Source organism: Lynx canadensis, chromosome B1, assembly GCF_007474595.2.
Source record: "Lynx canadensis isolate LIC74 chromosome B1, mLynCan4.pri.v2, whole genome shotgun sequence".
In the NCBI taxonomy this organism is placed as follows: domain Eukaryota; kingdom Metazoa; phylum Chordata; class Mammalia; order Carnivora; family Felidae; genus Lynx; species Lynx canadensis.
In genome coordinates, this window is record NC_044306.2 from 136,804,604 (window position 1) to 136,876,692 (window position 72,089).

A 72,089-nucleotide genomic window follows, 5' to 3' on the forward strand; every position below is an offset into this window, starting at 1 on the left:
TTAAATAGGTTAAATAGCACCCCTCAAAATTCATGTTCACCCACTGGAAACATCAGAATGCAACCCTATTTGGAAATATGGTCTTTGCAGATGTAATTAAGATAAAGATCAAGATGATTGGACTATGGTGGGCCCTAAATTCAACAAGAGGGTCCTTGTAAGAGATAGAAAAGGACACATGGAGGCACAGAGAAGACCATGTGCAGAGATTAGGGTTATGCTGCCACAAGCCAAAGAAAGCCAGAAGCTGGAAGAGGCAGGAAGAGATTCTCCCCTAAACCCTTTGGAGTGAATGTGGCCCTATGAAAACATCAATTTTGGACTTCTGGACTCCAGAGCTGCAAGAGAAATAAACTTCTGTTTTTTAAGCTACCAAGTTTGTGGTACTTTATTATGACTACCTTAGCCAAGGAACACAGGCAAAGATGGTATTTCTATGTCTCCATCCAAGCTTGCATGCAGCCGAGAACTACATGTGGGGAGGCTAAGAGGAGAGAGAGGAGGCAACTTGTTGGAAGCAGGGATGCAGAATGGAAGTTCTGGTTGGTACTGTACTTCTTCTCTCAACAGTCTGGGTTTCTAGATTCCCCAGGTGAAGTGAATAATGAGAAATTGTGTCATGATGCTCTCTTTCTGTGCCTTCATACAGACACTGTACTAGGTTCTGACACTGGGTTGTGAGGGAGTAGGAGAGTAACATTTATTGAATGTCTAACACAAGTTAGGCACTTTGCACAGGCCCTCATTTCATTCTAACAAGAACCCTGTAAAGGAGGCACTATTATTACCATGTTTTATACATGAGAAAACAGAGTTGGAGAAGTTAAGCACCTGACCCAGAGTTATTTAGTTATGTTGTAAAGTAATCTCACCTTAAATTCCTGTGATGCTTTTCTATTATGCCACCTCAAGTTTCAACCTTTTTTTGGTTTGTTTTAGCATGATGATCACTTTATCTGAATTACTTCTTATAATTATGTTTTTTTCTTTAGGGATGCTCCTGTCTTGACATTGATTGATATATTTAAAAATATTTTATTTTACAATTGATACATCTTTATTGCTGAGAAAAATAAGTCACAAAAGTCCCAAGCAAGCACTTTTTAAAAAGTAAACTCTGCCCCCAAAGTGGGGCTCGAACTCATGACCCCAAGATCAGCTCTACCGACTGAGCCAGTCAGGTGCCCCCTAGGCAGACACTTTTAAACCTACCATACAGAGATGATAAAACTTTATAAATAAAAAAATGTGATTTTATGTGATTAAATTATATATTTTTATTTTTAATCTACTCTTGAAAAAATTTTTTTCACTTGAAAGTCTCATGAGTGTTTGATGTATCTTTTTTCCCCCTCTTTTTTATTACCTTTTGTGACCACTTTGGTTTGGATCTTTACTGCCTTTTAAGGGACAATCTCAAAAATGCCTTCACTGGCTTTCCCAGTCATTTCTTGCTTGATTCCTTTCCTGCTTAGACTAACAAACATCCACAAAGACCACAAACCTGAGAAAGACTATTCATGATCCAATCTCATCTGCTTTGTCAGCCCCATCTTTCACTTCCTTCTCTGTGTGTGCCCCTGCATACTGCATTATTTTCTGCTAATTGGATGTGCCATGTGCCCTTTCTTGTCAGAAACTTTGTTTATGCAGTCTCTTTCACTCAGGGTATGTCCTTTCGTCCATCTCTACTCATGAAAACTTTTTAAGGTTCAGCTCAAAAACCATCTTGTCCTTGAAGTCTCCCGTAGGTCTTTCAGCTCAATCATCTCTTTTCTTCCTCTGCCTTGAGGTCCTTTACCTAGAGGAGATGTTATATGTCCTAAATGAAAAGTTCCTTGAAGGCTGTGTTCTGTCTTCATCACTGTGTATCTCTTGAGCATTACATTATTAGTATCTTGTTTAATGTTTGGTGAATGAATACATGAGATAGATAGGTACATAGATACGTACATGATAGATAGATAGATAGATAGATAGATAGATAGATTGATGAGAGGGGAGACATTGATGATGCATACAAAATTAACTTAATGCTAAAACTTTACACACAAAAAACTAATGATACTGTAATTCTAGGCCTCACTGCATTTTCAAGGTGTGGGATAATTAAGCAATTCAAAGAAAATGCAAATACCACTCAGTTAAGTTACCTTGCAATTATTTCTATTTTTGCATTGAAAAGAATCTGACTTGATTATTGAGTTGCCATTGAAATGATTTGGATGTTATTACAATAATGCACAGAAAAAGTGGGGAAATGAAAACATTCCTAATGGTTTGAATGGAATTTATATTTATAATGACTACCAATTTGCACTAGGAGATACTAAAGGCATATTATGTCACTTTAATTTGGCTTTTGAGGAAGATTGGGAGGTGGCTGAGGAATTAAATAATGGAACAAACCAAAACAGAATATAACCACGGTAGACTCATGTCCTTCCAGGGGAAAGCTTGTACTCAGCATGAAGCTGCATCAGATCTCAATTCAGAGAAGCTTAGGGCTCCTGTAGTGTTTCCCTCTTCAAAGCCTTGTGCAAACATGAACGAAGTTAATCTAATTAACTTATTAGCTTTTTAAGCTAGTGGTACCAATTAGTCACCTCATCAGACTCTGGCTCGGGTCTCATTGCACAGTGCTTAGCTATAAAGGGGCTTTCATCAAAACCCCCAGGAGTGTAACACATGGCATTTGCGTGTGTTTTCCAGAGAATGGCAAAAAGAGCCATGTGCAAGGCAATTACAGGGAACCCTCTCTGGGAAAACCTTAATCACAAGGACCATTCTCATCACCTCTTTTTAGAAAGGAAATCACATATTAGGTTTCATTCCTAGAAGTATGAACCCTTCCCTTAACCTGAGTCCAGAGAGTGATTATAAATCTTAGACTTAAATTCCTGGATGCTTATTGGGGGAGAAAGCCCCACAGGCAACAGGGAATCATAGAGGGTCTGGCAGTTTGGGTGGTATTTTTTTTTTTTAAAGAGGGAGAAAAGGGGATTCAAGCAGAGTGCAATGAGAATAGTGATCCCAAAATACAGCCCTCAAGGAAGACTTCCAGAGAGACAATGGGGAAGGAATAAATAAAAAGAAAGTTATAAATTCATCTATTTGCTCTTCCCTGACCCTTGCTTTTACTCCTCTTCACTGCAACTACCCTGGGAAAGGCACAATACTTTCCCCTGTCACAATATTGAGAAAAATTGAAACGGGGAAGAAAGACCACCAGATGCTTTATTGTCTTAGACGTTTCCACATAATTAGCTGGGGATAAAGGGCCTCTGCATGGTTTCATTGCATTGAATGAACTTGGATATTGCTACACAGTAGTGTGTTTTATGATTCATGCTCTGTTATCCTGTGGCTTTTTGAAAACTGCCAGCTACTTTATCACTGCCGGCCAAGCCTGGGCCCACCACTTAAAATGCAGCAATGCAAAGTTAACTGTGCATGACAGATGTCCATGAAATTGTTTAACACACACATACACGCTCACACAGAGCACAAAGCTGGCTCCGGCCCTCTTAGGAGTCTTGCTGGCTCAATGTCCCTATTAAACATAAATAAAAAGTATAGGGCTAGGAAAGAAAGAAAAATTCATGAAATGACAAAAAAGAGAGCACATTTTGGACTCGGGTTACATTGGATGTATTTAAAATCTCAAAAGGCCCTTGAAAAATTTAGAAATAATGAAGTCACAAGAGAAACAAAGGCCTGGGGATATGCAGGGGTTAGGTTAGGAAATTGGTATTTGAAATTATCTTCTTTTTTCTCTGAACTGATCTCACCAAGACATTACTGTCTCCTCCCTTTTTCTCCAGTCCTTGGTGCCATGGAAAGCAATCTCTCAGTATGGCCCTCACTTGCTTTCTCTCTTGACACCCATATCCTAACCCTCCCATCCTGTAAGTTCTCTGTATCTTATATTTCAACTCTATTGCAATCCCCCTCTTCCTTCTTATACCAGGTCCTTTTATACTTTCAGCTTTTGAAAAAGGAATGTCCTTTTACAGCAGGAAAGTGCTTTTCCTGGGAAATGACTCACTCTCCATTCTACTTTTTGTAGAACGTTTTTTATATGGTGACACACACTGAAATGTAGCATTTTATGTGAGTGCCTGTCTCCCTCAAGATTTGAAGCTCTTGAGTGCAGGGGTTGTGACCTACTCATCTTTGTCTGTCAGAGCTCATTGTAGCAGCTAAAATAAGGTTGGTACTCAACCAATGTCCAGTGGACAGTGAAGTTACATGGGAGCTAAGTCCAGACTTTGCCAGGGTAGGTGGGTGAGATGGAAGCTTCTAGTAGTTTCCTTGACTGAGGCTTCCTCCACTTTTATTTTGTGGGGGTTACTTTTTGGCAGTGACATGTCCTAATTCTTAGAAAACTCTGAGGAAAAATGTTTCAGGAATGGAGATCACTTAGGGAAGATAAGGAACTCAAAGGTTAGGTTAGTAAAGATCGAGGTAATTCAGGGTAGAGAAAAGTCCCAACTCCACACAATCCTGTTCCAGGGAAGTTTGTGAAAGGACACCCCATTTTTTTTTACAGTGGCATGCCATGCTCATATGTTTTACCATTTCTCTCAAACTTTAGTCACCCTTATTACTTCACCCTGGGGTGTGTCTTAGCTCAAGCTGCCCTAACAAAATATCACAGACTGGGTGGCTTAAACAACAGAAATGTATTTCTCACAGTTCTGGAGGCTGCTAGTTCAAGATCAAAATGCCAACAAGGTAGGGATGCGTGGGTTACTCATTCAGTTAACCATCTGACTCTTGAATTTGGCTCAGGTCATGATCTCACAGTTCATGGGATTGAGCCCTGCATCGAGCTGTGCGGGGTCAGTTGCAGAGCTTGTTTGGTATTCTCTCTCTCTCTCTCAAAATAATTAATTAATTAATTAATTAATTAAAAAATTAAAACAAAAGATGCCAACATGGTAGCTTTCATACCGAGGCATCTTTTCTTGGCTTTTAGATGGTCGCCATCTTGCAATGTGCTCACATGACCTCTTCTTTGTGTGTATGGGGAGACTGAGCTCACTCTCTGATGTCTCTTCTTTTAAAGACACCAATCTTATTGGATGAGGGAGGGCCCTATCCTTATGACCTCATTTAGCCTTAATTATTTACTTAGAGGTCCTGTTTCCAAATATAGTCACATTGAGGGTTAGGGATTCAACATATGAATTTGAGAGGAACATAAACATTCAATTCATAATAGGGTGAAATACTTAAATTATGGTTAAAGGTTTTGGCTGATTAAATAAAGCTTCAAAGGGCACCTGGGTGGCTTAGTCAGTTGAGCGTCCGACTTCAGCTCAGGTCATGATCTCATAGTGTGTGAGTTTGAGCCCCACATTGGGCTTTTTGCTGACAGCTCAGAGCCTGGAGCCTGCTTTGGATTCTTTGTCTCCCTCTGTCTCTGCCCCTCCCAGCTCATGTTCTCTCTCTCTCTCTCTCTCTCTCTCTCTCTCTTAAAAATAAATAAATCGGGGCGCCTGGGTGGCGCAGTCGGTTAAGCGTCCGACTTCAGCCAGGTCACGATCTCGCGGTCCGTGAGTTCGAGCCCCGCATCGGGCTCTGGGCTGATGGCTCAGAGCCTGGAGCCTGTTTCCGATTCTGTGTCTCCCTCTCTCTCTGCCCCTCCCCCGTTCATGCTCTGTCTCTCTCTGTCCGAAAAATAAATAAACGTTGAAAAAAAAATTAAAAAAAAAATAAAATAAATAAATCAAACTTAAAAAAATAAAGCTCCATGTAGAATCTCATGTATTAGCCAAGGGGTTGGGGCATAGAGACTTTCTTTAGTAATTCTCATATCATACCAGGGAAGCTGTATGTAGCTCATCCTGGCTGTCTTGGCATTTCCCACCTTGTACCTTCTCTTCTCCCTCATTCCCAGAGCTGGTTTCTCTTGTTACCTTCAGTCCCCTACAGAGAAGCAAAAGCTTCTTGCTTCTGAACACTGGTGCTTCAGGTTTGGGTTTTGCAACTTTCTTTCTTATACTTTATTCTGTTGATCACAGTTTACCCATCCTTTGTTTTATTCAGTTGGGAACATGTATTCCTTACTCATGTGATTATTGGTGGAAGTGAATGCTAAAAACTTCATTTTAATGTACTCCGGGGGTTACAGGTTTGCATTATTTATTTATTTATTTTGGATAATAGCTTATAACTTTTTGTAGAGAAGGGACTCCAATGAGGGAAGTGTTAAGCACCAGAACAGGACTCTACATGAGTTTGTTAGAAAAGGAGAATTAAACCAGTAGGAAGCCATTTTTTGTGTCCATGCAGAGGACTCTGCTCTTTTCTAAAACTCTTTGGCATTCACAACCAATCAACAACAACCAAAAAATGCCCTCATAGAAAAAGGCAAGGGGCTCTACTCATGGTGTTGGAATAGAAACATGGGATACCATATACTATATCATATACTATAAATAAGCTGCAGTCCGAGTCTCTGGAGTTTTTTGATATAAAACAAAAGGAAAGAACACACTGTAGAAATAAAATGAGAAAAAAAAATCAGTGAAATTTCCATTGTGAGGATTTTGAGTTTTCATTCTCCATTTTCCCTCCCTCTTTTCCCTTAACTTATGACATTAAAGAGAAAGGCAACTTCCCCTTAGCTGGCTGATGGCCAGCAGTCAGGCTATGGGGCTCTGGGTGGTAGGACACATAACCTCAGCTCTCCTCCTTCCTGAAAGCTGGATTTCAGCAAAGCTTTGCAATGGAGTTGAGTCTTTTGTGCTCTGGCAGGCTAATCCATACTTTACAAAGAGTCTCTTGATAAGTCGGGTTACTCCTGTATCCAGGAACCACAACTCAGAGAGAAGGGGGCTCATAGACCTCTTTCTCCCAAATCCAAGTGGTTAATTTCTATGTTTTTGTTGACATTTCCCTGTGTTTATATATTGTTGTTGTTTATGAGAGTCTAATGTCTCAAAAAAAAATGAATATGCTTCCCATAGTGTTGTCATTTTAATGTGGAGTTGTTTAATTTGCCTCGTAAAATACTTTAGTTTTCTTAAAAACTAATCTGTTTTTAAGATTGTGCACCAAAGGATTGTTAATGTTTCTGTGTAACTAGAAATACCTAAGAAAAAATAAAAAATCAAAACTTTTTTTAACTTTTACAACATTCACCACCTCCTCACTTAATATATTCCTTATCATTATTAAAGGAATCAAACTCTATGTTTCCTTATAAAGCTGTCTACCCCTCTGGAGAAGCATAACCTATCTCTCACTAGGGTGCCACTTAAATCTTGAGGAGAGTAAAGAAAATGTGTGAGGACCCCAGATCTGCATGTTTTCACATCTCTGTTGTGGATATGTGGGAATCGTGTGTGTGTGTTTGTTGGGGGGGTGACTGTGTATTGCATGTGTGAATTGTGTGTATGGACTGTGCGTATTTTGTGCATGCGTGGAGACTGTGGGTGTGCGTGGGCTGGGTGTGAGTGTGGGGATTGTGTGTGTGTGTGTGTGTGTGTGTGTGTGTGCATGTGTGGACTGTGGGTGGCCTGCTCAACATTTTGGTGGATGTTTCATTCCCACCCCTTTTACTACGACCCTGGTCAGACCACTTTTATGCCCGTGACAGCTTCATGAAGCACAAAACATGGAGCAATACATGGCATGAAATTGGCAACAAAGCCGAGCAAAAGGAGGAACAATTCTCTGGCAGGATGTGTTCACAATATGGCTGATTGGATCTGGAAGCAGATGCCAGCAGCGGGTATTGTCCTGGTGACTGAAAAGACATGACCCCTGAGAAACCGAAGACAAGGAGGCTCTCCTCCCGAACCAAGGGGGAGGGGAGAAGAGGTGAAACCAATGAATAAATCAGGCAATGAAAACCAGGGAGAAAAGAAAATGCTAACGAGGACTTTTTATGGGGAAAAGGGGGCAGTTCAGTATGCAATCGCTCCCGCTCTCCAGCTAGCTGAACACTTTCTCAGACAATGGCTTTTTAACAGATGGGAGACCCAGTGAAAGAAGCCAACTTTTGCGCAGTGGAGAATCCCTGTTTGTTTAGTCTGCTGCTGGGCAGGTGTCTGGAGAAAGGCGATCCAGCAGGTTAAGTGCCTTGGTGCCAGTTTAATACAGAGCAGCCAAGATGTCAGAGGCGACTGGTTTTATTGGGGAGGACTGCGCTTCTTATAATGGTTTGTGAAATGCTGAAGAAAGGAAGCGGACTGGAAGTTGCCTCCTGAAGTGCCAGCCCTCTCTCCCTCTCCCCTCCCCCCTGCTTGCTCTCTCACCTCTCTCTCACCAGCCCTGGGGCCAAAAAACTTGTTGAAGAGCTGTCCATCAAGTGAAGGATGAGGAGGGATGGGAATACCACACAGCCTGCATTCTCAAACCAAATATCATATTTCCAAACACTTTAAACACATAAAGGCAATTAAGTGCATTTAAAAGTGGGATGTAATCTTATTTTCATCAAGTGGGCTCTCTGAAATTTTACTGTGCTAGAGAGGCTTTGCATTATCCAGGAGACTCGAGAACCATTTAGACTCCATCACTGCACTAGAAGTTTTTGTGTTGGCTTCCAGTAGTGTTGGGCTCTGTGGACTGGGTTGCAGAGTTTGAGAAGGATACACTGGGGCTATGGCTGGGGAGTCTGCAGACCTACTCTTATAGCTCATTGGCCTTGCTTTTCCAGAGATTTTCAAGAAGGTGAATGTACTTTTTCAGAGATGAGCTAACTCTTGCAGAAGAGAAGTATGTGTGTGTGTGTGTGTGTGTGTGTGTGTGTGTGTGTTTGTGTGTGTGTGTGTGTGTGTGTGTGAGTGAGAGAGAGAGAGAGAGAGAGAGTTGTGCTTGTAAAGAGGAAAAGTTCAGAAGATTTCCCCTCATTACAGAGAGTGCATGTAATAGAAGCCAAAGGAATATCTGTGTGAGGAATCTGGGGTTTGGTTTTCAGCCTTAATTATATTGTGAGGAGGACGTGTTCAAGGCGAATGAAGGATCTGGGTTGGGTGGGTGGCAGGGATATTATTCCCTTTGATTTGTGAGACATGGATTGTATGAGACGGGAACACAATGCCCACCCATCTCCTTACCCCTTACTACCAGCTAATTCTCATGAATCAGTAGTTTATTCACCATTTTCAACCACTTTATTCCTAATGTAACAAAGGCATTATCATGTGGGCTGGTATTTGCCTCACTCTGAGACATGATTCACCAGGGTTGGAAGCTTATAACTCAAAGCGACTCTGGTCACAGTCCTCCATAAGGCAGGGCTTGGCCATTCATGAGACAAAGAGCACTTTGAAAAGATCGAGAGGGGCGCCTGGGTGGCGCAGTCGGTTAAGCGTCCGACTTCGGCCAGGTCACGATCTCGCGGTCCGTGAGTTCGAGCCCCGCGTCGGGCTCTGGGCTGATGGCTCAGAGCCTGGAGCCTGTTTCCGATTCTGTGTCTCCCTCTCTCTCTGCCCCTCCCCCGTTCATGCTCTGTCTCTCTCTGTCCCAAAAATAAATAAAAAAAAAAAAAAAAAAAAAGAAAAGATCGAGAGAATAGTCATTGGAAATTGTAAAAGACAGAAAACTTCTCATTACATGTTAATAATAGAGTTTAATACTTTGTTTCTGTGCAATCTCATGAAATTCATTTTATTTTATAAGAATTTTTAAAAGGATTAGCTTCTTTTTGCATAAAGTTATCAGCTTGCTGTTAATAGCTTTAAAATATGCTGAATGTTTTTGACATGAAAATCAAGTATCTCATTATCGCTGTTATCAAAAACATTTAGTGAGCATCTCCTATGTACAAAGAGCTGGTTGAAGAGTCACAGGACAGAACCCTGTCCCAAGGTATTTTGATAGTCTGTCCCAATGAATCATTTTTTCATGTCTTTGCAGTGGTTTAGCTATCACAAAACAGCATGTCTAAGTTTGAAGGGAGTTGGGGTACCAAAGGGGACAAGAATACTGGGACATTTGGTGCACTATTCTGTGCATCTTTTAATGCCATCCCTAAATAACAATGATGATGACAAAATTACAACTGTCATGTATTGGAAACATACAATATAAAAGGACTGTGCTGAGTGCTTTAAATTATTATTAAATTCCCCTAGCTACTCTATGTGGTTTCTGCTCATATTATTCCCATTTTATACGTGGAGTCTGAGCTTAGCGAGTTTAAGAAACCGTAGTATTTTAAGAAGTGGCACTGATGGGGCGCCTGGGTGGCGCAGTCGGTTAAGCGTCCGACTTCAGCCAGGTCACGATCTCGCGGTCCGTGAGTTCGAGCCCCGCGTCGGGCTCTGGGCTGACGGCTCAGAGCCTGGAGCCTGCTTCCGATTCTGTGTCTCCCTCTCTCTCTGCCCCTCCCCCGTTCATGCTCTGTCTCTGTCTGTCTCAAAAATAAATAAAAACGTTAAAAAAAAAAAAAAGTGGCACTGCTTGGATTTAAGCGCAGTCCTGTCTGACTTCAAAGCCATATTCCTAACCATTTTGTCCTGTTGCTTAGTTCTGCAAATACATAAGAATGTATTTATTTGAGTAAAACTTATATGTTGGATATCTACTATTTGAAAACAAAGTATATAAAATCTTGGCAAGATTTTATTTAAGAAATAAGTCTTAGGAGGGTCTTGTGGTGAAATACAAAGTGATCAAATCTTTTTTAGAAATTATTTATTTAAAGTCAAGTTAGTTAACATACATTGTTGTATGGGTTTCAGGACAAAGTAATTAAATCTTTATGTACCTTGTCAGATATATGAACCTTGGATGATGGGAGACAAAAAACATCAATAACTTTCAATAACTATGTTCCAGTTCCAGTTATCTATGTCTAAGAGTTTCGCAGAATTATTTCAGAGTGTTGACAATGTGTGCTTTTACTAACTCCATCAATAAAGCAATGACATCGAAGTCTATTTTACTTTGTTTATTATTTTAAAGACTGCATGTTAAGAGGTAGAGTAAGGGTTATTAGTGGTTACTATTGAAATGCCAAAATCAAACTAATGCTGAAATCCTCAAGGTTGGCCCTATCATCAAGCACCAGCCTGACTCTGCATTCATAAAGGGGTTTTTAGTAGAAATGAGAGGTTTCAGGTAGTACTTGTCATTCCCATGAAGATCTTCAATCAGTGACCTCTCCGTGGTTCCTGTATCTCATCTGACATTCATATTCAGTATAAAAGTAATTCCACCAGAATTAAAAGTTATTTTAGATTTACATTAAAAAAAACGCAGAAATGGAGTCTCCTGCTATCTTTGTTAAGTGTTTGTTGGGCTGTGGTTGTATAGTTCTTAACCAGTATGAAGATGAGGGGACCCAGAAAGGAAACTAGTGTTCTTGTGTAAACGTCAGTTCAAAGAAGAATGCTCAGGTCAAGTCTCTGGGTTACGAACCAAAATTTGGAAATAGATGATTTTAAGGTTCCATTCAATTAAGGTCCAGCTTGAGAAAAAAACTTGATCTTTACAATCTTAACTCCATTCTGTTACATGGCAGGGATTTACACAGATGCTTCTATTGGTGCTTTGTAAGTATTTATTAAATATTTGTTGAAAGAAAATGAATATACATCTTTCCTTCCATTAGTCGACTGTATGCTACTTGAAAGCATAGACCGGCTTATTCTCTTTTTTGCTTTCAACCATCTGCTGCATACTACATGCTCAATACATATTTGTTGAATGAATACATTTATTAACCCATTTTACAGACAAGGAAACCAAGACAGAGAAAGGTTAAATAACTAGTCTTGTTATGCAGCTAGCAAGTGGTGGGGAGAGTCAGGATTGGAATCCTGGTTTTAGAGCAGGAGTTCTTAGCCATAATGATAATGTGTGGCTAATTAAAGATGTCCACAAGTTCTTTGAGATGTTTCTCATTTTGAGTTGAGATCTTTGCCTTCCTCTCTTTGAATTTGGGTCAGTTATGCAACTGCTTTGATCAACAGAATATGTAGGAGATAATACTGTCACAACTTCTAGGCCTAGGCTGGGCCATGTAAAAAGTCCTACTACCCTGAGACAGCCATATTGGAGAGGACTCACATAGGTGCCCCAGCAGTAACCAGCCTTCCAGCTATCCCCACTAAGGTACTAGACATGCACGTGAAGTTATCTAGTCCAGCTCCTCTGCCAGCTGAGTACCGCTGAGTAACCTCTGTCAGCTTCCAGTTGAGTCCTGAATTCCTGACCCATGAAATTGTGAGATACTAAAAAAAGCACTTTAACAGTAATGACAGTGACACCACCACCATCATCAAGGATGTTATTGAAGTCACTAAGCTTTTGGTAGTTTGTTATATACGGCAGTAGGTAACTAGTAAGGAAGTCTGTAATTGAATGGAAAGGTATGGAATTCCACAAACCTCAAGATGAAAGAACATCTGTGTGAGGAAAGAAAGAGATAAAGAGAATTACTATTGTTGTTGGAAGTTACTATAAACTGCTTGGTCATATAGGTGACACAGATCATGCTTTCCTGACACAAAGACAAAATAGAGTAAGGATGAATGACTCATTCCATAAAAGTGAAGTATGTGTGTAAAACTGGACTTATTTTGCTAATAATTTAGTCACTTAAGTGGTAGAGGATGTAACAGAAAACTGACCCTTAATTTCAGGTTTCTACTTGGATATCTAACAGGTGTCTCAAATTTAGCATATCCAGCATAGAACTCAAGTTTTCCACTTTATCTTTTCCGGACTACTTCTTCAGCATTACACATCTCAATATATGATAGTTTCTCAGGTTCAAAACTTCGGGGTTTTTGACTCTGCCCATATCCAATATTCAATCCACCTGCAGTTTTATCTATATTGCCTTCAAATTTATAGCAACTCTGTGGGAAAGCAACAGGTTTTGTGTGAATAAAAACAAAGAGTTCCATGGTCAATTATAGTTGAAAAATTGATGAGGTCCTTTGTTGTAAGATTTTTTTTAAAAAAAAGAATGTAGAGCCACTACAGTTTAGGATAATGTACTTTATGGCTCAGGCAATGTTTCCTCCCCCCAAAATTATTTGACCAGTATTAATGTTACATGGAACAAACTTGGGGAAAAGCTGTTCTGGCATCATATATCCTGTATTCAGTAAAGTATTTAAAAGTTTCTGTGATACTGTTGTGGAAATGGAAGAGAAATGTGGGATGCATGAGAATATTGTCAGGTGGGTTTACTTCTAGTCAAAACAAAAACATTCAGGGGGTGACTGGGTGGCTCAGTCAGTTAAGCGACCGGCTTCAGCTCAGGACAAAAACATTTATGGAAAGTGATAAAGAGACCTCTTCAGTAGAGAGAGATTTTTTTTTATGGCAATGGCATCAATTAATATTTTAATCACCATATTAAATGGCAATATGGAAATTTAGCAAGTTTGTGAATACTCACAAAGTTGGGTGAGCTAGCCAATACATTGGGTAGATTCAAAACCTTTTCTTTAGATTGGAATGTAGAACTTGAAAGCATCAAATGATATTGTCCAGGCATAGTAGAAAAAAAATCTACATACTTAATTTTCAAGAAAGATATATTGATTAACTATAAGATCGAGATAGATTTGGCCTGACAGTGGAAAAGACAAGTCTGTATGGTTGCAAAAAAATGCTTATGCAATATTAATCTCTATTTATGGAGAAGTCTAGATAAACAGATCTGATAAATAAGTATGCATATATCGTAAACTCGCTCAAGGCAAAATTTTATGTCATCTGTTAATGCAGAAGCCTCATCACTTTTAGACAGTTATGCTATTTTTTTGTTTCTCTCTAGTCAATGACCACCCCTGTTCTGAAGCCTTGACATTTCCTCTTCCCTCAAGCTCTTTCCTCATACCTTTTTACTTTCTCTTTACTTCCTCTTCTCTCTTACTCAGGGTACATCAACTACTGTAAAAGCCACACACTTGTCTGTATTAATCAGCGTAGGTATTGGCTCTAATATAAAGCCCTCAAATTTCAGTGTATTAAAATAATGAGGTAACTTTTTATCCACACAATAATTTAATGCAAGTGTTCCTTGTTGGGTAGATATCCTACTTCCTTACCTAACTTCTGAGCCCAATATATCTACCAAAATTCTAGAATTAATTATTGAGCAGATAGTTCACAGAAGGGGTAAAGTACATTTATTCTAATATTTCTAGCATTCAGCAAAGTGACAGGCATTCATTCATTGATTTAACAAATATTTATTGAGTGCCAACTTTGCATTAGCCAGTGTTCTCAGCCCTGGTAAAGCTGATAAGACAGAAAATGTTACAGTTTTCATGGAGTTTGTATTATTGTGGGGAAAGACAGATAATAAACACATAATCAATGAATGAGATAATAATAGGGCTCTGAAGAAAATACACCTGAGGGATGTGATGGAGCTTGTGCATATGGGAGCTACTTCAGATTGATAGACCCTTTTGAAAATATGAGACTTTAATTGAAACCTGTTAAGATGAAGCTGCCTCTACAAAGATCTGGTGAGAGGGTGTACCAAGCAGAGCAAGGAGTGGATGCAAAGGACCCAAGCAGGAATCAGCTTGGTGTGTTCTAGTAACCGGACAAGGAGAGAAGATAGGAGATGAATTTATAGAAGTAATGGGGGTTGGGTTATTATAGAGCCACACTGGAAGTACTAAGGAATTTGGATTTTATTCTGAATGTGAATAGAAGTCAAATGAGGGTTTTCAGCAGGGAGTGATATGACCTAATATACTTTTTTCAAAGTTGGCTCTGGCTGGTGCATGGAGACAAGATTCTGAAGAGGACCAGAGCAGAAGGAGGGAAATCAGCAGAAGCAGGAGTTGCAGTAATGCAGGTAAAAGACTATGGACCTGGTTGAGGATGATAACAGTGGAAATGCATAGAAATGGACAGATGTGGGCTATGTTTTAGAGTGAGAATTGGCAGGAATAGATTTAGATTTGCCAGTGAGCATCTGGATGAATGGTGGTGACACTTACTGAGATGGTGAAGACCTAATTTGAATAGGCCAACTTTGAGGTACCAATTAAATATGCAAATGGAATTATCAAACAGGCAGGTGGATGTACTGTCTGAAGTATAGGGGAAAGACTAGAACTGGAGGTATCAGGTTTGGGTCATTCACCTCTGTAAGATGGCCACGGCAGTCTGTCACATCCCAGTCAAATGGGTACAAAAGAGTCTCCCATACTTTGTCTGTTTCCAAGAAAGAGGAAAGTTTGTCAGACTTATCCTCATACTCATTGACTAGAGTTGCATCACATGACTGTGCCTAAGCCAGCCATTGACAAAGGGAATGGGCTAACCATAGTGGGCTTGGTGAATCAGAACTAGCCCTTAGACTGAGGGTGGAGCCAGCTTTTCCCAATATCTAAGGCAATATGGAAGTGGGTGGATGTGTGGACAAATCAAGGGAAGGAGAAAAGATGGGACAGATATTAGGGGTCAACCAACATTCTTGTTAAAGCCCAATTCAGTTTTTTCATCATTAAATAGGACAGTGCATTACCTCACAGAGTATGTGTGATCTCAACTGAGTCAATGGTATGAAAGCTTTGTAAACCATAAAACAGTATAAAATAGTTAAGTTAGTTTGAATCAGACTGTTCCTAACATTGCTCCATTTCTCTATTTTACTCAAGGGTTGCTGGTGTTCTGGCAGTATTTGTTATTATGTTGTTTAAGTGTTTCTTTCAAAGGCTTAAGAAATGAGTTGAGGATGAAACATAAGTTTAGCTGCCCTTAACATGTTTCCTTTCATCAGTAGACATGTATTTCCATCAGTAGACATATGTTTTTCCCTTACCATGTGTCACTAATGTTTTTGTCCTTTCTTGTATCCAACACATGAAACATGGAATTATTTTCAAACTTGTGAGAAGGAAGTTCATCAGTAAGATCCTGCTGAACTCTCTGAGGCATTCATTTGCCCTTTGGTAGAGAGCAACACATAAGAAAGTGACTTACCTGAACTTGGCTGCTGGCAGAGTTGAAATGATCATTTCTCAATTATTAAGAGCCTAAAAGGTAGTAGGTGCTGATCAGAACATATAATAAATGTCACCCCTGATCTAGAATACAGGAATTATCAGTTCCAATTATAGGTTTAATGTCCACTGTATTCTACTTGCTTTCAAACATTTTTATATAGATATTAACATATCACAAGTGCTTTTAGGGCAAGGCACACGGCTATATTGTGTACCAACATTTTGTTTTTAGCTATTTGTTCATTTACAAGCATTTGTTGTGTGTCTAACATATGCTAGACCCTGTACTAGGATTTTAAATAAAATAAATATGATCTTTTATTCTTATATTTTATGGGGCATATCCATTAGGAAGGAAGTTAGTAATTACACTAATAATCAGGTATGCATCTGACACTTGTGAGGCCTGGGGCAAAAGGACAAATGGATGCCATGTATCAAATATTTAAATACTTAATAGTGATGAGCTCTGACATTTGTCCAGTTCATGTTTTCTTCTGGAACCTCAAAGCTCACACCCTGGGGAGTTTCCTTGCAACATGGAGGCTAAAGGAGGCTTGCTCTCTTCCAAGTCAGTCCTGCTACTTGTGACCCTGAGTGGCAACAAGAAGCGTCTGGCAAAGGGCAAGAAAGAAGGTGGGCTGTGTCCCGGTTGGTGGACTGAATCAGACACTGACATAGGAACAGACATTGTCCAGGTGCTGGGAACTGGGCTGGGAGGTCTCATGAGTCACTTTCTCATCCCCTTTTAGGCAGTTGTAGAGGAGAGAGATGGAGTGCAGTCTTCTGGGAAATTCTGTCTGCTTTGGGTGTTCTGGGGCAACAACTTCAAACAAAGGGGACTTCTACTATCTATTTCCCAGAGCAGAGGCTGAGATTTTCTTCTTCCTCAATAGATGCAGGCTCCTTTGTTCTCATCCGGGCATGGTGCAGCTTGCTCAGGACATCCTTCATAATTCACTCAAAAGTAGACTGAACTTTCAACCATCTTTTTTGGAGACTAAAAAAAAATTGTGTTCATTTTGATATCTGTGATATGTGTGGTTCTCTAAAGCAAGGGGCCTATGACAGAATCCCTCTTGCCTGGGTTTAAGTGTAGTTTGCCGGTAGCCTTACACATGCATATGTAGCTACAAGCCATGATAAGGGCTATGAAGGAAGAAGACAGAGGGCTAGGAGGAAGTGTGTACAGGAACGGACATTTAGAGGAGTGGTGTGTGTGGTGTAGGTCAGGGAAGGCCTCCTGGAGAAAGTTTTAGGTAAGGCTGAGACTAGAGTATAGGCTTACATTAGCACCTAATCTGAGCAATGTTCTCAAGTTAGCTAATACATTTCATGGAAAGTTAGACTGCACCTCAGGTTCTTACAAAATGTAATCTTCATGTTTATTATTTTTTTATGAAAGTAATAACTCTTCATTACAAATCAAGTAATATAGATCTATAAGGTTAAAAAAATGACTATTTCCTGTAAAACCACCTCTCAGGAGATTTGAAATTAATACTGTGATTTAATTTTTCTCCTAGGTTTTTTCTCATATATATACACTAATTTTTTATGTGCATATACAAATAATCACTTATTATTTTGTATCTTTCACTGCTCCAAGGTGGAGCCCTTTGTTCACTTTCATGGTAACCACCAGTTGACCAGTCACCTACTTTCCAGTTCCCGCAGTAGGATCCATAGGGGACTGAACATGTCCAATTTGTATTCTTTTCTATGGGTAAACATAATGTAGATAATTAATTACACCTAAAGCTAAGATCCATATAGTTTCTGTGTCATTTATGCATTAACCTGTCTGCTGGCTGTGGTGTGAAATCTAATAGGTTGGAATGAGTGCAACTCAGTTATTGTTCCTTTCCCTAATTTCCCATCATACTACCACCATCATCATCAACATCATCATCATCATCATCATCATCATCATCATCATTTGTTTCCCTTTTATTTTCAAATGATGCCTGAGGTTGCAGTGCTTATTCCTCTTTTAATGCCTGGAGACCATCTTCTTTCTCTTTATATTTGTAAATGCACTTGAGGCCAGTTCTGTGAGATATGGTCTACACCAAATCATGAACTCTCTCTTGGTCTTATTAGCTATTGTTGTCTATGTTGTTTCTAGGACTGAATTTAGAGAGTCCTAAACCTATATTCAGTTTTTGGTTTTGTTGTTTACTGATGGCATGAACTTGGACAGGCAACTTCACTTCTCAGTGTTCTCCTTGTAACACAGAATATCAGAGTTCACTCTGACCTCCCCTTAGGGCTACTGAAAGATTACACTGAGATGAAGTGTGTGAAAGATCTTTGTGAACTGTAAAGTTTGTACTCATATTTTCTGGAATAAATTTCTGTTTAACTGAGCAATCACTACTTCTCTCTGCTCTTTTAATGACCATGTCCATAGTCATTCCCTAGAAAGTATGTCCTGAATCAAACAAGGCAGAGGATAGAATAGTGTGCCCATTTTATTTCCTCCAACATGAATATACTTTCTTTTAAATATGGAAAAGTTTTACATATGTATAGTTTTATATATAGCATCCTTTATTTTAGTATATAGCCTAACACTTATAAATAACCACCATACAATTATTTCTCAATTTCAAACATTCCTTCTCTGTGGAAATTCTGATGGTAAGATGAAGGGAACATGCATTTATAATGAGTAGGCAGCTGACTTTTTTTATGGTTGATATAGAATTATGGTCTATTATCTATAGTTTGTTGCAAATAATGCCTAGGAAAGGTTTTAGGTGATTCATTAGGTGGTAATTTAAGTCCGTGCATATTATTATTGTTAATTAATGATAATAAAAACAATCCAAACATTGGCATAGGGAGAGGTGACATCAAGTTTGATAGACTTTCTTGAGAAGGTTCCAAACACCACATAGATTTGGGGTTTTGTTTGAGCAGCTTTGTTGACCACTTTCATAATCCTGAAGCTGAAGCCAAGATGAGTTATTACTCATTTAATGTGTAGGCTGTTCCCCCCCCCCACCCCTAATTGTAAATTATACAATCTCAACCTCTATAGCCAGCAATATCTGACTTTATTGCTTTCCATTTTATGAAAATTAATTACAGCTCACATTCTGACACTGAAATTAAGGAGTAAGCACTAAATCTTATACACAACAATAGGAAATTAAGAGAACATTCTTTATTATCAGAATAAAGGGGGTGCTTTTTCTTCTCTTAAGGCACTGGACTATGAGATAAAATCAGATTTAAACAAGCATTGCTCCTCCTTAACTTGTGTCACTGCAGCATGAAAGACAGAGTAGAATTATGATATTTTAATTTTAAAAAAACTACAACTCTTTCTATTTTGTCCTGAGGGACATTGTTTTGTGATAGCATGGTAGGCTATGGAACTCTGTCCCTGTAGGCACTGGCTTAGTAGGGAGCCAGGAGATGTAGGAGGTGAGACAACTCATCTCTGTACTGATAATGGACCAAATTCACTGGATTCTATGAATTCCTCCAAAAGAAAAAATAATTTTGTAGAGAAAACTATAAGTATAAATAGCAAAGAGATTGAGATGTGTATATGAGTAAATGTGCCCTCTTGTGCTGGTATCATCCTTTGGCCACAGTTTTCACACGAGCAGCAATTATATATACTATCCAACTTTATAAGTATTTCACAGTTAGTAAAGTATTTTCAAATACACATTTTATTTAGTAATCACAGTAATCCAGTGATAAAATTATTTTGTTTACTTATTTATTTTTATTGAAGTATAGTTGACACACAAAATTACCTTAGATTCAACTTTACAACAGTGATTCGACAAATTTATATATTATGCCGTGCTTACCATAAGTGTGGCTACCATCTGTCACCATACATTGCTATTACAGTACCACTGATTATATTCCCTGTGCTGTAGCTTCTATCCCCGTGACTTATTCATCCCATAACTGGAAGCCTGGATCTCCCACTCCCTTTCACCCATTTTGCCCATCCACACACCCCCTTTCCCTCTGGCAACCATCAGTTTGTGCTCTGTAATTATGTGCTCTGTATCAGTCTGTTGCTTTTTGTTTGTTTATTCACTTGTTTTGTTTTTTTAGATTCCACGTATAAGTGAAATCATATGTTGTTTGTCTTTCTCTGCCTTACTTCACTTGGCATAATGTACTCTAGGTTCATTCATGTTGTCACAAATAGCAAGATCTCATTCATTTTTATGGCTGAGGAATGTTCCATTATACACACGCGCGCGCACGCACATGCACACGCACACACACACACACGCACACACACACACACGATACATTTTCATTCATCAGCAGACACTTAGATTGCTTCCATATCTTGGTTATTGTAAATAATGCTGCAATAAGTATAGGAGTGCATATATCTTTTTGAATTAGTATTTTCATTTTCTTAGGATAAATGCCTAGTGGTGGAAAAACTGGATCATATGGTACTTCTATTTTTTATTTTTTGAGGAATCTTCATACTGTTTTCCACAGTGGCTGAACCCATTTTCATTTCTACCACTAGTACTAGAGGGTTCCTTTTTTTCCATATTCTTGCCAAACACTTGTTATTTCTTGTCTTTTGATTCTAGGCATTCTGACAGGTGTGAGGTGATACCTCAGTGTGGTTTTGATTAGCATTTCCCTGATGATTAGTGATGTTGAGCATCTTTTCATGTGTCATGAGAAAGTTAAAGACAGAAGGGGTCAGAAACCTATTCACTTCTTCTCCCCTGTCCTTAGCTACATTCTTTGAGGCACTTCTGTGGCAATCCATGGAGCATAGTTTGAAAACCGATTGCATAAAATTTAAAGTGTTCAATAAATGTTCAAACAGCATTCACTGAGCCCTCCCTGTATACAACCACATAGTAACTGAGAAAGTTCTGTCCTTTCCTGCCACTGACCTAGTCTCTTTCTGATAATAAACAGAAGCATGTCTTTGAGAGACTCTAAAATAAGCATAGCACTGGCATCTGTTTTTTCTTCCTTAGCTAAAAACTAAATGTGAGGCTAAAAATCTTTGACAGGTTTTATTGCCACCATTATGAGGTATGCTGCATTAGATATTTACACAATTTAGGGCGGTTTTTTTGTGTGTGTTGAAATTTATCAGTACTGTATCTTGATACTCTTATTCAGAGGTATCTTGATAGTTACTGCCCCCAAAAGTCAATGTTACTATATTTCACCACTACATTTCAAGTGGTAGTAACTACAGGTTTTCTTGCCATGTGGCTGATCATCCATGTGACCCTCCCACTGGAAAATACAATGTATTATAATGTTTTTGAGCTTCCAAGTTTTGAATAACATATTTCTCCCCCTCATCAACATTCATTGACATACATCCAATATTTTGGATAAATGGTATGAGTCAAAGATTATGCTTAGATACCATCAAATGACCTCAGTTCTGATTTCATATCAGAATTACGATAGCTACTGTCCATAAATGAGTCTATGGATTTAAATTTCATTTCATTAATCTAAGTAAATCCATTATTTTTTACGGAATGTCTACCATGTGTCAAATGCCATGCTAGCTGCTGAGGTAAAGCAGTGAACAGAAGAGATACACACTGTCCTCTGTGAGTTTATAGTCTGGTGAGGTAGCCATATTAATAAACAGAGAGCTACTTGTGGTTAATGTGAAAAATCTTTTGAAACAACACAGGGTCCTAAGTCAAGACTTTGAAGAGGAATTTAATTCAGTCTTAGGAAGTGATATTAAAGGACTTGGTGTTAGATAAAGATAAAAATGGTAGGTATTGGAAAGGAACTTTTGGAATAGCAGAATATGGGGCTAGCTAAGTCCCTTTCTCAAAAATCAATGATAGAAATGGAAGAAACTTTCAAAAAACAACAATTTATTAAGGACTCTAGAAACTTAGAAACATTTGTTCAAGAAAAACAACAAAATCTTAAATAACGGTGGGGTTTTAGCTCTTCAGCTCTATTGGTATAGAAGTTATACCAGGGTAGGGTAAGGGGTAAGAACTACTTGAAGAGGCTGACTTGATTTGGAGCAGGTACATGCCCTGAGGCATTGTAAACAGTAGCAATCTCAGTGGCAAACAGTCAGAAAATTCCAGCTTCACAGCTAGCTTGGTGTTGTCATTGAGGTGGGGTAAGCAATAGACATGCATACTAGCGAGAAATTCAGCAGGGAGATCTAGGTAAATAAGGTAGCCATAGTGAGCCTTAAACTCTCACATAGCCTGGGTGGTTTTGAAGGGTGTATGCTTGTAAAAGGCTATGCACATTCCCAAGAGAGACTAGAGAGGGCCTAGTTATCTAATGCCCCCTACCTCAACGTGAGGCCTAGAAAATGCACAGGGGAGAATGGGAAAGCCCAGAAAAAGCAAAAGCAGGATAAATGACTGAGCTTTTAAAGTAATTTCTATCTCTTTATTGATGTTTTTTATTTGATGAGTCATTATTGTCATGCCTTCCTATAAATTTTTTCCCAGCTTCATCAAAGCACAATTGACAAATAAAAATTATACAAAGTATGTTTTCTAATGCAGTGGTACTAAATTAGAAATCGATAACTGAAAGAAATTTTGGGAGGGTAGGAACTATGAAAAATTAAAAAAGAAACACATCTAGGTGTTCAAAACATAGGCGTGGGCTGCAGGAAGATTGGCAGCCTCACTCACATCAAGCAAAGCTGCTGTGGGGTGACTTTTGCGATGGTGCTAAGAAGGCAACTGTTTTATACAGTTTCTATGAAGTGGGACACACAGGTGGTGAATGGGTCCTTGCTGCTTGACCCTGCGGGCCTGGAGGCAGAGGAGCCAAGATCCTGCCCCATGGCTGTCATCCTGCAGCCCGAGAAGTGCACTGTGTTCCAATGCACATGGTGTGCTATGCTGTGCTCGCTGATTCTGCACCTCTCCTGGGACCTGTTGCAGTCCCTTGCATCTGTAGTTTTCTATAGAGTCACAAATGACATGGTATGGGAAGCTCCCTTCCTAGTTGGCATTGAGGGTTGGTTCAAAGGGAGCACTTACAACCTTGTATTCTGTATTACCTGTGGGACTCCCATTGGTTTCCATTTGTATTCTACCCATGCTGCCCTGGCTGCTGTCTCAGTGACAAAATGATGTGCTCTTAAAAACAAAAGTCACAGTAAATGAATCTGAGATAGATATTCACAACTTTCTACCAGAAATTGTTGCAGAGCTGAAAGAGAAGATAATGTTAATGCATGCTCATTTAAATTCACTGATAATTCTGAAGGAAGAAACTCCCGACTAGCCCAAGCCAGAAAACTGATCCAGAATCAAAACTTAAGTATGGAGTCAGGCCTAATTGCAATCTTCAACAGCAGGCACTGTTTGATCAATTCTCAAGAAAGATTGGCTTCAAGAATGGATGGGAAATGGGGTTTATTATTATTACCTCTACGTTGATTTTCTAAATGATATGTGAAGCTGTTTCTAGAAGATGAAAAGCTTAGAAGCCTCTGTCCAGGTTTTATAACTATTTGCCTTAAGAACTTATTTTAGCTTGTCATTTTCATAAATACTTATTTCTGAAAACATCTTTTATTGCAAATTCAGGTTAAGAGACAATGTCTTGTCAATGCTCTCATTTAAAGATGCACCGTTGTTATGACAATAGAGTTGTATTTAATGTTGAAAAATAAAGGAAATGCATCTACAGAAATCATGGGTCAAAGAAGAAGTCACAAGGGAAATTAGAAAATAATATGAATTGAATGAAAATGGAAACACAATTATGGGATTGCTAAAACAGTGTTCAGAGGAAATTTTTATAGTGTTAAACACCCATATTAGTAATGAAGAAAGATCTCAAAAAAATAACCCAAGGGACTAGAAAAAGAACAGAGCCAACTAAACCTAAAGCAAGTTGAAGGGAGGAAATAAAACATATATCAAAAAATGGAAAACATAGAAACAATAGAAGACATTAGTGAAATCAAAAGTTGGTTTTTTTGGTAAGAAAAAATTTTTAAAAATTGCCAAACTTTTATAGAGACTCGGCAAGCAAAAAAGAGAGAAAACTCAAAGTCAGGAATTAAAGAGGGGACACCATTACTGTCCTCACAGAAATGACAGTTTGTGAGTTTCTAAAAATGTGTCCATTTCTTACAGATTGCCCAGTTTGCTGGCATATAATTTCCTTAGTGTTCTTTTATAATTGTTTGTATTTCTGTGGTGGTGGTTGTGATATCCCCTATTTCATTTGTGATTTTTATATGTTTGGATCCTTTCTATTTTCTTTTTGATAAGTCTGGCTAAAGGCTTATCTGTTTTGTTAATTCTTTCAAAGAACCAGCTCTTTGTTTTGTTGATCTGTTCTACTATTTTTTTGTATGTGTTTGTTTCTTTTCTTTTCTTTTTTTTTAAATTTTTTTTTCAACGTTTTTTATTTATTTTTGGGACAGAGAGACAGAGCATGAACGGGGGAGGGGCAGAGAGAGAGGGAGACACAGAATCGGAAACAGGCTCCAGGCTCCGAGCCATCAGCCCAGAGCCTGACGCGGGGCTCGAACTCACGGACCGCGAGATCGTGACCAGGCTGAAGTCGGACGCTTAACCGACTGCGCCACCTGGGCGCCCCTGTATGTGTTTGTTTCTATATCATTTATTTCTGCCCTACTCTTTATGATTTCCTTCTGCTGGCTTTAGGCTTTATTTGCTGTTCCTTTTGTAGCTCCTTTACGTGTAAGTTTATGTTGTATATTTGGGACTTTCTTGAGATAGGCCTGAATTGCAATATACTTCCCTTTTAGGACTGCCTTTGCTGCATCCCAAAGGTTTTGGACTGTCATGTTTTCATTTTCATTGGCTTCCATGTATTTTTTAAATTTCTTCTTTAATTTCCTGGTTAACCCATTCATTCTTTAGTAGGATGTTCTTTAACTTCCATGTATTTGAGGGCTTTACAAATTTTTTTCTTTTGTTTGACTTCAAGTTTTATAGTGCTGTGATCTGAAAATATGCATGATATGATTTTGATCTTTTTGTACTTGTTGAGGGCTGATTTGTGACCCAGTATGTGATATATTTTGGAGAATGATCTGTGTACACTTGAAAAGAATATATTCTGCAACTTTAAGATGAAATATTATGAATACATCTGTTAAGTTCATCTGGTACAGTGTGTCATTCAGAGCCATTGTTTTCTTGTGGATTTTCTGCTTAGATGATGTGTCCATTGTTGTAAGTGGGGTATTAAAATCTACTATTATGGTATTATTATAAATGGATTCCTTTATGTTTGTGATTAATTGATTTATATATTTGGGTGCTCCTAAATTGGTAGCATAAATATTTATAGTTGTTAGATCTTCTTGATGGATAGACCCCTTAATTATGATATAATGCCCTTCTTCATCTCTTGTTAGTCTTTGTTTTAAAATCTAGTTTGTCTGAGATAAATATGGCTACGTTAGCTTTCTTTTGATGTCCATTAGCATGATAGATGGTTCTCCATCCCCTCCCTTTCAATCTGAAGGTGTCTTTGGGTCTAAAATGAGGCTCTTGTAGGCAGCATATCAGTGGATCTTGCTTTTTTGTTTTTTGTTTTTTTTAAATCAATTTTGATACCCTATGTCTTTTGATTGGAGCATTTAGTCCATTTACATTCAGAGTGATTACTGAAAGATATAAATTTAGTGCCACTGTGTTACCTGTAGAGTTGGTGTTTCTGTTGATGCTCTCTGGTCCTTTCTAGTCTTTGTTGCTTTTGGTTTTCTTTTTCCCTCCACTTAAAGAGTCTCCCTTAAAATGTCTTGTAGGACTGAACTCCTTTAGGTTTTATTTGTCTTGGAAACTCTCTCTTTCTCCTTCTATTTTGAATGACAGACTTGCTTGATAGGGTATTCTTGGTTGCTTATTTTTTCCATTCAGCGTATTGAACATATCTTGTCACTCCTTTCTGGCCTGCCAAGTTTCTGTGGACAGATACTCTGTGAATCTGATCTGTCTTCTATTGTAGGTTAAGGACTTTTTTCTCTTGCTGCTTTAATGATTCTTTCCTTGTCTGTGTATTTGGTGAATTTCACTATGATATGTTTTGGTGATGGCCAGCTTTCGTTGAATTTAATAGGAGTTCTCTGTATTTCTTAGAGTTTTATGTCTGTGTCCTTCCCCATATTAGGGAAGTTTTCAGCCAAAATTTACTCACATAAACCTTCTGCCCCTTTTTCTTTCTCTTCATCTTCTGGGACTCCTATGATATGAATGTCATTCCATTTTAATAAATCACTGAGTTCCCTAATTCTGCCTTTGTGATCCTTGACCTTTGTTTTCCTCTTCTTTTCAGCATCATTATTTTCCATACTTTTATTGTCTATATTGTTCCTCTGCTTCATCCATCCTCATTTTTATGGCCTCCATTTGGGTTTGCATTTCAGTTATAGCACTTTTAATTTTGGCCTGACTAGATTTTAGTTCTCTTATCTCTCCAGAAAGGGAAACTCTGGTGTCTTCTATGCTTTTTCAAGCCCAGCTTGTATCCTTACAATTTTTGTTTTAAATTCTAGTTCAGACATCTTACTTATATTTGCATTGATTAAATCCCTGGCCACCATTGCTTCCTGTTCTTTCTTTCGAAGTGTACTCCTCTATCTTTTCATTTTGGAGGAAGAAACAACAACAACAATAATACAATGAAATAAAAATTCAAAAATTAAAATAAAGGAAGCTAGATCCTAGGTGTGCTTTGGTTTGCTTGTTAAGAGAAGCTGCCATGTTCTCTCCCTCAAATTATGAAGATTGTTCTATTAATCCTCAGATTGATTTTCTAGGTGTTCAAAATGGTTTGGTTTTGCTCTAGCTATGTTCAAGGAATAAGACAAGCCCAGAGTCCCTTACTATTCTGACATCTATACTCCTCCTGCCCTTGCAGAACTGAAAAGGATTAAAATAAATTCCTATGAACAACTTTATATCAATAGATTAGAAGACTTAGATAAAATGATCAAATTCTTAGACACAAAGTACTAAAAATAACATATGAAAAAATAGAAAATTCAAATATATTTATAAAAATATAAGGAAATTGAGTAATACTAAAAGTACTTCCGCAAAGTAAAGTCCAGGTTCAGATAGCTTCACAGATGAATTTTATCAAACACATAAAGAATAAATAATACCAATCATTCCCAAGCTCTTCCAGAAAGTAGAGGGGAGGAGGAATACTTCCCAACTCATTCTACAAAATGAGAGTTACTCTGATATCAAAGCCAGACAAAGATATTGCAAGAAAATAAAACTATGGACCATCATTCTTTATGAATGTGGATGCAAAAATTCTCAAGAAAATACTCTCAAACTGAATACAGCAACATACATAAAGGATCATATACGATGACCAAGTGGAATTTATTACAGAAACACAAGGCATATTTCATATCCCAAAATCAATTTTAGTGTAATTTACCATACCAATAGAATAAAGGACAAAAGCGACATAATCATTTCAATGGGTGCAGAAAAAGAACTTGACAAAATTGAATACCCATTCATGATAAAAACTCTTAACACACTAGGAATAGAAGGGAACTCTGTCAAGCTGATAAAGGACATTTATAAAAAGTTTATGGCTGATATAAGATTTAATAATGAACAACTGAGTTCATTCCTCCTAAGATCAGGAACTAGGCAAGCATGTGTGCTCTCACCACTTTTATTCAAAATTATACTGTATATTCTATCCACCAAAGTCGGACAGAAAAAAATACATAAAAGTCATCTATTGGAAAGGAAGAAGTAAAACTTTCTTTATTCAGAATGACATGATTCTATATGTTGAAAATATTATGAATATACAAAGAAACCTATCAAGCAATAAGTGGAGCTCGTAAATTAGAACAATTAGACAAACTGAAAGTAACAATCAAGTCTTTATTTACTAAATGTGACCAAGCAAGCAAGAGGCAGAATGAGGCACTTGCTCTCAGTGTTCCATTTTCTTCATGGAATGGTTTTGGACATGGGTCAGGTGGATACAGTACAGATGGGTAATAGTACAGGGGGCTACAGTACAGTTCTGAATGGATGCTGCCTCTTATGGGCCGGAGGAGGGGGTGGGGAATGAAGAAAAGGAGAAGGAAAAAGGCTAAGAGTAGGAAGGTATTATGTCAAAATGGGGCAAAGTGCTTCAGCCAAGGGCCCTGATAAGGAGATCTCAGAAGAGATACAGGGAAAGGGCCTCATTTCAGGCCTCCAATAAGGACACCTCTGAATGAAAGTACCTTGGTTAAGAACACAGATATGCATATGAGCATGGCTGGCTCAGATCGGGGAACTGAGTTTTTGGCTGCAGGATTAAGAAAACTGCAATGCATTGGTTGTACACCAAAGGCTGGTATGAGAATGGAAGCTGCCCTCCATGAGGCCTGCCAGACCAAGTCTATAATTGTTTATAGTTAGGACTGAAGGATCACACATAGGATTTTGACCTGGAGTCAGAATCCTCAGAAACTACAACTAAGAAATGAGTTCAGCCAGGTTATTTGATACAAGATCAATATACAAAATTCAATTGTGTTTCTACATAGTAGCATTGAACCCTCCAAAAATGAATCTAAGTAAACAATCACATTAAAAATAACATCAAGAAGAATAAAATACTTAGGGATAAATTTAATTTAAAAAGTGCAGATGTGTACACTAAAAACTATGAAACATTGTTGAGAAATATTTTTAAAAATCTGAATAAATTATGAGATATCCTATGTTCATGGATTGGAAGACTCAATAATGTTAAGATGGCAATTACCCCTACAATGCCATATAAATTTAGTGCAATAGCTATCAAAATTCCAGCATGCCCTTTTTTTTTTTTGCAGAGATTGATAAGCTAACCCTAAAATTCACATAGAAATGTAAAGACACAGAATAGCCAAAAATTTTTGAAAGAGAAAAAGGTTGGAGGACTTACACTTCCCAATTTCAAAACTTGCTATAAAGCTCAGTAATCAAAATGTGTGTACTGGCATAAGGATAGACCTATCAGTGGAACAGATTTGAAAGTCCAGAATAAACCCTTACATTTATGGTCAGTTGATTTTTGACAAAGATACTAAGCCAATTTAGTGGACAAAAGGTTAGTATTTTGGACAAATAACTAAAGCAATTGGATATCTACATGCAAAAAAATGAATTTAAAATCTTATCTCCTATTATATAAAAAAAATCAATTCAAACCGGATCATAGATTTGAATACAAAAATAAAATTGCAAAACTGTTAATGAAACCATAGAAGAATACCTTTGTGGTCTTGGTTTTGGCAACAAGTTTCAGATACAGCACCAAAGCATAATTCGTAAAAGAAAAATATTGATAATTGGACTGACTTTATCACAATTAAAACATTTTGTGCTTCAAAAGGGAGCTGTTAGGAAATTGCAAAGGCAAGACACAGAATGGGGAGAAAATTTTTGCAAAGCATATATTTGATAAAGGACACTCATATCTAGAATGTATAAATAAATTACTCTTATAACTCAATAATCAGGTGACAAAACTACAATACAATCAAAAGAAGCTGAATACTTCAAAAGCTTTTACTGAAAAAGGCATACAAATAACTAATCAGCACATGAAAAGATGTTCAATATCAATAGTTATAGAAATCCAAATTAAGACTATTATGAGATACACATCTAAGAGATCCACTAAAATAACTATAGTCAAAAAGAGACAATACCAAGTGTTGGTGAGGATGTGGAGAAATTGGAATCGTCACACACTGCTGGTGGGAATATATGATGATACAGCCACTCTGGAAAATAGTTGGGCAGTTTCTTGAAAAGTTAAACATTAATTTATCGTATAACCCATAATTCTACTCATAGGTAACTGCCCAACAGAAATGAAAACATCTATCCACACAAATACTTTTACATGAATATTCATACCAGCACTAATTGTAATCATCTATTTGGAAACAATCCAAATGTACAACTGGTGAATACATGAGTAAAAGTGGTACATACAATGGATATTGTATTTAGTAATAAAAAGGGACCAACTAATGATACATGATACAACATAGATAAGATTCAAAAATATTATGCTGAGTGAAAGAAGTCAGACACAAAAGACTACATATTGTATAATTCTATTTCTATTAAAATCCCAGAAAAGGCAGAGACATTAAGCAGATTATTAGTTGCCTGGGGCTGGGTGTGGGAATGCGAATTTAGTGCAAAGTGCCACAGGATCTTATTGAGATGATGAAAATGTTCTAAAACTGGATTTTGATGATGGATGCACAATTCTATAAATTAGTAAAAATCATTGAATTATATACTTAAAAGAGAAAAGAAAAAAAAAATAGGTATGGGTCAGGTGAAGATATGAAAGAAGAATAAAGAGCCATAAGGAATAGCACCTGCAAAGGCTAGAAGCCAAGAAAGTACTTCAATTTGAGGCACTAAAATAAATTCAGTATTGGTTGTAAATAAAGTACAAGGGACACTGAAAAAGTAAAAGGCCAGATCATGAGCCCTATAAGCCTAGTTAGGAAGAGAGGACTTTATCTCAATAACCACACCAATTCTTCAGTGGATCTGTATACAGTTGACTCTTGAACAATGCAGGGGTTTGGGGCACCAACCCTCTTGCAGTCAAAAATCCACTTATTATAAATTTTGGCTCCCTCAAAATTTTACTAATAGCCTACTGTTGACCAGAAGTCTTTCCAATGACATAAACATTTAATTAACACATATTTAATATATTAAATATATACTGTATTCTTACAATAAAGTAAGCTGGAGAAAATAAAATGTTATTTAAAAAATCATAAGGAAGAGAAAATGCATTTATAGTACTATACTGTATTGAAAAAAAATCTGCATATTAGTGGACCCATTCAATTCAAACCCGTGTTGTTCAAAGGTCAACTGTAGTCAGATTTTATGGTACAACTTAGGGAAATATTGTGATTGTAATAATTATTTAGGTAAATATAGTAAGAACAATTAAATATAAAAGCTCAAGCTCCAGATTTATTGTGATTTTACAACTTTGAAATGAAAATAAACCATATTTATTTTCATTGAGTATGAATAAAAGAGTTCCAAAGAAGTGAAATTAAAACTTTTAAGTTTCAGTTTATATTTTATTATTATTAAAGCAAAGTATCTCTATTGGTTGACTATTAATCTAAAGCATAATTTTCACAAGGAGTAAAGTTAAATCCTTTACCATATTGAAAAACTGAATTCTCAAATTTCAAAAAAGAAAAAAATATTTTAAAGAAAGGCCCAATTGAAAATATCTACTTGTTCAGGGCATCTGGTGGCTCAGTCAGTTAAGTGTCTGACTTTGGCTCACAGTTTGTGGGTTTGAACCCTGCATCAGGCTCTGTGCTGACAACTCAGAGCCTGCCTCAGATTCTGTGTCTCCCTCTCTCTCTCTGCCTCTCCCCAATTTGTGCTCTTTCTTTGTCTCTCAAAAATAAATAAATGTTAAAAAATTTAAAAACAAATGTACTTGTTCAACATTGATGATAGTAGCTGATAACTTTGACAAAAGAAGAGAATTACCATATATATCATATATGTTATATTTTTAAATATGTACATATTACTCAGCACATCAATAACAAAAAAACCAAGTCAGAGAATTTTTGTCACATGAAAACCTGGTTGAATTTGGATTTTGGTATATGTTTTAACTTTTTGGTTCTTGAAGACTTAAAATTTTAAATAGCATTTATATAAATCTTCAGAGTTTTTATTTTCAGCACCTAGTTCTACTTTCAGTGTGAATTTTTAAGTGTAAATTTCACTTCAGTTTCAAAAGAGAAAAGGAAGTGGGCAGCATATCCAGAATTAGTCAAAGAGAGAAGCTCTATGTAAGATGTGAATCCTGACATCAAGATACAGAATCTATCTATTGTCCTTCCCCCTCCTTCTCATCAAACCCAACCCCCTTCCATAAAGCACTACTGTCACCTGACTGGTGGTTGTCAGATTTCCCCTAAGTCAACTTTCATCCTCAACTCCATCTTGGCTTTTCTCTCACCTATGATCCCTTGTCTCTCTAGAGTAAAGGCAACCAGGCTGAATAAAAGCAACAGGGTGATTGTGTGATGGGGACCAGTGGTTCCCAGACACTGGGTTAAGAGGCCACCAAATTGATTTCACTTGAGAGCAAATTCAGATCTGAACCCAGTTTTTCAGGGGTGAAAGAGATCTATTGATTTTCGTCACAGTCAGTTTAAAACTGAAATGATCACCATTTTAACTGTGTTGGAGTTAACGGATCTATTGGAAATGAGTACATTGCCACTGGAAGCTGTTGTTCTTTCAATTGAATTCTATATTGTACATCGTAGATGAAAAATAAAGTAATAAGACAATGAAAAGCAGCTGGGAAATTCTGTGGTGGCTGTTATTTACCTCTCCAGGTAAATGCAGGAGTGAGGGAGGGAGAACAGTTAATTGCAGACTACATACAATACCTGAGTCCTCCCTCAGTGGAAACAAGTCACCTAAGCCATGAGCAGATCTGTCTATGAGACTGAAATAATTTCTGTAAACACCTGAACCATGTTAGGTTGTTGAGGGTCTGTGAAAAGAAAGAGCCCTCCCAGGGTGTACGGAAGAGGCATCTCGGATAGTTGTAGGTTTTAGGGAGTTTCTTTGCAGAATTTGGTTTGGAGCTCGATACTGAACTTTAAACATAAACCATACCAAGTGAGTATACATAAATATTAGACTGTCTCTGGAAAGTATGAATAGTATTACTATATTTGTGAATGAATGTAAATTTCAGTTCATAAAAGTTACATTTCTATGTTAGCCCTTCCTCTTAGGAGGTGTCAGCATGAAAACAACTTGAAAGCTTTTCAGTTTATTGGTGTTCACAACTGGCCATCCTTACCCTCGCTACTTGAGAAATCTTTTCAGGTTGTTTCCTGGAGATTTAAATTTTCATAAAGTCAGTCTTTACCTAGATAAAAAATTTATTGTCTAGGTTTTTTGTAAGTAAACAAATAGAATTCACCACTTTTCTAAAAAAAACAAAAACAAAAAACAAGACTGATCTCTGTTTTCTTTAGTATTCCAATATTAAGCCATTCTGGTAACTTTGTAACACAGTTTTTATCCAAGCAATGATTCCGTTCATCAATTACAAACATGATTTTTTTTTTATTGCTGTAAGCTCCCCTTACTACTCATCTTCTTTCTCTCTCATTTTTAAATCATTGTCATCATTACCATTGCCATTTCTTCATCATTCTTCATTTCTGAGACTCCACTTTATAAAATGTATTTATATATTTGTGTGTACATGAGTGTGTGTGCACATATATGTGAAACATTAAAATATATGTACAATAGTACCATCAGTGTGATCATGATATGGGTGGTAGTTGCAGCGGTAGTAGGCAGAAGGAAGGGAAATAAAATCTATTACAGTCCTTTTATCCATCAGACTTTGTTAGGTAATTGATTTATGATGCCTCATTTAATCTTCACAACAAAAATGTGAGGTGCATATTATTATTGCTCTTATTTTACCAATGAACAAATGGAGAGTCAAAGAGTCTAAGTAACTTGTTGGAGATGACCTCGCTAGTAAGTGGATTGCTGGCAAGACTTTTGGAAGAGTCAACCTCTGTTCTTCCTCAAAACTGTACTGCTCCCAGGAATTCCTGCAAAGCAGTTTGACTGCGCATGATGGTCCAGTCCTGAAACTCAAAGATGCACCTATCTGGCAAGATAAAGATGTTTACAGATCAGCACTGCTTCACATTACAGTGGCTTCATCGCAACAGTGTATACATCACTAGGTTGTGGTTGAGTACTCTCATGGAGAAAGTCTGCAATTGAATTTTGTCAACCAAAAGTTACAGTTTGAGCTGTCTGGTAAATAGATCTGTTACTGAAACTGTATACATTAAGACAGGGCTTAGCAGCTAAATTTATCCAGAAAAGCATTCCCACGAGTAAATTAACAGGCATTAAAAATGTCAACGCCCATCTAAAGTTCTTTATCAATGACTTAAAAGGGATTCCTTGATCATTTGAACAGTACAATATATCTTATTCCTTTATGTACTACTTTCATTTTACACAGTTTACTCTGAGTAGGTACAGAGCATTTTGAAGTAATTTTTCTGCATGAATAGAGTGAAGAGGGAAAAGTTCAAATCAGATTTTATAGAGAATAATCAGTCAAGGGGTAGATTGTGCCCAACCAAACATTAAAACCAGGTGGATAGAAGGCTGTGGTGCCATGGCATGGTGCAAGAAGAGTCCAGGAAAATTCATCTGGTTCCTTCTTGAATAAAGGTCAAGGTGGAATCTATAAAGGTTCCAAATTTCAAAACTGAGTAAGTGAAATTATATTAGCTCTACTAGAATGCACCACTCTTGCTTAGCCTGGGCATGCATTAGTATCACCTGTGGAATTTTTATCACATCCAGAATCTCACTGCAGCTCTCCTGATTTGGGGTTTTGGAATCTGTGTTTAAAAAGCCCCCCTCCCCAAAATATTATGCAGAGAAGAAAGAAAGAAGAAAAAGGAGGAGGAGGAGGAGGAGAATAAAGCAACAATAACAAATCAAAGAGGGTAAAGTGTTAACAGTGGGTAATACTAAGCAAAGGGTAGCAGTGCTCTGCTGGAGCCAGTGTGAACTTGCTTGTGATTCTGTGCATCTTTTCCCAACCAGTGATTTCACATTGGTAGAGAGTGTTTATACCATAGGAGTCAGAAAATGCAACAAATTGGGGCTTTTTTCCTTTTTCCTATAAAGGCCTGTTCACCAGAACACCATTGGGTATGTGGCTGCTCTTTGTAAAAATGATAATTTCTCTAAAAACAAAACCAAACAAAAAGACCTTAAACACTCTCTAGTGATGCTACTGCAGCCTGCCTGACCTCTTCCCCAAAATTGGGATTTGGAAAGTATTGCACTTGACAGTAAGTTTCTTGAGGGCATGGGCCATGTCTACCTATGTCCCAACTATATGCCAGATGTAGCCTGGTTCAGATATATGATGGACAATAAATATTTGTTCAGTAAATGAATGAAGTTCTCATATGAAAACATTTTATCCTACCCATGTGCTACCTTAATTTAGGATGGGTATCAGAGACCAAACAAGGGAAGAAGATGAAAATACATAGTTAATATTCTGTACAAAACTTCTGTTCACTCCTGTGGGGAGAAGGTATTTAGCAAATGGAAAGGATAAGGTCCAAAATTAATCCCATCTTAACCTCAGGAAATGCATAAGGGAAGAAAATTCACATTACTGATTACACACTGCTACCTGACAGATAGAAATGAGATAATAAGTAGATATTGACTTCTGTTGAGGTGAACATCAAGATCTATTGACCTGAGAGGTAAATATTGACCGAGGTGAAGTCAAGGTCAATATTTGCCTCAAAGAACAGGAAATCTTAATGCTCACCAATATATAAAGGTTATATGTGAATTTTTACATACATTTTCTAGGCATAACATCATGAAAGCTCTATATTTTCTCAAGTAATTCACAAAAGTCTGTTTTAAAAGTTAAGTTCTATCAATGATAACTTTAAGAAATAAGAATTTTACTTTCTTCTCTTTTGTTGACTTTTGCTGAAGCCATTAGTTAAGTTGATTTGATGTGGTCTGTTTCTGGTACAGCAAAGGTTAACAGAGTTTAATAGAACTCAAACCATCTCTTTGGAGGGCACAAAGAACATCTTACCGAATCATCATGCTTACCAGTGACATATCCTTACAACTGTCTTTACCAATCATGAGTTAAAAATCTTTCTTTCTGCAACAGCACATCTTAATCGCAGCATCTTGAGCATTTAGGTCTGAAAGGGTATTCATCTAATTGTTAGATTCTAATTTCTCTTCTGGCTTCAAGGTGGACTCTGTCAAAAGATGACCGTGGGCTGGTAAATTCTGATCATCACGGATCTCTAAATGAAGTTATGGTATAGGCTTCAGTGGTGGGGAAGAGGGATGAGTTTTTGAAGGACTGGAGCATTTTAGTTGCTCTCCATTTCTGTCTTCCTTGGAGAAGCTTCCATTACTACTGCTAGAAACTTGAAATCATCCAGAACCTAATGCCCAACAACTGTCAGTTCCCCTAGTAATAGAGTGCTCAGTCCAAGCCAGGAGTGAGCTCCTTCTTCATAAACGCAGTAACTGCTATCTGCCCCAGCTTACCATTACCTAGTGCTGCCATTACTGGTGTTAAATCATGTACATTATTGAGTCATGTATATGCAATTTAAATGGAAGTATCCTTACCAAGCTTCCTTTGTTACTCTGCTCGTTTCTTCTCAACCTAACTTTCAGACTAAGAAACAAAATTAGAGGTCATTCAAAGCAAATAAAATGTCAGTGCATTGCAACAACACGTATTTGGTGTCTCAGCTCCGTTTGAATTCTGCTAAGCTCCTTGAGGGCAGAGACAATGCCCCATGCATCTTCATTCCTCTTACAGTACCTAACACTGCACTGAGGATAGTAGACTTTCAGCAAAGACACGCAGAAAGGATCAAGTGAGTGAGTAAACATGAAGGCCCTCCTCATTGTCTTGTTACTTATTCTCTCCTTCTACCTCAAGGCATTTGCAGAAATGTCAGGAGCATGGGATTAACAGCATATATAGCCAATGCACGGATTTTTAAATCCCCACCCATGTCCCCTCCTTCACTGGCTGGGCTCTAATATATGCATTGCCTGATTTTCATACATGCTGATTGCATAGCGATTTATTCTACAAGTGCCAGGGAGAAGAGTCACCCCTGGACTAAATGTAAAATCTTTATTCTCACCAATGTCTAAGTCATTGTTTTCTCGCGGCCGAGATCATGTGGCACACATTATTAATAGCTCTGGTCTCTCCACCACTTGACACAGCGCTCCAGCTGTCATTCTGTTCCCTGGCTCGTATGATTCTTGCACTGGTGAAGTGCCAGGCCCGGGCCTAGCCCATCAGTCACTGTCACCCACCACCCAGTGATGAATAGCCCGGCCGTCGCCGTGGCGAGGCCCGGGCTCTGATTCACACACGCCTGACTTTTACCAACTTCAGCACACCAGCTGAGGCCTATCCCAGCTGAGGAAGGCCGCAGTGACCTGGAAATGGCACCGCCTCCACTCCCCAGCGTTCCCCCGGCCCTCCCCCCCTCAGATTAGTTAAAAATGAAACAAATCCTAATGTGATCATGTCACTAATTATGCATTTAATTCAGTTATAAGGAGCTAATGGCTCCCTCAGTGACAGCTTTTACTGCTAAAAGGCAATTCATTCCTGAAACGGAGAAATCTAATTACACAAAATGCTTCATCCTAATCCTTTCAAAGAATAATCTTATTTGTAGACATTAACATCCCAGATGCTGCTGCTGTTTGTCCATTATGACAGTGTTTGTCCTGAATAATGTATAAATAGCTCTTTCTGGACAGTTGCATGTCACTAAATCAATACAATTTGCTGCCTTCTGTTACATTAAGTCGGCCTGGGCAGGCTGGAGAAAATTAACCTTTTGTTTTCCTCCCCTCCCCCTTTCTCAAAGGGCTTTCAGAATTAGAAATGAGAAAAGGATCAAAGGGGACTGGGGTGGAATTGAAAGAGGAGAGTGGGGAGAGAGGGTGTGAGGAGGGACAGGTATGAATGGAGCTGCACGAAGAGAGGAAATGTCAGGTATAGAAATGCCATGAGATGAACTACAAATAGTAGGTGGGAGAAAATGGCAAACTTCTATGAAGATTATTTTGAAATGACTCCTCCAGACATGGACCTGGACTGAGGATCTTATGTGTTGATCCTTGGTTTTAGACTTCTCAAGTTGAAGGGATGCTTTCTTTGAAATGGTGCTTTGATAAATATAGAGAACTCATGAAGGTGGGGTGGAGGAGGCAAGGGATGTTAAGGGAAAATTCTAACTACATGAATCAGTCCACTGAGATATACTTGTGCAGAATACCGTGTACATGGAAAGCATTCAGGGCACTGCACAAAAACAACAACTTAACATCTGTGTGATTTACAGCTTAACAAAGGATTTACACACACATAGGTAATTCCATTTGATTTATACAACCTTGGGAGGCAGGCATCAGAGCTCCCACTACGCAAGTGAGGGAAGGGAGGCTAAATGACTTGTCCAAGGCGATATAACCGGGACTCTATCTTCTAGCTCTTGGTTTCAAGTTGAATCTTTCCATGATTACACCATTGATGCTCTGTATATGCTAACCCTCTGAGTATTCAAGAAGCTCTCCTAGCAAACATGTTTTATATATTTCATTTTAGGGCACCCTCCAAAACGTGTGCAGGTACAGTCCCCCCCTTCCCATGCATTCTTTCCCTAATATATTAAACATAGATAGGTGAATTTTAATATGTAAAGCTTTCAAAGATTGTAAGAGTATTGAGTGTGCAAATGTAATTTCTAAATACTATATAGGTCATTGGCTGAAGATTAGAGACTAACAAAATTTTTCTGAAAAAATAATAAATATCTTTCTGAAAAGATAATAAATATGTTAGACTCTGTGTACCATACTTTTTCTGTCACAAAGGCCCAGTTCTGCCATTGTAGAACAAAAGCAGCTAGAGACAATGAGTAGACCAATGGATGTGGAAGAGGTGGCAGGCTGGATTTGGCCCTTGGTCTGTAGCTTGCAGACCGCTGGATCAGGTAATAATATTCCCCTCCCCCCCCCAAATTAATCTGAGTAGTTCTACTTGAGTTATGAATTTTACCTTTGTTCCCTTCACATTGTTATTCTTGCTCCCAGTCACTACTTTTTTTCCCTAATAATTGTTTCAGAAGAATACCGACATCTGTCTTCCTATGAATTCCAAGAAGTCCGTAAAGAAAGAGTCCTGAAAATAGAGGCGAAACTGGCAAAGTGGACAAGATGAGAATGCTTTATATTCTTGCCCTTTCCTGATTTCTGTTTAGTTGACTCTGATTGCTTTGGAGTATATGGGCCAGCATACCCTCTTATGCTCATAGCTACACTAGTGGCCGTGTTTTGTTTTTGTTTTGTTTTGTTTTTAGTGTGAAGAGTGGATGAGGGAGGCAGGGTACAAATCAGCTTCTGAGGTTATGTTCTACCATTTGAAACATTGCTAAAAGCTTGTTTTGATGCAGTTCTGCAAAGAAAATAAATTGCTAGGAGGCAGGCCTGTTTCAAAGGGGGATTTGGATTAGTGAACTACTAGACTGTTAGGCTGAGTGGAATGTTATCTTTAACCTGGTTCAAAGGACAATAGCATAGAGAAGTTTCAGGGTAGTAAAAAAATTTCAGGTAAGGAAACAAGTCAAGAACAAGGTAAAATCAAAGATAGAGACATATAAACTTACTTGCTTCTCATTCTCCCACTGCATAATGAATGACATCGGATCCTTACTACAAATAATTTCTTGAGTATTCAAGGCATGCAGCACAGACTTGCATAGAGGCCTGCAGCTGCAGGGACCTATTTTAGATAACACTTTAAACAACAATCAAAGAGGAAAAAAATGTCTAAAGTTGATTCTGAGAGCAAAAATCAAGTGAGAGGCCTAGAGAAACGATGGAATAGTAAAGCATTCAAGCCTGACTTTTATGAAATTGAATGGGAGCACTCTTGAGGTGGTGCATGGACTGAACAGCATTAGAGAGATCCTCTTGCAGGAGCTCAGAACACTCTCTGCTTTTTCTTTTAGTATAGCTGCTTGTCTTTTGTTCTCTTTCTTTACTGTTATGCTAAAGTGTGATTTTTCTTGTCTCCTTCCTAATTCCATAAAAATATATGTGGGATAATCTATTTTGAAAGTAAGCCTATACATGGTGCCATAAGGTTCACTCTTGAGAAAGGCTTCAGTGTCAAATTATTATATTAGCTTCTTCCTAGGAAAGTCTTGTTTTTATGTATCATCTGAATGTGAGTTGCTGGGTTTCTTTGGAATGAACTCTTTAGCATCTAAGAAGCTTTTATTAAGTCTTTGGTTTTGCAGCTTCTGCTTTTGTCAGACTTTCAAAAATGGTTGTTATCAGTCAAACTGTCCATATTAATAATCCCATTTTTACTTGGAATATGAGATTTTACAAGTAAAGTTAAGCAGTCAATAGAGGCAAATGTTAATCCCAGACATAATAATCTATTCTCCAGAAACAGGCAGGGTTTGTCCAGTGGTTTTGGGACTTATTGTGGAAAAGGAAATACTGTAAGATCAGATGCAGAGCAGAAAGTATTATTTCTGGAAAGTAATTTATTTGGGGGTGCCCCTTTAAAGCATCAGGGCCAGTGTCACTGAGGAGGGCTCAGATTAGCTGATCTGGTTGATTGGGCCTTAATCCATCACTGCTTGAGCCCCCTCAAATGTGTTATCACCCGGGATTTGTCTGGCTACATATGATTTCACACATCTGTCATCTAAATCACAGATCCAAATGCAAAGTCCAGCACTAGGAAACGTCACAGGCATTTGTGAAAATCCTTGGAGGAACTTGGGACCATAAATCAATGGATGGATTACAGTTCAATAGTACGACCTTCTCATTTATGATGAAATGATGTTGTCCACATGAATGCTTAGGTATTATGGTGATGAAGCTGTAAAGATGTATTTGAGAGTAAATCTCTTTGGTTCTTCCTTAGACCAGTCTCTGAGTACTATCTCTAAGACAAGAACCTGTTTAATTAAGACCAACTTGAAAAAAAATAATAAGCCATATGAAAGGTTACTTGGGACCAGCTTTGTGAACAGGTTAGATGAGTTTTTTTCTTTTTGTTTTTTCCTTTTTAGACTGTATAGTAGTAGTAATATGATAGTAGAACAAATCTTTCTTCATTGTTTGCTACAACTATGCACCATGCTAATCACTTTATATGCATTATAATCTCAGGAAACTGAGGCTCAGAAAGAGAAATCACATGCCCAGTGTACAAACTATGCATTCAATGCAAAGAGCCAGAATTTGAACATAGGTCTTCCTGACTCCTACTTTGTGCCCCACCACAATGTAAAGAAAGCCCAAATCTTTCTTTGCTTGATTTTAGAAATAAAATGAGAGGGTAATAATTTTAAAAAAACATGTCTCATAAAGCGAGAGGTTTGTTAAATCAAATATTCTGTTTGTTGACTCTAACCTCTGCAGAAAACACCTGTGGGAAGAGTCACCGAGAGTGCTTTCAGCCATGACCCAGCTCTCTCAGGTGCCCACTGAGCACACCTGATGCCAACATGCCATGAATACTGATATAATGGGTTAAAAGCCAGCAGGCCTATAGCAAGACAGCACGTCCTTGGAACCATCTTAGAAGTGATGCTGTGAATGGTAGAGAGTTTTAAAAATTCACAATAAGATCATGTTTGATCTGAATTTTCTACTCACATTGGAAAGCAAAGCAAAATAACAAAACAAAACAAAACTCACTTCCTGAGTCTGCACTTGTTGCATTGCAGGCATTAGTCTGCATCACCCTGAGGGCAGGATCTAAAAGTTTAGTCAGCTATTGGGAAGAGGGGCTTTTGTGAAGGAATTTTAATGCTCTTAGTTAACTGACTCAGGAGCAGGAAAGTTGATTGCTTTCCACTTCCCATAATTGGGCATTTACAATTTTTCCTGAGATCGAAGTGAGAGGCAGGCTGAGGAAGCTTTCATTGTCTAATGTTTTCATAGAAGGAATATTTTGTAGACCTTCATCTTTCATTCCATGAAGATAGTAACTTTCCATGAGAATCTATTTATGTATTCAATGGTAATTTCTTTGAACATTATTTCTCTTCCCAAGTTAAAATACAAACTTGTGAAACAATATCTGAAGATGATATTTTTTTGCTTTGTTTTTGTCATTTAAAGGCCTTTTTAAATGAAAATACTTAACATTTACTGAGTATTCATTACACTTCCAGCCCTATGCTGTTTTATCTGTATTATCTCATTTATTTCTCACCCCAATCCTATGATATGGCTATATTATCATCCCATGCTCAAGATGAAAAAACTGAGTCTCTAATAGGCCAAGTAGCTTGCTCAAGGCTATATACCTAATTCGTGACATGTCAGTGTCTGAACTCAGAGCTGTCTGCCTTCAAAGCCCTTTTTCTCTTAATCACCTTCTCTTGTCAATATCTGAGAAAATTAACGTCTGTGAAAAATATGAAGGTTGAAAGTGATTGCAGGCCTCACAAATGTTGTATAGCTGAAAGAAAGCATGGAGATCACTTGTTCTCTTTATTTTCTTAATAAATGAATCAAGATAGCAGATTATGGCTATGTCAGTGTGACATTCAATGCCTGTGTCAGTCTGATCAAATAATCCAGTCATGGTAATTATTGGGCATCAAACAGAAAAAAATGCTGTTTAACCCAAATTTCTACTTTTCTATTTGTTATTCTCGGATAAATGAACTCAAACCTTAGACAAAAAATCAAGATCACAAAACAAATACCATTGTGAAAGTGATGACTCATACTGTTTTAGATTCCTACTCTGTGCAACACCATGCTCATTTATATAAGCTAGTGAAAGTGAAAAATGCAATCCTCTCCTCTTTGCCTCTTTATTTAATACAGAGGCTACACAATGTCAAATAGCGTGATAATTCTGTTTTAACTGGATTGAATATAGAGGCTGCCAAAGTTTGTTTTACCCTTGAAGGCTGCAGGATTTGCTTTGGACATGGGCAAATGTGTCTGCTTCCCCTCTAGTTATTTTGAAGGAGTTATGCTTGGTTACATAGTAAGTTCTCTAACTCCTATGCTTTTGTCAGCTCGAACCTCTGTGTCTCGTCATAGCACCATGAGATGGGGCAGACTGGAAACATCCATCTCCTACAGATCAGTACTAGAATCAACCCTGAAGTGTTCCACTTCTCTGTGAAAGGCCATTATGATCATACAAATTCACAATAAAGTAACATCAGGTCGGTTCCTCCTTCCGTGCACCTCCCACCCCAAGCAGATCATTGTTACTGGGCCTGATGTAAGAGACCAACTATGCACATCTCAGTGTTCAGATCTTGCATTGACTGGACAGTGCCGGCATCTCTGGAAAGCATTGCTTGACCTAGACACTGAGGCAGTTTGATGTAGAGGCTATTGACAGGGAATCAGCCTGAAAGCTCCAACACGCCTTTTCCGGAGTCACTTTTCATACTGCAACTGCAATTCACACGTATTTGTCCTGCGGCACCATCAGGCATTATGAGAGAGCCAGGAAACCTGGAACTTAGACATTATGGGAAAATAAAAGGAAGTTATTTTACGTTGTTCAATAATGTTATGTCATTATCTTTGTGATAGGCTAATTCATATACTCTACATAAGACTATTTATGAATTAATGGCTTGTGTTTCCAAATCTGACTTTAAAAAATATGGAACTTTAGCTGATGGATTCAATTTGCAATTCAAATGAGTATTTTGTACATTTGCCCAGAGTCTTTAAGTCAATAGGCTAAATAAGTAAACAAAACTTCTCCAATTATTTTAGTAATATTCTCTTGGCTATAATACTCTAAGTCATGACCGGAAGTGACATTGATAACATAATTATACTCTTCTATTAGCCCAAGGTATTTTTGAGCTAAAATGTGCCATCTCTATTTATCTTTTTGATGTGTTGATGCCATTTGCACCATGTAAAATATTTCCAGGGAAATTCTTTGTTCAGCTTTCTTTTCTCTCTTTAATACTGTTCATTTTTCTTAAATAGAATTTTAGATTGTACTTATTTATTTGCTTAGTTTATGAGAAACTCATTGTTTTTGTTTTTATGAAAGACTAAGAAGGTGAATATCTGGGGAAAACACAGGATTAGACTCAAGATAAAGATAACAGCATCAAATTTTAGTTACCACTATGTTGAGGGGATTGGGATAGCTCACACTGGCTCTTCAACTTAAAAAAATCTGGAACTCAAAAAATGGCCGTGAAACATCTGTTTCAACTATCTCTGCCTGGCTCCTTCTAGCAGGCTCAAGATCAGGACACCTGAGACTGACAGTACGTTACATCATCATTTTAAAATTCATCTCATAGATCATAGAATGTTAGAACTGGAAATAAAGTGCTGTGTGCACTCACTAAAGATAAGTAAACTCTGGTCCAGGAAGTTTAAACTAGTAGCTTGAAGTGTACAGCTTGTAATAGATCTCAGATACGTTCATATATCCTCTGCTTCCATAGCTGGCTTGGCCTTGTGATGTTGACCTTTTGACTGTCCTTGACTTTACCCTCTAAGTTTGTTCGTTCATTCATTAATTCATTCAGCACCTAATATGTGCCATACTGTGTGCAAAGCTTCAAGATAAAAAAGAAAACAGGCAAAGTCCGTGACTTCATAGAGTTGAAATTTTAAGAGGAGAAGATAGAAAATAAGTAAATGAATAACATAATATTAAGCAGTGATTAATATTCAGAAGGAAAAATAAAGTAGGGTAAGATGTTTGAAAGTGATAAGCTAAAAGGAGGCACCATTTTGATAGTATGGTCAGAGAAAGCCCAACTTGATCAGAGTGCATTTGAACAAAGGCTTGATGGGGGTAGGGACAAGAGCTATCCAGGTATTTAGGGAAGGTTGCTCCAAGCAGAAAGAATAAGTGCAAAGGCCCTGAGGCAGGTGTGCTCACCCCTTGCTTCTTTAGACTCTCTTTTTGAATGGGACTTTGATTTGGTGTCTGTATACCCACTGTACTACATGTGAGCCAGCGATTTCCCTGGGAGGAGCTGGAATAGGACCAAACTTTGTGCTCAGATCCAATGTGATATTTCCTAAAGCCCTGGATATTTGGGTAGACTATGTTAGGCAGATGGGCCAGATTGTGTGTCAGCAGGAGGGGGAGAAAGAGAAAGAAAAATACCTTTGGGGGATGCATATCTTTTGTGGTTACCATTGATAAGAAGTTCACCTGAACATCTTTCCACTAAATGATATTAAACTTCAGTACTGTGATAAGGGACCTTTATTCAATTAATTTGTTTTCAATTGATCCCCAAATAATGCCTTAGTTGTTTTAAGGGTCCCTTGGGTCCATGAGAACCATGGCACACTGATAATTATCTCCTCTCCCCTGACACCCATTGTGTATCTGAGAAGGTAGGGACAGACCTCCTCTAGGACCAAACCTCCTCAAATAGAAGAGGCATGCCACCAGAACTTGGGGCTTGACCCATTAAGAAGGATGGAAGGGAAAGAAGGGGAGGGTGAATTCCAAGTTAATTCTGAGGACTGAACATGCTCTTCTGCGTGACATTTAGCAAAAGAAAAGAAATTAAAATATTGGGTGACTAGAGTTTAAAGAGGTTATCCTAATTTATAACTCTTGAGTGATAGCTTTAAAAATATACTTTCAAATTATGCTATGGACTGAATGGTGTCCCCCTAAACTTTGTATGTTGAAGCCCTACCCACAATGTGACTGTATCTGGAGGTAGACTCTTTAGGAGGTAATTAAGATGAAATGTGCTCCTAAGAGTAGGGCCCTAATCTGCTGGGGACTGGGGCATTCTAAGAAGAGAAAGACATCTATCTCTTTCTCTCTTTCCTTCTCTCTCTCTCTCTCTCCCTGACATGTGAAGAGAGAGAAAAAAGGCAGGTCTCTGCAAGTTAGGAAGATAACTCTCCTTAGAACACAGTCTTGCTGGCACTTTGATTTCAGATATCCAACCTCCAGAACTGTGAGAAATAAATTTCTGTTGTTTAAACCACCCATGTATGGTGTTTTGTTATGGCAGCCCAAGAAGACTAAAGGAAATTAATATCTGGATGGCTACCCTGTGGTACAAAGTAATATTTATTCCAAATGCTGAAGTGTGCCAATCTGGATTCAAGGGGCAATCTGGCAATTTAGGATTACCTTTCCAAACCTCATGGCCTTCTGGGTCCTCACATCCACAGATTAAGTCAAGTTAGGAAACAGGAACTAAGGATTTGGCTAGGCCTGGCTCTGCCAGTTTAGTTTCTGATTAGCTTTCCCCATGTCTATTTGGAGATCAAGCCTTGTATCGGGCTCTGTGATGACAGCGAGACTACTTGGGATTCTCTCTCTCCCTGTCTCTCTTTGCCCCTCCCTTGCTCATGTGCCCTCTCTTCCCCCCCGTCCCCCCACCCCCAATAAATAAATTAACTTAATAAAAAAACCCTGACCAGTTATATGAACTCAGGCAAGCCACTTAACCTCACTGCTTCACGGTTCTCCCATCTGATGAGGGCTTCTGGGGCCAAATGCCCTTAGGTCTGTGAAAGCAGTTTGCAAATTCTGAACTTTTAAATACAGAGAAAAGCATTCAGTGATCAATAGACATGCATTCTATTCACTGCATTTGAAGGGCCCTTGAAATTTGAAACTGGGGCTTCACTGAACTGTTTTTGCTCTGACCAGTATTTGCTCCGTCCAGTCAGCCTTTCCCATACCTTATCTCACTGATTATTGCAGACAGAAAGGCCCTGACAAGGACACTTTGGAGGCCTCAGGAAGTGGGGCTCTCCCATTCAGCAGAGGTGGTCAGAACACGCTTCTAGTTGCCTTGTCCCTGGGCTCTGTGAAAGTTAGAGCCGCCTGTGAGGTCAGGCAGCAAGCCTTGCTAGGCATCTGAGGCCTGCCACCCCTCCATCATTGTCAATAAGCGAGACGGAGAGACCTGTACATCATTTCATTTACTATTGCAATGATTACATAGCTCATTGCCTTCCCATTGTTTCAGTGATAGATTTAATTAACTTCCAATTAATCATAGAGGGTGATATTTAATGCTCAGCCCAGCACTGAGCACAGTGTCACAGACCAAAGAATATATTCTGAAGGCTTCAGTAATCAAGAGGTCATGGAAGATAGATGTTCTTCACTGAAGGAGAGGGAAGATAAATCTGTGTGTCCAGACCACTCTGGCTAACTGTTTTAGGATAATTGTTTTGCATCCAAATGATAACTTTCCATAAGGCCCAACCATGCACAGCGCAGGAGAGATAGATGGAGGGAGAGAGAGATAATAGGGTTACAATATGGAGAATTCACTTGGCTGTAATTCCCATCTGATGCCAACCAGACTGAGCTCACCAGGGAATTCTGCTTGGATTTGCAAGAGTGCAAGTGCTGTAGAGGTCTAGCTTAGGAACTTATGCTGAAGAGGTGCTCTATAAATCTTTGTCCAGTGAATAAGGAAGGAGGCCCAGCAATCTTGGTCAAGTAGGCTTTTCGTTTTCAGTAATCTTGAGAGCATACTGACATTTTGTCTATGATGTGATACTATGTGTTTCTGTCTTCTGTTTCTAGATAAGAGGTAAGATTTGCATATCTGAGCAATGAAAGGCTCAGGTTCTTAGGACTAGCAGTGTGGTAGTCACTCTCCATGATGTGTCAGCAAAAGGATGTGTTCCATGTGATAGAATGTCCCTGGGTTACAGCCCAGTTACATGAAATGTTTTAAATAAAATGGATCAGAACCTCTGAGGAAAAGGTTCTAGAAGTTTTCTGAACAATATGTGAAAAACTCCATTTTGACTTAGAACACAGAAACACACTTGAGAAATCAATTACAATTCTTATATTTATATTGACATTCTGGCAATGGTTTGGTAACAAATGATACTATAGGTTACAATTACAACCCTTTATTCATTCTTTCTTTCTTCATCCATCTATTCATCCATTCATAATTATGTGCTCAGCATTTTTATATCAAGAAAGTGGTCATTTCTCTATTTTTTTTCAAACAGAAAAAAAATCTCAGGATAAAAGAAGCAACTGAAATTAAACTGTAAAGTCATTGTTGACAGAATTTGACCAAGAGTGAAATCAAATTTTTGGAAAATATATGGTTACCATTAGAGTACAAATTGTAAAGTAATAAAGCCCTTGATATAATACAGAAAGTTGTCTTGGTATGTTTATAATTTTGGAGAAAGTGTCCATAGCTTTAAAAGTGGTTTTGTGACATGGAAAGGTTAAGAACCCCAGTGCTGCAGCCTTTTATCCCAAAGTATGATATTTGTGCCATTTTGCATGAAATAAGGACCATTAGTCAATTCCATAGACTTATACGATCCTTCATTCTCAGAAAAATATGTGACATTATATCTCATTTCTACAACAAGTTTATTTAAATTTTTCTTCAGTTAACTATTCAGAATAAGATTTCAGATTAGGGTACATATAAACCAGTCTTTGGAGATGCTATTTGCTTTAAGTCCCAGGAGAGCTGCATTTGACAAATAGCATACTTAGTGGCTAAATATGCTTGTGATTGTTATTGGAGAGTGTGTGTGTGTGTATGTGTGTGTGTGTGTGTGTGTGCGTGTGTGCGCGCGCGTGCACATGTGCACATCACAGGACCTGAAGCTCTAGAAATAACTTGACAGATAGATTAAAGCATGGGAAGGTCAACTCCGTCCACCCTCCTGTCCACACTGGGAGTCAAATGCAAAAAGAGAGGCACATGCCTTGTTTTATGATGGAGACACCCCTCTTCACTTTGCAGTGAACAAATTGGAGGTGGAACAAGAATGAACTCTTGTATCATCTACCTGCCCTTCCAGTCAAGAGGTTGACATCTGAGCAGGGCCATGAGATTACAGTCATGACCCAGTATAAAAGAATGAGAGACATTTGCCACTCTTGTTTCAATTCTGGTCATAAAAATGCATTAAGTTTGGCGTGAGTTTCTGTTCTTGTTGAACGTGTCATCATAGGAAGGCAGAATCAGGAGAAGCCCCCAGAGGATTCTCTGGGATATATCATAACATGTATCTGGTTTGCTCCCTTCAGCTAAGGGCTTGAGTGATTTCTCCCTTTGATCTCAAGAGGCCGCTAGGGTATACCTATTTGGGCATAAAAATGAAGATTCTTTTTCAAGACAAATGACTTCAACAAAGAAACTATGAGATGCTGGCTCAGTGAATATAATCTGACCATTTGAGTAATTCTACCTAAGGAAAACAAGAGCAGAAACCTATCATGTAATCTATCAAGACAAATAGTAAATAATACAGTGTACCAGGTTGGTCTGCTGGCTCCCAGCCTGTCTTCTAGACACTTCCTTGCTCCCTGTAGGAGCCAGTGCTTCCTAATGCTCTGTGCCCTCTTCACACGTTAGCACAGACATTGGAGCACGTATGATATCTTTTTGTCCCAATCTCTTCTTCCTAACAAAATCATCCAGTTCTCTGTCTCCTTTCCTTAAGGTCCTGATATCTTCTATGCATTCTGATATTTAATCCTGGTGAAGGGACATATGTGTGCTAATGGTTTGAAGTCTCTTAACGTATTTGCATTTTGGCAGTCTTTTCAGAGAAATTCTGTTTTAGCTCAAAGGAATAAATCTAATGGTAGTAAATCTCAGTTTGTCTCAGAGGCCAAGATATCTAAAAGTAGGGTTCAGGAAGAATGGAGAAGCTAAATCATATTGTATATGCCACTGTGTAGTTTATTATAAATATCTCCAATTTTTAACTGGTGATCAAAGAGGTATAATTCTCTCCAAAACTCCCATCTATATTTGTCCATAAATAAAAATGGGCATTTTCAAGGGTACTCATCCTGTAATCACTTTTCACAGACTTTTGATAATGTGGAGTTAGGCTTTGTAATCCTTCCTTGATCTTGCATTAATTCAGAACATATTTACTTAGTGTTTATTATGTGCTAGGCCCAGTGGTTGGTGCTGGGAAACAAAGATGGAGAAGCACAATCTCTGACCTTAGAGACTGCAGCTTAGTGTTGGAGACAGACAAGTTTCAATACAAGTGGTGTGCCCTGTGGTGGCGTTACTGTGAGAGGCACCTGACCTGTGTAAGGAAACAGAAAACAGTTCCTGGGAGAAGTGACAACTCATTGGAAACCTGAGGAATGAGAAATGTGGGGAAAAAGTTTGCTGTTACTTAGAATTTCGGCTACTATTGGTAACAAATAGGCTTTACAGTACAGTGGCTTAAACAGGATTTTAAGTTTAAGACATGGATTTATCTCTTATAAACATCTAGAGGTAGGAAGTTTGAATGATGTAGCTGCTCTCAGCAAGTGCCTTTTGCCTCCAGGTCCAAGAGAGCTGCCCTTGCTGCTGCCATATCCCTGCTAGCAGGAGTGTGTAAAGAGCCAGGAGCAAAAGAGAATGGCAAGCTGGGGAGACTCAAAAGTAGTTCTCTATGCTGACACAGGGTGGGAGGGTAGGAATGTAAGAGGCAAGAGTGGAGTGGCCATGTGCACTGTGCTCAGAAATTTGGATTTTTCCACTGAGAGTGGAAGGGAGACCTTTTTAGGGTTTCAAGCAGGGTAACAACTCCATTAGATTTTGATTCTAGAACTTTCACTTGGGCCGAATTGTAGAAAATAGATTGGAGTACACAGTGAATAGTTCTTTAATTATCAATGACTTTCAACATTTCATGCAGCAGAACTTCTACACTGAAGTACTTCTAGTGGTGAATATAGAGAAGAGCAACAGATGAAATTCCTTTTCTTGTAACCAGAGCCCATCTTGCATGCTTTTCCCCCAACTATGTAAGTTACTGAATATGAAAAGCACGGTCATTACTTATAAATGTGCAGAAAAATATTTTACTTCATTATTTTTAAAAATTTTATTTATTTATTTTGAGAAAGAGAGAGAGAGAAAGAGCAAGCAGGGGAGGGTTATAGAGAGAGGGAGAGAGAGAATCCCAAGCAGGCTTTGCTCTGTCAGCGTCCAACTCAGAGATCAAACTCACAAACCAGGAGATATTAACCTGAGCTGAAACCGAAATTCAGATACTTAACCAACTGAGCCACCCGGGCACCCCCAGAAAAATATTTTAAATTTTTCATCATGTAAAGGCTCACATACTACTTAAAAACAACAAATAAATGAATGATAGTTTTTGTGGTCTGATCATACAAGTAATTCATGTACATTGTTGGAAACATAAAAATACAGAAGACATTATTATTATTATTATTTTAAATGTTTATTTATTTATTATTTATGACAGAGAGAGGCGGGGAGAGAGAGCGAGAGAGCACACACAAGTGGGGGAAGGGCAGAGAGAGAGAGAGAGAGAGAGACAGAGAGAGACAGGGAAAAGGAGAATCCCAAGCAGGCTCCATAGGGCTCAATCTCACAAACTGTGACATCATGACCGGAGCAGAAATCAAGGGTTGGATGCTTAGCCAACTGAGCGACCCAGGCGCCCCCAGAAAATATTATTAAAGTATAAATGTAATCGTGACCTAGGTAGTATGCACCAACCCTTCCAATGAGGGTGTATAGAAAAGTTGGATGAAAATTTTGCTGAAAGGCAATGGAGAGCTGACCAGGTAGTGAGAATTACTAATCTGATATCCAGGAGACCAGTGTCTAAAATAGGAAGCTCAGCTTTTACCTACAGGTGATTGCCCATCTAATAAATGTGGCTGAGAGTACTTTTTGACAACCTTGTGGATTAGGAGCACAAAATTGGAATACATGACTAAGAAGGATGGGGGATCTGGTAAACCCTGGTTTTGGGGTTGGGATTCAAAGGGTTGGATCCTAGAAGTAAGGATAAACCAGAAAGAAACCAAAATTCACATACATTATGAATGAGATCAAATTATCTTGTTGGTCTAGAATAATCTCAGTGCCTGAACTGGATTCCCAGGTTGCTAATGCCTACCTGTATCTTTCAGGAGCAAATGACAATTCTCTCTGTAAAAAGATAGCATTATGCCAGACCTCAAAGATTTGTATGAGAAAAATTTTTTTTTTTTACTTTATTTTTTCAACGTTTATTTATTTTTGGGACAGAGAGAGACAGAGCATGAACGGGGGAGGGGCAGAGAGAGAGGGAGACACAGAATCCGAAACAGGCTCCAGGCTCTGAGCCATCAGCCCAGAGCCTGACGCGGGGCTCGAACTCCCGGACCGCGAGATGGTGACCTGGCTGAAGTCGGACGCTTAACCGACTGCGCCACCCAGGCGCCCCTGTATGAGAAAATTTTTAAATGCAATAGCTGGCTCATAAGATCTATCTATCTATCTATCTATCTATCTATCTATCTATCTATCATCTATCAAGGCATGTACCTAGTTCAATGTTAAATGCCTCAAGTATATATTTTAAAAATTCAATAATGTGTAGCAACTTTCTAATCAGACTTAGATTGTGTATTATCACAAAAGAAACAGAATATCCTTCTTTAACATGTTTTCCCTGTTCATCAGTGAGTCTAAAATTTACTAACCCACCCAAATAAGAACATATTGAACGAGAGGAGGGGGTCACAATTCAGCCTTGGGATAAGGTCAGATTGTTTCTGGAAATATGTTTTTGGAAAATAATCTGAATTTTTTATTATAATATGTGATATTTTCTCTCTTTTTGACTTTTTTCTTCTTAAAATATATGCTGTGAAGAAAAGTTGCAGTAAAAATTTTTTCAAGAGTTGCAAATTTAAGGGGAGAGCAGAACAGGCAATGCCAAGTAAAACTGGGAGTGGTAGTTGCTAATACAAGTTCACAGGCTTCTCCCTCCTGCTCTGCCTTTGCTTTTTCCCAAGAATTTTTGGTAAAATAATGTGTATTTTATACCTAACTCTAAAATACAGATTTATTTCTCCATTGCCTGCAGTGAATATTTTCCTCTTAATGGAATAGTTCATTTTTAGCTATGGTATTTACATTTCACCATGTAGTGAATTTTATATGTTATTTGAAATCTATTTTTCATAGCATTTAAGTGCAACAAATAGACTGAGGACAGAGTTAAAGAGGTTACTATAGATCAAGACACAAGTGGAAAATATGTTAGCAGCACTAAGTTCCAATGATTGAAAATAAGAGAGAAAGACCCATTTTATTAGTGCCATGTGTCTTGATTTATCATAATAGAGGTGTTTTCACCCTTGTTGGTTAAAAATGAAAGGCTGCACTAAAATAAGAGACAAAAATAGAAGAATCCTGGGTTTTTGGAAATTTTGTGTATTGGGGAATGTGGAGTGTTGGGATTTTATTTGAGGAAGTGAATAGAAGCTGTCTTTTGGAATATTAGACATGATATAAAGGTTTCAGGGTTTGAAACTCTAGTGAATAGTTTTTTCCCCTAAAACAGAGTTAGCAGTCGGCACAGGATGGGGGCTTAGAGAGAAGAAATGGAGACATCACAAAACATTGTCTCTTTCATAGGATTATATAAGACAGGGTATTGCCTAGTAGAGTGATTTACTCAATTTTCTAATTGCCTACGATATTAATAGAATTCACAGTGAGAAACATTTAAGGTATGGAAAAAGCATTATGTTCAACTTAGAGAGCCATTGGCTTTCTAGAAAAAAGAGATTTAGATGATGCCATGGTCCAAGTGAGTGAATTTATTTCCAACAGCAAGGGTACAATAGTCAACTTGAAGTAAAGCATGTTCATTTCTACAAAATGTATTTCTTTTCTGATGAACTGTTTCTGTCTCTGATCAAGAGACTGGAATAGTACACTGGGAGGAACCAGGTCATGCTCCCAGGAGCCCAGGCAATAACTCAATCAGAAATAGGTAAGAGCTTAGTTGAGAGGGTGCTGTCAGTCACTGCTCAGTTAGATTGAATTGACAACGGCTTTCAGTGTGGCTTTGCCTGGCAAACCTTTAGAGTTCTAAGGGAAGGAAAAAAATATACATACACATACACCTATGTTCACAATGTCAAATTCATTTTGGACATTTGTCTCAGACCCCCCTGGAGAATCCTAACAGGAATGAGACCCTGTTTTGCTACTTGGAAAGATAGACTTCTGCTCCATATACTAGCAGTTCTGCATGGTTGCTTCTATCACCAATTTCTTTGATAAAAACTTTACCAAGTGCTGCACATCCTTTCTCTTGCCTGACCCATGGTAAAGTCCAATCGGTTTTCGATTGCTCTTTTGTGACTAAATTTGTTGCAGAAAATATTTTCACCCTTCAGTGAGCAGGAAGCAGAAAAATTTGGGATGAAGGATAGAGAGGAGCTAAAAAGCATGGCAAGAGGAGGTCCAGAGGTGGATGACCAGTTTTGGGGCTCCCACCATCATTACCTCCATAGTTGCTGGGGTAAATTGGTTTGTCCAGTTCTGGTTTCAACATGCACAAAATGCATTCTTAGGAAAGCATTACTTATCCCATGGGCTTTTATACAATCTCAATATCATAACCCTGGATTCCTCAACCTATCTTATCAACAGGAAGTTTCCTGACCCCTCCTTCTCTTTCAGCTTCTCTATACACACAACTGGGCATTATTTTGACACTCAGATTAGCCCAATTAGACTGAAACTCTGTTACACTTTATATATATTTTTTTCTGGTCTTCTTGTTTCTAACCATGTAATCCATGCCCACCCTGCTATTCAGTCAGATCTTCAGTTGTTGAAAATGAGAGTCAGTGGGCTGGGAGCCAGGATCCTGAATTGCCGTTGACCAAGCTGATGTGGCTCTGACAGTAACTGGTGGTGTGATCCTGGGAAAGTCCCTTATTTTGCTTGGTTTAAAAACCTAAATGTTGAACAGGATGGTTTCCATGACTCTACTAGCCATTGATCAAACTGCAGCACACTGTCTCTCTCCAGGCATAGCTTTCAGCTACTACCCCTGCTGCCAACAACATCTCCACTCCTCAACTGCTTCTGGTCGCTAGAAAGATTTCACCAAACCAATTTTGTCCTATTCATTAATTAACAATATAAATATATACGTTTAAATTAACAACTCCTCCCAAAACAGTGAACCATTAATAATAAAATTTTATAATCATCATAAAACTGTCCAGGGCGCAGAAGATGGTGTAATAATTCACACCTAATTGCTTTCAACCTTGAGCCCACAAACACACTAGTTGAAGAAATGAATTCAGATACTATAATTCATGCTAGGTCATGTTTTATTATTTAAGTCATCCCTGATACTTTAAAAAAAAATAAAGAAGAAGAGGTTTTGGTGCTCAAATAATCCACAAACTTACAATGCCACAAACTATATGGGAATCTAGAGAAATTTCACATTTGCCTATATTGTGAGCCTTTCAGATGGGAGATCCATCAGAATCTTGGTGTTTTCTATGAGCACAGAGATTGTTTTACTTAATCTTAGAAATAATTTACATAATATAAACTATAATTTTAACTGAAAGATTAGAGTATTAAGAAATGTTTTTGTTAAAGTAAAAAAAAGTAAAGAGATGAGAAGCCCACAAAGTGGGTAAAAATAACAATTGACAAACTGGGCTGTAGAATGACATCATAATATTTAAGAACATACATTTTGGAGCCAGACTACCTGGGTTGAAATCTTGGCCCCACCAAAACTTACTACTTCTATTAAATTACTTTCACCTCTCTGAGCTTCAATTTCTTCATCTGTACAAAGAGGGCAGATGATAGTACCAGGTTGTTAGGAGCATTATATAAACTGATACAAGTGTTTGGGGGATGTCTGGCACTTAGTAGGTGAGGCATGTGTGTTATTAGCAGTGTTAGAGACCGTGGCATTCTTCCTTGAAGGCTTATAAAGGCATATGTGTGCTTTGTATGTATATAGCTTGGGTCTCAATTACATATGCCTTGCTGTTTAAGACAGATGCATCTACTCTGAAGCCTGTTTGGAAATTTAGCATGCATGGTTAACTAATTCCAGGGCAATTTAAGATATACTGAAGCTGTTAATCTGAGTGAGGAAAATAACAGATTAAAGGAAAAGAGGCAAGACTGGGAGGATTTTTGTGTATTTTGACAGTAAGTGAGCAGCATTCCAATGGATTTTTATAAACTCAAAAATTTGGGTATTTCTGCTAAGACTGCTAGTGAGATACCCATTATTTCTGTTTGTGAATCCCTATTAGAGATATAGCGTGATATATATCTATATATCTATATATATCTATATCTATATCTATATCTATCTATATTTTACAAAGAATACATTATGCAAGGAAAGAGATGCACTTTTATTGCTTTTTCTTGGGCACAACTGCATGGTCTGCTTAGTGAGCATCTAAGAAAGCTTTGCTTTACCTCCTGTGTGTGTTTTTCCTTCTGGTCCTCTGGTATGGGAGTTCTGCCTTACAGCTTCCAGGGCTGTCAACGGAACCAACACCAATAGTGACTGAAAGCTTGTCAAAACCAAAAAGATAAATATATTTCTCTATGATTAGGTGACTAATTTCCATAGCAGATCATGAACACTTAGAGAGGGCATCTACTTAGATTTTCTATTACAAACTCTACGTTTCTCTCTTTATCCATCAGTTCTTAGGGCCCAATTAATATGTGTTTGCCTTGCTCAACAGAACTCATTCTTAAACAAAAGATGCTGGCTGCTTTCAACTTGAAATATAAATCAGACTGGGATGAACTACCCAAAGAGAGCAACTCAGTAGTACCATTGAATGGGAAGCTCAGAGTTCCAAGTCCATGTCTCCTGTAGGAGAGCATTTAATTGCTCTGATTTCCTCATCTGTAAAATACAGATTTGGGTTAGATGATCTCTGATATGACTTCCATTCAGATAGTCTATGTGTTTTATTAGCTTTAGGAATCTCAAAGTGGATCTGTTGACAAGGGTGTCATGAGGTTATTATGCTTGTGGATTCAGTTGAAGATGACACCTCTTCTTTCTTATGTACTAGTGAGGTCTAAATACTTCATACATTAATTAATATTTTGAAGCAACTATAATATTCCAGGTGCTCTATTAGGCAGTGGGAATATAGCAGTTAAAAAAAAAAGATACGTATCTCTGCTTTCAAAAAAGGTGATCATTCATTTTCCCAATGAGAATATCACCAACATAACTTGGGGAGCAAATTGAATATGCAAATCTTTAGGCTTATAGAGAAGAGTTGTCTGTATATGGTATCTATTTATTATAACACTCAGAGTCATATTTTATTAATAATGTTAATGTAGAAATAGTATTTTGTCTGTTCTCACACTTACAAAACAATATTGTCCAGGCTGTTGAGGAGCATCTTTGCCATCATAGAACCACTTTCAGAGTCATTGCCACAGTTTGCCAGAGTGCATAATCTTTGCTCTCATCTAAATTGTTTGATTTATATACTTTAAAAAATGCATGTATATTATATGTTCTCCTTGGAAATTCCATCCCAAGCCACAGTTTGATTAAAATCATGTACTCTGTGTCTGTGTCCATGTGCATGTGTGTATATTTTAAGTAGTTTTTTAAGGCTTTTTTGCAGCAGCATCTAATAATACTTGCAGTTGGGAGAATATCCCCCAGGAAGAGTGACAAATTGTATTAAATTTCTTTGACTTTTTAATTTATTTTCTCATTAATTCAATAAGATATCTTTTGTGAACATCCAGAGCTAGTATTGATTGAGATAATTATAGGGTAAAGTAAACTTCTTAATAAAAATAAGTTGTTTGAAATAATTGAGAGGGAACCATATATATGAGATACTTTTAAAAGATTTCTAAGTAAGGTGATTCTTTTCTTGAGAAGAGGAATTTTTAGAAAAACCTCCTCCCATGTATGTTGGCATATATGTATGAAGTTTTGAGAAGGCATATACTCTCCAATCTTTTTATGCAGGTGAAAGAAATATGGGATGGTAACAGAGAAATCATCCCTATATTCTTTATAAGTCCTGACATATATGATCATTGGTCACTGGGCATGTTCACTTCATAGTAATATTAGACAATGTAATAATGTATCATGCAACATTTCTAAGTGCTGCATTCTCATAGACAATTTGAAAGAAATGATGATCATATGAAGTTTATGTTTCATCTGTGTGGCTAAAAGCAGCATTTTAAAAAGATGAGACAGAGTATCGGAAATCAGTGGTATAAGAAAAACCGCTAAATGAATAAAGTTGTAGCTTCACACAAGAAATGCCAGGGAAGAAATTAGAACAATGAAGTGAGTGTTTATAATCATTGTGGAGATGAGTCACACCAATGTTTCAACTTTTGTTTCCAACCTGTTTTACAAGGTTCATTTCTGCCAGAAGTAGGGTGATTTTCCCAAGGCAAAGGCCTCTAATTGGCTGTAAATTAATCAATGGCCATCAGTTTCACAGGAAAAAGGCATCTTAATCAGATTGGTTATCAATGGATTAGGTCTCTATCTTTATGTCTCCTTTACCTTCGGAGGGGAACTAAACATTCTGAGCCCATTGTGTGGTCTAGTCTGGAAGCACTACAATGCCATATTGATCCGGACAGAGGAGAACATTTTTGGAAAAGATACGTTTCCCAGATATCTAAAACAACATTAAAAAGAGAACTGATTTTAATGAAAAACTGCTTAAATATATACATACTTCTTTATTAAACAGAATTCCTTGAGAATAAATAAATCTTTTTGCTAGATTAAAGTCACCATTTTATAGACATCGATTACTATAGCACACTTACTGTAATATAGTATATTATGAAGCACTGTTCTTGGTCCCTCTATGACTGGCTGATTTGGGTGGTCTCACTTCAGGTCATGCCACCAGCTGTCCCTTCTCACTATAAAAGCTTCTAGCAAAATTCTTCTACCTTCTTGTTATCTGTTGTCTGCTGGCAATAATTATAACACCAACATGTGCCAGGGAAAGTTCAATAACCAACCTTGGGAAGCTGTAGTGGGACAGAATTTTTTTTAATTTACATCCAAATTAGCGTATAGTGCAACAATGATTTCAGGAGTAGATTCCTTAATGCTCCTTACCCATTTAGCCCATCCCCCCTCCCACAAACCCTCCAGTAACCCTCTGTTTGTTCTCCATATTTAAGAGTCTCTTATGTTTTGTCTCTCTCCCTATTTATATTATTTTTGCTTCCCTTCCCTTATGTTCATCTGTTTTGTCTCTAAAGGCCTCATATGAATGAAGTCATAGGATATTTGTCTTTCTCTGACTGACTAATTTCACTTAGCATAATACCCTCCAGTTCCATCCACATAGTTGCAAATGGCAAGATTTCATTCTTTTTGATTGCCGAGTAATACTCCATTGTATATATATACCACAACTTTTTTATCCATTCATCCATTGATGGGCATTTGGGCTCTTTCCATACTTTGGCTGTTGTTGATAGTGCTGTTATAAACATTGGGGTGCATATGTCCCTTTGAAACAGTGCACCTGTATCCCTTGGGTAAATACCAGTAGTGCAATTGCTGGGTCGTAGGGTAGTTCTGTTTTTAATTTTTTGAGGAACCTCCATACTGTTTTCCAGAGTGGCTGCACCAGCTTGCATTCAGTGGGGCAGAATTTTTTATCCTTCCTCTTCTACTTATTAGCTGAGTGATGCTGAGCCAGTTTCTTTACTTCTCTAAACCTTGGCTTCCTCATCTAAAAAACAGAATAATAACTACTCTTCAGACTTATAGTGAAACTTAAATGGAATAAAATTAAGTTCCAAAGTCAGTGCTTGGATATGATATGAGTTCTAGAAATGATAATTTTCATGTAAATGTCCCAAACCTCCCCTTAACAATAGTAAGTGAATAGACACTGTCTTCTCTCCCTTCCTACAGAGGAAAAAAATTTTGGGTACTTTTTAGTATCTTTGAAATAGCAAGCTCTATGTGAGGTTTTGAGAAAAGGATGGTGAAAAAAGCTGACCTCGTTCCTGCCTTCATAAAGCTTAGTGAGTTTAATATAGAAGACAAACAGAACACAATAATTATCCAACAAATTATGTATACCCAATGTTTTTGAATGCTATGAAGGAGAGAACAAAGTACTTACTGTGTGTAAAAAGAAAACCTGTCTTGGTATGGAAGGTCAGGAGAAACTTCTGTGAGATACCACATCCAAATGGAGCCAGAAGGATAACTAGGAGCTCGCTGGAAGAAGGACAGATGAGTGTTCTCAGGAGAGGCATTTATGAAAGCTTTGCAGCTTGGGATTTCAGTGAGTTGGGGAGCAGAGATAAGATGAGGGATTGGAGCTGAGATGAAGCTGGAGAAGTGCATGGTCCAGACCTTGGGAACTACAGCAAAGACTTCACCTGAGAGAATTGAGGAGGCCACTACAGGGATTTAAGTAGGCATGATAATCCAGAATTTTGCAACCACTGGCAAAATCTTGAAATGTTTTCATACTTCTGGGTAAGTAGCTTATACCCTGGACCTCCTACCACAGGTAACCCCTTCTCATACCCTCCCCTGACTCTACCTCCTGGAGTTCAGAAGGAGGCCTTCTGGGACCTTTTAAGCACCTTTTTTTCCCAATTGCTTGGTGGCCAGTACCATATAGGTTGCTAAATATGTTAAATATTACATCTGGTTTTAAGCACGGTTCCCCCCCCCACCATTTTCTCCATTCCTTATGAGTTTACAGTTGTGTTTAAGATTGTTAAAGAAGACAAAAAGTATTAAAAATTTATTGTACCTAAAATATTTAAATAGTCCTAGGCTCATTTTTACATTTTATTTTTCCTAACCACCACTGTGAATTGAATTAATACCAAGGTCTGTTGATTTTTACCTCTGAAATGTCTCTTAAACATATCCATTCCTTTCCATTACTATTGATCTCATTCAGGCCCTTTCACCTCTCCCTGGGTTCCTATAATAACCCAGAAGCTCTCTGTCTGGCCTCCATATTTTCATTCTTTACTTGGCACAAACCATTCTCCACACGGCTGTTAGTGTCCAGACAGTGTCAATTATACAGTTGGTGCTCAATACATGTGTTTTGGGTGAATGAATAAAAACTGTATCATGAGACCCTGGACAAATGACACATATACAAATGGATAAAAAAATGGGAAAAAAACAACCACACTTCCCAAGTGTGACTTTGGTTGCAATACTGACATTTTCCCTTTTACTAGTTATGTATAAGTATTTAATAAGTATAAGAAAATATTCATAGAGTCATATTAAAATTGATTAAAACACAGTAACTTAATAATTTCTCAGTACCATTCAGATATGGTAAAATGGTGTAGATGTTATATGTAATTAAACTTTGGGAAAAATTGGTCAACACAAGGTCCCAAAGCCAAGTGATTTTATGATCTCTTCCCCGAAGTAGCATTAGTTTGGCTGAGTTATCAGGGTCAAGCAATGCTTTGAACACATGGTCCCCAGATCCTGGTAGGTACCAGGAACTCCCCCATGTAAGTCATGTTAAAAAAAAGAAGAAGAAAAGAAAAGATAGCATTAAGAATGTGTGTTTCACAAGACTTTTGGGGTGCAGTAAACAGTCTAAGATTATTTTTGAGAACCCTGAAAAACCTTCTCACAGATTGAGAAATATAAAACATACTGAGTTTTATCCCCCAAAGCTGAGGACAATGTGAAGTCATGGAAAGAAATGGATTTTACAGTTAGCCAGATAGGAGTTCAAACATCAGCCTGTCTGACACTTACTGGCTGTTTGATGTTGGGCAAATACTTATAATGTCTATGAGTTTCTTTCCAGTGGTACAGGAAAAGTAATTATTACCTTGGAAAGAATATAAGTCTTCATGTAAATATGGGCTAGCACAGTTTGAGGCACATAGCTGGCATTTAATAAACACAGCCTCTCTTTTTAACTCTCTTAAATATAATTGCTTAAAAGTAAAAGTAAAATTAAGTAAAATAAGAACAGACAGTGATTGTACCATATGTTTTTTTCTCTGAAAAAAAAATAGGGGAAACATGATGAAAGAGAAAGTAATTTTCAATGGCATTGAACTATTCCCTTGAGTCTTTAAAAATCTCTGATTGAAATGAATGAATATGCAAGTGTCACGTATTGATGGCCTCCTCCCATAAGTAGTGAACTCCTTTGAAATCATGTGGAGGTAATTGTAAAAGAAGTTATATGCATAAAATTACTTCTCTGGTGCAATAAGGATCATAAATCAGTTCACAATCAATCCATCTGCAACTCCTTCAGTTGCACTGATTTCATAGATTACAGCAAAAAATGAGGATGAATAACTGAAAGGCAATGAAGAGACTCTGGGGATCTTTCTCACTATTTTCCTTGTGATGGAGACTGGATGCAGGTGAAAGAAGGCAATGGGAGTTTTAGGAGGTTCGTTACGACATCATTATCCTCTTCCTGGCTCTTTTTGGTTTCTTGAGAAGAGAGCTTTGATCTCCTCAGTGGCAGAGGAGATCTCACCACCTACTTGCCACACCTCCCCCTGCATTTCTGCTGGCTCAGGGTGGTCCAGTACTTATAGCCATTGATACTTGGGATGGGTGCTGGACCTAATCATTCTGACCTTTAGGAGCTCCTGTAGCTTTTTTTTTTTTTTTTTTTTTTTTGGTAAAAGCTCCTTTAGCTCAAATGTAAACTATGAAAACCCCTCAGAGAAATTTGTTGAAGATTTGGTCTATAATGAGAAGTTCTACCAGCTTGTCTCAAAAAGAGTAACTATAGATAGGAAGGTGTCTGCCTTTTTTTGCCTTGGAATTCTGAAGAGGCAACAAAACACTTTACTTTGTCCTCAGGAGGACCCAACTGCTGGCAAGTCCTCCAAATGCTTCCCTGTTTGTGGTGCCTTAGCCAGTCAGGGCAAGAATATTGATTGAGAATAACCTAATGAAATATGAGTGCCAGTGGATGTGTTGGGGAAAGAACAGATTCACTCAGTGAAAGTTGTATTAGAAAAGAATTGGGCCCATTAGGTGCCTCGTTGAGTATTCAGGGGAGACAATTTTGCTTTATAAAATATGCTTTTTGCCTTATGGAAAATTTATTGTTCATTCATTTGATGTACTCCTTTAAGAGGTCAACTTTGACTTTTCAGTGCTTTCAGAATTTATTCTTTACTCCATTGTTCCTTACAAACCATCTTTATTGAATTTCTTTGTGCATCTGAGTTGTCAAATAGCCAATGTACTCTCTAAACTGCTTTATACAATTAATAGATATTTTGTGATTGAGGAAGGCTGAAAATCAGACTTATTTGTACTAGTACTTATCAGCATAGAGAGGGCAAATTAATTAGCCTCCTCTGTTTTCAGAAATAAAATATGCCAAAGCCAATGCTCTCACACCCATATAGGTCAGCTAGCTGGGAAACTGTTGGATCATCAGGATAATAATATTGTGACAATATCTGATGTCCATGAAAAATGTCTGGGCTTTGCAACTTTTGTGGTGAGACTGAGAACTTTTAATAGGACTTCATTTCAATAGGTAGGAAAACCTGTAAGAAGGAAAGAGGTATCTTTAATGCCTTGTCTTAATTAGACTGTATTTGATTATCATTAACATATCCAGCTGATAATTAAATTTTAATTCTAATTACAGAGCTAGGTTATTTAAGCCACATGGTTTACGTGAAGTAGTCTAGATAACCTTAAAGAAACAGTGTTTAAAGCATCCAAAACTGATTTTAGGACATATTTTTCAATGTTGATTCCTTCACCATAAAATAATGGTAGCTATTAACACTGTAGTTCAGAATGACTTTCTCAGTTGATTCTGTGTGATAGCATATGACCATAGTTTTTATTTTCCAGTTAAGGTAACTGCTCCAAATATATTGAGGTGGAGTTGGTCAAACTAAGCACTCAATAAAAAATCATTCAGATAACAAGTTTCACTTTCTAGATTTGCAAATCAGGTTCTACAGTCTTGGTCCGGTTACCTTTCCAGCTGCGTTGTGTGTTTTTCCCCATTTTTACTCTGAATCTCAGCTGTGTTGAAATATTTCCATTCTCTCAAATCACTGAGTCATTTTCCTTAGCTTAGAATATGTTGTCTGTTTTCTCCTTTAGTTTTCTCAAACTAATGTTTACAATTCTTGACCTTCTTCCAACCTCATAGAAATGACCACTTTTTCCTTTGTAATCCCATCATAACCTGCTCTGATTTCTCAGCATGATTACAATACTATTCTATATATTATTTGTATGTCTGTCTCCTTCTATAAACTTACACAGTCTTGAGGCCAGGGGTCATATCTGTATTCTGAGCACCTGTACAATGCCTGGCACAACAAATGGATAAATGAATGAGAGTGGATGAATGAAAATAAAATCCAGTGAAGTAAATACTAGCTTGATATAACCCAAAGCAGAGATAGAATAAACATGGCCCAAATGCTACACTTTCCCTTCCCTTGTGCAGAACAGACTTTCTTACTTAATTATGGACCACTGAACCTAAGTATAGCTAAGCGTTCTGAGCTTAGCTTTTTCCTAACGTTGTCGTGGAATCTAGTGAAATTATTTAAAGCAGTGGTATCCTAACTCTTTTGATTATACAAATGAATAGCCCTATTTGTAAAAATACCTGGGGACGGACACATCCTCTATGGATAGCTTCTGTATACCTCTCCAGTTCATATGGGGAGGTCCATAGGGACCACTTCAATGGGCTCTTTTGTCCTGACTTCCAGTGGGTTTGGCAAGAAACCTGGAGAATAGGAGAAAGTGAGGACAGGGTACTATTTCTGACTCACACCTTGTTCAGTGGTTGTGGGTTAGTTTCCTCTCTCAAATGCTACAGCACTTGTCACATGGTTCTCTTCATACCGCTCCTTTTGTTTCTATTATCCATTCCCTCCTTTTGCCCCTCCCTGCAGTTATTTGTTTGGAAGGTATCCTCTGTTGTTGGTTTTACTAAAATGTGGTGCTCCAAACATATGCCAGTTATTCCTCTATTAAACTCGTCTCAGTTTATTTAATTTGAAGATACCTTCTGTTTCCTGCTGAGATTCCGACTATATTCCTCCAAGGCATGTAATATTTTTCAATATACACATGTATTAGTCACCATCCATATATTATGTACTAGTAAAAACTAAGGAGATGAAGTTTTAATATTTTCTCCTCATGTGCTGCTTGATCATTTTTGTTCTCACACTTAGGAAACCACAGATTTAGAAACTAAGTTATCCAAGTCTTCCTATCAGGTATCATAGAATAAGGCTCTGTTGAGTGTGGCTTTGAAGATACAAGAGTGGGGACTGGTTTCTGCAGGATTTATGTACTTAGAGAAAAAATGATGCACATGGGATGTGCTTACCGCTGTTGACTTTTCCATTTCCCTCAGGGCCTCAGAGTTAGCACAGCCATTGCTGGCCAGAGAGTAATAGCATCTTTCAGGCTCACAGGCAGCCAGTAAAGCGAACCTGGAGAATATTAGTCTGGGACCAAATAATGCTTGAATTGCAGTCTTTCATTTTAAAAAGATTTATTTTTAAATAATGAATGAAGGCATCACAAACCTTTGGCTTTGAGACTTTTAATTCTCCATTCTTAACTATAGAATGCTTGTAGCCCCCTGTTTCCACCCAGATCAAAATCCATGTTCTAGCCTATGGACAGAATCTATAAGCAATCTGATTCTGACTTATGGTTGATTCTAGTTTAGAAAGGAATTCCCTCTACCTCCTGGAAACAATTGAACCCTAGTTTTGTGATTTATGTTTATTTTCATAGTTGTAGACACTTTCAGATAGATGTTTACATCCCCTGTGTATTGGTAAAATCACCATAGTTATATCTTGTGTCATCTACATTTCTTTTCAGGGCCCTCATATGCACCACAGGTATTATTTCATTAACTCTCCAACCAATATTACAAATAGAATTGGTTTCATTAGCAATAGGTCTTATTAACTTTTGCTAAAATTAAACATTTCATGAATTTTAATTGTCCATAACCTCTTGATTTCCAGAGCATTAGTAATATTTTCTTCCTTATTATGAAGACTATGTTTTTTCCCATTTTGATTGAAACCTTAAATAAATATGACATCATGATAAATGGAAATATTAAGAGAGACAGCTTCATTGTTTAGGCTGTTATGAATCACTTTGCTCTGACATGGTTTCTAATTTCGGTGGAGGAAAGCTGAGAGTTCATAGTAATGCAACTATTAAGTAATGAATTAGTCAAGTAAACTGAGCTAAATAGGAAGTTGACACCAGGATGGTTGTGAATTTTGGGGAAAAGAAAAAGATGCTTAAAATGATCAGGTATGGAGAGAAAATTAATCCTGCTACACATGGAAGGAGTGCTGCCTTTTTCACATCTTTGGAGATCCTTGTTTAGGATTCATCTTTAGGGAATCAAATTCTGAAGCAGGAACCTGATCTTTTGGTGCCTAACATTAGTAATATAGATATTAATAGAATAGAATTTGAAAATATACTCTTAATGTTCAAAATAATTTGTTTATCAGTGAATAGACTGAGGACCAGTTATCTGGGGTGACTTCTCCTAGGAACTGGAGAACCAGAGCTATTCTGCTGACCCCTGGTCTCATGTAGTTTCCATTAGACCACATGTCTTCAAAATTGTTAAGCATATTTTTTAGACATGGAAGGGACCTGGAAAACTTCTGTTCAAAGTGTTTCATTTTGCAGTGAGGAAACACACACAAGTGATGCATGAAGTGAGCCACAGAATGAGAACAAAACCTAAACCTCACAATTCCTAGTCTACTGCTCTGTCCATGACACCGGCATTTATTCACATGCCAGATGCTGTGCCAGGTACCAGAGATACAAAGACAGACGCAGTAAGATCTCTGCCTTTTCAAGGGAATTTCAACAGATATCCTCAATAGAACACATGTATTTTCCTGTGTTCTCATACGTTATTGAAGCTAAGTGGAAGAAGCTGAAAGGGCACAAAGCACATGGTGGTGCATGAATTTTGTAGAAAGTAGTAAAGTGCCTTATGTGTAAAATACAATCCATGTCATTTAGATGTGAGTTCCACATTGAGAAGGATTGTTTCTCTCTTATTTATTGCTGCTGCCCCAACAATTAGCCTGGCAAACACTGAGTGCTCAAAAATTTTGTATAAATGAATGAATGAATATCTGTTTGGTATATACTAGATGCTCAATACATTTTGAAGGAATAAATGATGACTGAATGTACATGTGCAATGATCTTAGGGATTATCCCAAATCTGAAATAATGGCCCTAGACATCATGATTCATAATGCTTATTTTATGTCTGGAGACCAGTTAATTGCATATTGTAGAGGGCTCTGGAAGATTTGAAGTTCCTGAGTTCGAATCCTGGCCCTATCATCGTGGTAGAGACTGGCAAGTAACCAGTTTCCTTTTCTTCCTGGGCATATAGCCAGACCACATTTTCCCAACTTCCCTTAGAGTTGGACACATCCTTGTGATGAGTTCTGATCAAAGGAATATGGGCAGAAATTATGTATCCCTGAGGTCTGGCTCTTAAAAAACCTCCTATGCAATACTGGATTCCCTGTTATCTGTCTGGTGACCAGATGCAGAAATCCAGCAGAGGCTTCTGAAGTTCTAGAGAGAGTCACAGTATTGAAGAGGCCCGGGTCCCTGAATCACACAGTGAAAGACCATCTACCTAACACCATCAATGAATTGATATGTGAATGAGCCATAAACCTGTGTTAAGCCACTGAGAATTTGAGGTTGTTTCAATAGTTATCCTTCCCTTTTAATTCCTTTCTGACTGTGTAACCTTGGACACAGCTTAGCCTCTCTGACCCTGGGTTTTCCTAGTTGTACAATGGAGATCATAACATATCGTGCTTCTTTGTGTTGTTACGAAATTTATCAATGTGAAGCCCTTATCATAGTCCTAGGAACATGATAAGCACTTGATATATCATAGCTATTCTTATATGATTTTTATCATCTCATCTTTGACAAACAAAGAAAAGTAATTTATAAAGATGTTTCAAAAAACATGGTGCATATTTTTTCTCTGTTTATTTTTTGGCTACTGAGGTAAACCAGTAATCCTCTAGAGCCTTATACTGATGAGTCCCAAATATTTCTTAGAAATAGAATTCTTATTTTTTCCTATATGATCTTGTATATGGATGCCAGATGATAAAAGCAGAGTTGTTCCAGTTGTAGGATATCCCCTAAACCTCATTGTTTTGCCTTCCCCTGGATCTTCATTGGGCAGCTCTGCAGAATCCCTGGGCTAGAAAGGACACAATTTGAATATCACTGCCTTGGGTAAATACAGTGAGGGAAATGCAGTGTTATACAATTACCTAATGCAATGCTTATCCACTCTCCCCATGACTGCCAACATCCTCAGTCCTCCAGCTTTCTCCATGTATTTTTCCCGCTGAAGTGCAGAAACTGCACAGCAGTGGGGCTGTGGTAAATATGGACTTCTTCTTTCATTTAAAGTAGATTGGTGGCTCTTTTCAATAGACTATTAGGAGAGTAACTGCTATGTATGATTTAAAGGGACTCTGAACTTTGACTCTGCTCTATGATATATGAATGGCTTGAAGCTTTGGGGTCAAGGGTTAGAAGTAATGAATTTATGGCTAGATTCTGCCTCCTCTCACTTTTAAAAAAGATGGCATATTTGGAACATTAAATTATAAATATTTTTTCTTCCCGAAATGATCTTAGAGAAATGTACTAAATCAATATTTTCCAAACCCAATCAAACTATCTCATTATTTACCATGAGCTTCAGGAGTGATTGAAAGGTGAAGTAAAGACCAAAGCCACAGCCATTGTTGCTGAGTTTAGGATTAGGAGAAGGAAAGGACAGGAAGCAATAAGATTTTTTTTACTTGCTAGGGGCTAGGTGAATAGTAAATACTGCAAATTTTAAAGTATCAGAAGATATGTTAGGTGGAAATATGCTGGATACCAGCATAAGCGAAAGTATTAAAAAAAAAAAAAAAACCTGGTCTTTTGGTGATTGTATCATCATGACCTATAAGCACAAAATTATCCTACTTCACCTAGAATCATTCTGTGGTTGACATAAATATCTGGATGTTGAGTGAGCTCTCAAATTATCTTGAAGTGTTAATAGGTTAGTACTAATACCCTTGCTTTTGGAACTGAGGCCAAAGCAAAGAGAGTACCTTTTAAAAATTCATAGATCTCAAGCTAAGTGTTAGATTAGACTTGGAGTCAGAGGCTGTTTGTTTTGTGGATGGTCATGTTCAGATGTTCTAACTCTAGGCAAGCCTTTTGTTCCTTATTAAGTTCTTGGTTGGCCCACTCAATTCTTCCTTGAGATTATCAGGAAAAATCAGGCAATTATCAGTAGTCCACACTGGTTAGAATGCCTTGGTAACCCATTTATCCATGTAAAAATGTTAGTGATAATTTGGTTCTTTGTACTACTCTTTGTAGTAGTTGGTTCTTTGACTCTGCTCTATGACATATGAATGGCTTGAAGCTTTGGGGTCAAGGGTTAGAAGTAATGAATTTATGGCTAGATTCTGCCTCCTCTCACTTTTAAAAAAGATGGCATAGATCTCAAGCTAAGTGTTAGATTAGACTTGGAGTCAGAGGCTGTTTGTTTTGTGGATGGTCATGTTCAGATGTTCTAACTCTAGGCAAGCCTTTTGTTCCTTATTAAGTTCTTGGTTGGCCCACTCAATTCTTCCTTGAGATTATCAGGAAAAATCAGGCAATTATCAGTAGTCCACACTGGTTAGAATGCCTTGGTAACCCATTTATCCATGTAAAAATGTTAGTGATAATTTGGTTCTTTGTACTACCCACTTTAATCTCATGAGACCATAATACCCCACCTCACAGATGACTCTCAGACTTAGAAGTGGCCCTGCTAGTAAGAGAGAGAGCCAGGATTTGAACCCAGCTCTGTTGAACTTCAAGGTCACCATTTAATCCTCTCTCTGATAACCACTTTTAGCAATACATAGTGCACCTATGTTTCCTCCACCTTTCCCCAAATACATAGTCCCGCGAAACTTCATATCACTCTGTTTAACCGCCTGAAATTCTTCTCATCAAAGATAAATATGAAAATGGCATATTTATTAAAATGAAGCCTGAACAAAGTAGATCAAATGGAAATAATACATTAGTTAAATTGCATTGCTTTCTTTTTAAGGCTTGGCTGAGATAAAAATACTGAAGGAATGGGAGTTAGAATAAAATATTGTGATTGCAGAAGAGATCATCATGGTACATGGGAAACTTGTGTGAATTATAAGCCTCAGTGAGATGTGGCAGTTGTTTGTGGGGTGAACTCTGGGTGGTAGGAGGGCAGTATAGGAATTCAGGTGGATAACTGTTAAAAGACATGGGAAGATAAACGGGTATGCAGCAGAAAGGGAGTGGATGCAGCACAAAGACAAACTTCATTCATTTTTGCTGTTTTCCCAGTGGCCAACCCCACTTGTATTGGGTACAGAGTGGAGAGTGGGATTGAAATTTTCTCTGGAGGCCATTTTACTGTGTAATTCTCATCCTGTCACACAGATAACCTTGCATAGCTGTATTCTAATTTTTCCCCGTAGCCTACTCATATATCGTTATTCAATGAAGTAATAATGTTAAAAGCAAGACAATCTATAATGCACCTTCAATAAAACTCTGAAAAACAGTCATTGATCTTTCCTTAAGTCGGCTACCTACCCCCAGCTGCCTTATTGCTCTCATTGTAGAGGTGGTTAAATGACCAAAGATACTTAATATGTAAGTTATGAAACATTTCCACTTCCTTATTTACCACTTAATGGTCATTAAAAGAGTAGGAACATCATCCTTTTCCAGGTGATGTAAGATGGATCCTGGCTTGAATAGAGTACTCATTTATCAATAATCAATTACTCAGTTAACCATTAAAGATAATAATCATTTCCACCACACTTACAATAAAATGCTACAAACGTCAATGAATCATTATTTTACCTTAGGGAAGACCTTAAATCAATTTCTTATTACCAGTCATTTTACTTCTGCAATTGTGATGGGTATTCAAAGGGCCGGAACATAAGAAAATCTTCAAATGGCTAAATGGTTGGGAGAAGGGAGGCCTGGGAGCTGTGATTTGTGGGAACTCTATGGATTTTATCCAGAAATAACATCCAAGTGGCTTTGATCCACAGAATTTTGCCTTGAGCTTCAGGTTCATTCTTGTGCTTTCCCATTGTCTACAGGAATCTTGATTGGGGATTTGTAATTTAAGCTTGTTCAGATCCCACTAGTTGCTTTCTTACTCTTTCACCAGATTTAGTCTGGTACTATGCTGCATGGAATGCACAAAGTGCTGGCTGGGATGATGTTGGAATTGTGTGGTAGAAGTTCAGTATACTCTTCAAAGGTTTCCTATTGCTCTTAGAATAAAACAAAACTCCATAACATGATTGACAGAGTCCTGCACAGTCTGGTTCCTCCGTACTCCCCTGCCCATCACACACATCATGTGTGGGGTTCCTCTCTTTTTTCAGTGAACCTAGCTTTCATTCAGTCCCTTATACTCCATGTGACCTCCTTTCCACAGGGCATTTGCACATACTAGTCTTTCAGCCTACAAGATCACCTACTCTCTGCCCCTATTTTCACCCACTTAACAACTATTATTCCTTCAGTTTTAAGATGAAATTTTGCTTGCCCAGGGAAGTCTTCTCTGATCAGCCCAATCCCTATTATATGCTCGTAGAACACCATCTCCTTCTCCTTCATGGCACTAACACAGCTTCAGTTTTACACGTGATTGGATGGCTGGTTGACAGATGTAGTCTCAGTCTGTCCCACCAGACTATGAGCTCTGTTTGGGCAAAGTTGTGTCTGTTTGTGTTCACCCCTGTATCCCAAATGATAGGATGGTGCCTGGTCCATAATAGGCTTTCAATAAATGTCTATTAAACAAATTCCAAGTTGATTAAGAAAGGGGCCAGAAAAGCAATAAGCCCAGAGCATAAGAAATGTTGACAACTGCTGTGAGAAGTGCCTCCTGGTTCTTACAGAGTGGCAGTAACATTATATATTCATTTGAGGTTATAAAGTTTCACTGATGCAATTATTTCCTAACTGACTTCTTATTTTCATAACAAGACCTTCTATCATGGTTCCATTCCTTTCAAGGATCTTATGGTGTGTGTTGTTCCCCACAATTTTCTGTCAATTTCCCTTCTATCAAGGGAAACAGCTAGAGTTTCCTTAGGCTTATGACAGCCCCACATTCTTGTATCTTCTGAGAGCCTCTTGAACACACCTATGCGATAAATCCTCTTTACACTGAATCCCCTCTGAATGAAGAGATGACCCTTCAATCAAGTCTATCAGCAAATAAGGTATTTCTTAGCATCACTAGAATATGGAGAGGGAATGGTAATGTGATTATTTTGAGTATGGTTATTTGAGAAAACGGATCTATTTTCAACAACAATTTTTATTCCACTCGAGCCCCTGATTTAATCTGGAATTATATCTGCTTGGTCCAACTAACTAAAAAAAGGGCAACTTAGATTTGAAGGCAGCTCAGGGTATATTGAGGGTTTGTCTGCATAAAATATTCACTCACACCTTCTGATAG

At 38.0% G+C, this 72,089-nt stretch overlaps 1 pseudogene; it reads left to right on the top strand.

The window, feature by feature from the left end:
* Positions 1 to 16,489: 16,489 nt before the first annotated feature.
* On the top strand, positions 16,490 to 23,231 carry LOC115513037 (annotated as a pseudogene).
* Positions 23,232 to 72,089: the final 48,858 nt, after the last annotated feature.